At 47.7% G+C, this 72,089-nt stretch overlaps 1 protein-coding gene across 8 annotated transcripts; it reads left to right on the top strand.

The window, feature by feature from the left end:
* The first annotated feature begins 35,773 nt into the window (after positions 1-35,773).
* On the top strand, positions 35,774-67,153 carry LOC137415594 (uncharacterized). Of its 8 annotated transcripts, XM_068101198.2 has the most exons (8): positions 35,801-35,876; positions 37,391-37,478; positions 46,413-46,500; positions 46,642-46,872; positions 47,357-47,491; positions 54,189-54,326; positions 64,230-64,367; positions 64,488-67,153. In XM_068101198.2, exons 3-8 carry the CDS (start codon positions 46,416-46,418, stop codon positions 65,807-65,809), a joined length of 2,049 nt encoding a protein of 682 aa, XP_067957299.2. In that variant the 5' UTR covers positions 35,801-35,876; positions 37,391-37,478; positions 46,413-46,415; the 3' UTR covers positions 65,810-67,153. The 8 variants fall into 8 exon arrangements, with proteins under 8 accessions (XP_078636646.1, XP_067957297.2, XP_067957298.2 ...); XM_068101197.2 differs by having other exon boundaries at positions 35,785-35,876; positions 46,413-46,872; positions 47,369-47,491; XM_068101194.2 differs by having other exon boundaries at positions 35,785-35,876; positions 46,413-46,872.
* Positions 67,154-72,089: the final 4,936 nt, after the last annotated feature.

The raw sequence follows: 72,089 nt of genomic DNA, 5'->3' as shown, positions 1-72,089 counted from the left end.
GATATCCATTTTTTTTTTAAAAATCGTTTAATTAACGATATCTGCCAAACCACGTGACCTATCGCAAATTCTAAAATGCCATTTTAGTAGACTGACATGCTGAACAGACCTGTGAAGTTTCTCCTCGATTGGATAAAAAATGAGGGAGGAGCTACGTTTTAAAGGTTCATGCTTTAAACCGTCATAACTCTGCAACCATGTGTCGGATGACGTCGCCCTCGCTGACTTTTTTGTTCGTCATGGGCATGCGATTCTGCGTGCAAAGATTGGCCTCGATCTGTTCAGCCGTTGCAGAGAAAAAGGGGTTTTCGTGTTTTCACGAAAAACAAGATGGCGGCCGAAGCACGTAACCTGCGACGTCATAATTACCATTAAAATATTCTACAGACCGAGTCCCTCCTATGGTGAAAATTTTATCTCAATCGGCCCTATTATTGCAGAGAAAATGTTTTTTAAAGGAAATTAAAACTGAAAATGGCAATCACACTGATGTCGGATGATGTTGTGGCCTGGGAGGACAAAATGGTGTGTTTCTTCTTCTTTCAACAATAAAGACTTTAGCTTCGCGACCGTACATCCAATCATCTTGAAATTTGGTACACTTGTTCCACCTGATGAGAGCTACATTGCATTAAAATTTCAAGTCGATCCATGCAGTGGTTCAAGAGTTACAAGCTTTTTAAAATTTAACTTCCATTATTTATTGCGGCCAAACCATGTGACTTAAAAAAACGTCTCAAGTAACGATTAAACATCCCCCCATGAGGAACATTTGTGTAAAGTTTCCACTCGATACCTCCACAAATTATGGAGGTGATTCCATTTCTAGTTTGAGATTTTAAAACGTCATAACTCTGAAACCACGTATCGGATGACGTCGTGCTCGCTGACTTTTTTGTTTGTCATGGGTATCCGAATACGCATGCCAAGTTGGGGCTCGTTCCGTTCAGCCGTTGCGGAGAAAAAGGGTTTTTTGTGTTTTTTCACGGAAAACAAGATGGCGGCCGAACCATGTGACGTATGACTTCGAAAATTTTCGCATTCTGAGTTTTTTTTAACTAAGCATCTGGGGGAAAAATCTCTTTTTCGGGGGAGAAAAACTGTGTTTGACGAATTCTAACCTCTTAACGTTAGCATTTTTGATATACTCAATACACATGTTTTTTGTTCCCATTGCAGAGTTCTTTAGAATGAGCCATTCCTCAAATTTTTCCATTGAGCCGTTTCGGAGATACAGAGGGGCAAAGTTGAAGGTGTTTTACAAGATGGCGCCCATACCACGTGACCTATGACGTCATAATTAGCATTAAAAAATTCTACGAGCCTAGCCGATCATTTGATGAAAATTTCCTGTCAATCCGACCAGCGGTTGCTGAGAAACTTAATTATGAAGTTTTCGGAGGTGCAAAATAGGGTGGAAGAATAATAATAAGAAAAACTCTAGCAGTAATAATAGGTTACTCTCCATTTCATGGAGAGTAAACCTAATAAATGTTTTCTCTGGTCTATTCTAGCACACTTACATCCTCCACATTTTCATGATGAAAGAGTATCTCATTATAAAAAATATGAGAATACATTAAATACGAAAGATCTAAAGTTTCCGATGACTTTAAATGATATTCCTAAATTTGAAAAGATGAATAATTTATCAGTTAATGTTTATGGTCTAACAGAAACAAACAGCATTCAGGTTTTAAAGCTTTCTGACAATTGTAAATAAACTCATATTAATCTTCTATATTTTAATTCAGAGGAAAATTCACATTATACATACATCAAAGATATTGCTAAATTAATAAAACCACAAGTATGTAAAAGAACAAATAAAATATATATTTGTTTGCGTTGTCTTAACTTCTTCCATACACAAGAAAGATTAGATAAACATTCAAATTATTGTGGTGAACATAAATCAACGGTAATCAACATGCCTAAAAAAGGCTCAAAGATCACATTCAAAGATGAAAAGAAAACAATAGAACATCCATTTGTTATATATGCTGATTTTGAAAGTATCCTAGAAAAAATTGACACTGCTTCTCCAGATCCAAAAGAATCATACACAAATAAATATCAAAAACATACTCCTTGCGGTTTTTGTTATTATATCAAATCATCCGTTGGTGCTGAATATAACAAGTTAGAGACGTATAGAGGCTCAAATACCTCAGAGGAGTTTGTCCGACGACTAGAAAAAGACTGTGTTCGATTAACCAAGATAATGAGAGAAAACACTAAACCAATGTCCTTGACGAGTGAAGAAAAAAGGGAATTTAGACAGCCAAAGGCTGCCTGTCATATTTGTGATGAGGAAATTAGCGAAGGTCCATAGGTTAGAGATCATTGTCATCTCACTGGTAAATATAGAGGTCCGGCTCATCAAAGTTGTAATATTAATTATAAACTCCCCTCTTTCATCCCTGTCTTTCTTCATAACAATGCTAATTATGATACTCATCTATTTATTAATGAACTTTCAAAGACCCCTGGGTCTATAAGTGCCATTCCATCCACGGATCAGAAATACATTTCATTCACAAAAACAATCTTTATAAAAACAGGATTTAACATAAATAAAAAAAAACTTATGATATGACTAATATTAGATTTCTTGACATTTAAATTCATGGGTGATTCACTGAAGGAATTGGTTAAAAATATCAAAGAGTTTCCATGTCTTTCCGAATATTTTCCTGACAATGATTTACTTACAAAAAAGGGAATTTATCCCTATGACTATATGGATTCGTTTGAGAAGTTTAATGAGACAAAGCTTCCAGCAAAATAAAATTTCTACAACAAATTAAATGACAAACATTTAAAAGATAAAAATTATGCACATGCGCAAAACGTTTGGAAAAAATATAACATCAAGAATCTTGGTGAGTATCACGATTTGTATCTAAAAACCGATGTGCTTTTGTTAGCTGATGTGTTTGAGGCTTTCAGAACAATCTGTCATTCTGGATATGGATTGGATCCTGCTCACTATTACACTGCTCCTGGATTGGCTTGGAGTGCGATGTTGAAAATGACAAAACAAAAATTGGATTTGATGATCGATGTTGATATGCTCTTGATGATTGAGAAGGCAAAGAGAGGAGGAATTTCACAAGTCTGTTCAAAGAGATATGATAAAGCAAATAACAAGTACATTCCAAATTATGATCCATCGGTGGAGAGCTCCTACTTGATGTATTATGATGCGAATAGCTTGTATGGGTGGGCAATGTCTCAAGCACTTCCTTATGGTGGTTTAAAATGGGTTAAAGAAAATAATTTTAACAAAGTCTTTGAGAATCTATGTATATCTACACAAGCTGAATTAGACGAAGAAAAAGTTGGTTATTATTTTGAAGTTGATTTGAAATACCCAGAGGAACTCCATAACCTACACAAAGATCTCCCATTTGCTTGTGAAAAGGAAAGTCCAAAGAAGGAGTGGTTAAGTGATTATCAACAATCATTGAATGTAAAGGGTGTTGGTGTTGGGCTAGCGGCTCGGGTGCTGTTGCGGCTAGCGGCTCGGGTAGTTGGGCTAGCAACCCTGGTGTTGGGCTAGCGGCTCGGGTGCCGGCTTAGGATCCTAGGATCCTGGGTTCGAATCCCGGTCGATTGCTGAATTAACGCCAGGGGGGTTGACTCAGCCTGTCATCCTTCCGAGGTCGGCTAATTGAGTACCAGTTCACTGGTAATTCCCTGTTTGTCGTTAAAGGCGGCAAAAAGGGTTGGCGTCAGGAAGGGCATCTGGCCATAAAACATTGCTTCAAAAAGGGGACCAAAAAACAACAACAACCACGGTGCCCCAAAAAGGCCAACCCCCGTTTGCGGGGAAAAAATGGCCTCTAAAGGTGGTTTATTGAATGTAAAGGGTAAATCAACAGAGAAACTTCTTACTACACTTTATGATAAGAAAAATTATGTTATCCATCAAAGAAATTTGAGACAATGTCTTTCAAAGGGTCTTCGTGTTGAAAAGATACATAGGATTCTCAAGTTCAATCAGAGTCATTGGTTGAAAACGTACATTGACTACAACACCAAAATGAGAACAAATGCTATAAATAACTTTGAGAAAAACTTTTATAAGCTGATGATTAACTCTGTATTTGGAAAAACGATGGAGAATGTCAGAAAGAGACAAAACATTCGTATATCAACATCATGGGAACAAGCATCAAAATTGATCAACAGACCAAGCTTCTCGAGAGTAGAAGTTTTTACAGAAAACTTTTGTGCGGTACATTTGATGAAAGAAAGCGTTGAGATGGACAAACCTATTTACATTGGTACCTCAATACATGATTTATAAAAGTCCTTGATGTATGATTACTTTTATAATAATCTAAAACCAAAGTATAAGGATAATGTGTCATTGTTGTATATGGATAGTTTTATTAGTTTTAAATAAATAGTTTTAGTTTGTAAATAGTTTTATAGTTTTATATAATTATAAAATATATAATATAATTATAAAATAAATAATAGTTTTATTTTGAAAATTAATACTGATGATGTTTATTCAGACATGAAAAAGGACATTAATACTTATGACACTAGTAATTATAGTGAAGAGAGTGAGTTGTTCTCAAAAGATAATAAAAAGGTGATTGGAAAGTTCAAGGATGAATTAGGAGGATGTGTTATGAGTGAATTTGTGGGATTGAGGTCCAAGGCTTATGCTTATAAATACATTGGAGAGATTGATAAGAAGTTAAAGGATAAGAAATTGAAGGGTATCAAAAAGAGTGTAATAAAACAAACTATAATTTTTAATAATTATTATACATGTTTAACAACAGAGAAAGAAGAGTTTCGAAAGATTAATGGAATAAGAAGTTATAAACATCAATTATATTCAGAAGAGATAAATAAGAAAGCATTGGGGGCTTTTGATGATAAGAGATTTATTTTTAAAAATGGAATTGATAGTCTCCCTTATGGTCATAAGTATATAAGTGATAAGATATAAGTGACAAGATATATAAGTGATAAGATATATAAGTGATAAGATATAAGCGATAAGTTATATATATAATGGGTTAGGGATTTTAAGGGGCTACCGCCACCTTTTTCCCTATCAACCAGACTAAAGAGTGGAGGTTAAAAAGGTGTAGACACTCAGTTAAAATATATTAGATGTAGGATCGTTGATACTTGGTTCATAAGGCCAGAAGGATCATAGGTTTATAAGACCAGAAGAATCATAGGTTCATAAGGCCAGAAGGATCATAGGGGGTAGGGGTAAATATTCGTAGGGTCATTGTTTGAGTGGTCTAATGAAGGAGGATTGAGGATAGGGTGGGAGGGAAAAAAAGGTGTTCAGGGGAAATGATAATATCTAAAACATTAATGAAAATTAACATGTAAGTCAATTGGGAAATGAGGGTGAAGAAATAGAGGTGTTTGATTTGAGGGAAATTAACATGTAAGTCAATGGGGTCCAGCATCAACATTTACACACTACTTGCGTTGTTAAAAAAATAGTTAAAGGGTTTAAAGTCAGGGTAGTCATCCATAAAGCCTCCTGTCACGTCACCGGGTGGGGACCAGGAGGCCTGAGAAAGGGAAGGGAGGAGTTTTGTCATCCAGAAGGGTGGGGCTTGGATTGCCTCTGGAGAGCGAGGGGAGGAGCCTGGGTCTCTCGGGTTCTGTGGGCTCTGAGGAGAGGAGGAAATAATGCGAGAGGAGAGCGGGAAAAGGTTGCCTCATCTGAGAGAAACATGTTCGTGGCTCGTCTGCCTGCTTGTGCTCCTGCTCCATTGTCTGTTTCCTGCTTCGTTTGCCTGCTGCTTGTTCATCTGTTCGTCATCCTTCCTCACCGACCGCATTGCCTGCTTCATCGTCTCCCTGCTTTGTGACTGCTCGCCATCTTCATGTCTACAGTCGAGCTAAGGCCATCCTCGTTACTCGTTTCCCAACCCCCATCTGTGATTGAGTCCGGCGTGATGCGCCTTAGGATTCTTTAGAGTATTATCTCATTGTATATTGTTGCGGATCTCAGAAACGTCGGCTCTCCCCTTATCAAGAGGGGGTTAATCCCCTTGCCTTTTATCTGGCCGACGCAACCCTGGGGGTTATAATGTTCCTTCCGGTCGGTGGTAAATAGGGTTGTTGGTCAAGTTTTAGTCCTATTACCTAAGTACTACCACCTACCGTAAAGCAAGGGAATAACTCCCACTCGAATCACGGATACCAGGTGGAAACGCCGAGAGGATAGTGATCCGCGATCCGAGCTGTTAACAATGGCTAACCCAATTATAGCTGTTCCGAACCGTGTCGCGTTTACCCAATGAAGAAAAGACTAGGACGATCGGAATAAGAGGAAACCAGAAAGAACAAGGAATTTATTAACAACTGTACAAAAAGAGGAAAAGAAAGGAATGTACAAGAACGAAAGAGGAAGGAAAAGTACACAGGGCAGCCTTAGACAGTCTTATTCTATTCCCTTGGGCTCGGGCCCACTCGCTCTCAGATTCGGTCTCAGACTTCAGACTCACACGGGGATGCAGATGGTAGAGTGGAAGGTCTGGCGATGGTGTCCAGGCTCCGGTCCTCGACCTGCACCAGGCGATGAAACCCGGCAGGCAGCTCACCGCATAGCGTAGCGCGAGCGGACAATTGTCGTGACGGGGGAAGGTAAGCTGGGCTATTGGCGTATGTAATTGTTGTACCGGCGCTTTTGTACTCGCGCTACCGGTCTTACTCGCTCCAAGCACCCCCTCCCCAATGTCCTGAACGCTGCAGTTCTTGGCAATGCGTGCCGCGCGCTTGCCCGGTCAGCCCTCTCGTAAAGCGCAATTCCTTCCAATACCAATCTTTGGCTTCAGTTCTCTCGTAAAGCGCACGTCCCAGGTCAAGCCCCTCTCTCTCCCCGACGTCCTTTCGCAATGAGCGCTGCTCCATAAGTTCTTATCACACTGCACCTTCCGCATGCGTCCTTTGCAATCGCATCGATCCTTCCAAGTCCTTTCGAAGGGCTTTGCGTGCGCGCTTTTATAACCAAGCCAGCGAATGCTCTGGAAGCCCAAAACCACGCCTGTCAGGCGATCTCACTCCAGCCCTGGTTGGCTGGTTATGGCTTACCGGCCCCGCCCTGATGGCTGGTTGACGTGGCCGCACCTCCATCCTGGCGCTCCGCCCCCATTTTCGGGCCTTACCTCGTGGGTTTCTGGGCTGGTTTGGGCAGAAGCCCAGCGAGGTTGCGAACGCTGCTGGCAAAGGCACGTAACAAATTGGGAGGGGCCATTGGGCACAGACTGGAGAGTGCTTAATGGCGTCAATGAAGGGAGGCTGCCAAATGAACAAAGGGGCCTACTCTTATTTGTTTGACGCAACGCAGATGCAACTATTGGGAATGGCCTTATCGAAACACAGACTATGAAATAACTGACGTCCTATGGTGACCTACGTGTTGCTTGTGACCTGTCTATGGGGTGCTACCTTTAACCTTTAATGATGTTATATTTACAAGTGTGGGTTCTCAAAACCGCAACACTGCACCCCTCCTTTTGCCATGCTCGTCCCGAGCCGAAACCTGGGTCAGGACTACTTTTACATATACATGTGACACTTAGGTGTAGTTTCCCTCTACATTTAACCTCACCCTGAGTGCGACAGTTTTAACACTAGATATGTCCCACCTGCTGCGTTGTGTCCTACCTAACTGACTCACGCCCACAATTAACCGAATTACGGAATGGTTTTCAAAGTATACATAAAGCCGGTGGGGAGCAAGTTATTTACAAGACACTACTAATTATTTACAACTACAACCCAGGACCTGTCTTTTGTGGGGAAAAGAAGAGAGATTTTGAGAAGAGGAAATGCCAATTGCAATGCACTGCACCGATACACCATACACCCATATGTACCACAATAAATGCACCATAATAAAAAAATGCATGAAAAGCACCATCACCCAACATGCACAAAAACAAACATTGTGAAATAATCCGTGATGTCTTGTGCTTGCTTTCTGGGCTGATGGATCTTGGTTGTATCTTCTTCATCCTCTTCTTTGATGGATTAATTAATAAAAAAGGGCACAACCCGCGTCTGCTTTTTTATTTGGCCAGCAGGGCCAGCGTAGGTGGTCCGCCTGCATGGCATTGATGCCACTTAAAACACAGTGGTCCACAAGCAAGATGCTGCTGGCAGCAATGGTCTGTCCCAGCAAAGGTGCCAAGCCACAGAACGTGTGGTCAATATGGTGTATCAGTGCAGGCAGGCAGGCAGGCAGCAGGGTGCAGGCAGCAAGAGTGCGGCCGCACCGCTCAGGGCACCTGCACACTCCCCTCGCACAAAAGACCATAGGTCCATGAGTGGGGAAGGAAGACAAAGCAGAGGTTAGCAGGGTGCAAGGGCACAAGGGTACACATCATACAAGGTAATGTGACATGAGGGGCGCTGGAGAGCGAGCTGAGAAAGCTCGTCCCTACTCATACGTCACCCCCCATGTCAGCCTACACTACCCTTGCCCTTCCCCGTATTTACACAATTTACAAATTCGTCGCTACGTTTTGTCTTTCCCAACCCCTCTAATTCCAAATTCGTTCCCAATCCCTCCCAAGAAGGAAGGGATGGAATAAACACATACAATGTCAAACTCCGTCATGACGCGTCTTACATTCTCCAAACAATTCGCAAAACCTGGTGTGGAGCCCTATCACCTCTGGTGAGTGGATGCAGATGGTGCAAAGAGATTTCATCCTAACTATCCTTCTAAATGACATTAACTCTTTTCTCTACCCATGGTCTTTCCCTGCCAATCCACTGGCCACTTTACACTATGTGGTTCTAAAAAACAATTCCCATTGCACATACTGTGGTGCTCTCCCAATTTTGGGGTCTCACTCCCCCAATTTTTCTCTCTGTGCCCTCACACAATTTCGGGGCTGGGTTGTGTGGCTCTACCAGCAGGTCTACCTACCTGCGCACCTCCGCCACTGAAGTCGCCTCCCGAGCTTGCCTGCTCCTCGCGACTACCTAACTGGGGAAGGCCCTCCCTGGCACTTACCCCCTCTATGCCCACCTTGGCATCGGGCAACCCGGGTCCTTCCCTTGGATCCTCGGGCCCCACTGAACTATACACAACTCTACCTGGCTCCCAGAGCCTACCTGTGGCCTGGCCTGGCCGACAGACTACCACTGGCGGAGTGCTCAATAACCACACGCACTAACAGGCTCACACGCCCAGCCATTCCACTTCACTTATGCACCCCTCTAAGCACTTCATTGCTACTACACGCACCACAGATGTCAATATCCAAAGAAATTTACCTACTCCCTCTACCTAACTTTAAACTACCCTCCCCGGGTATTCGTGAAGGGGTCCATCCTCCCCCATTCACTCTTTCGCACCATACACTCCACCCCACTCATTCCACACTCCATTTACTCCACACTACTCACTCCACACTACTCAGTATTCTCACCATTCATCCACTTGCACCCCATGCAAGTCAATGCACTCATCGCCATTACACACATCCTCAATACTCTACTCATACACTTTCACACACACACACATCATTCACGAGCATTGCCTCATTTCATCACCAGCACAACCAAGACTCCCATTCACAATGCCTCATTTCAAGCCCATGCACACGGTGGTTCCCACAATTACACACACACAGCATCATCTCGCGAGATCACGGCGAGGTCACGTCTTTTCGAAGCTGTTCCATGCGCTCACGCTTTCGAAGCTAAGTGATTTTTCTCAATTGTGTTTTTGTCGAGACTGTATCTATCTTTCGGTGTGTGTACCTTTAGCGTATCTTTTGGAAAATTTTCGGTGCTAATTTTTCGTACATGTATACACAATCGTCTGTTAATGCGTATCGAGTATTCTGAGGCCTAGTACTCGTAGGCTTGGCTACCGTACCGTCTCCGACCTTGTGGTTTTGTTTTTCTCTCAGCGATTCGTCGAATGCGCTGCAATTATTTTCGTTCTCTGTTTCATCCCAGTGGTTCACCCCATACCTCCTTGTTTAATATCTCTACTCAAAAAAAAAAAAAACCCCAAAAAATATTTCCTTCCCAGGTATTATTCGTTTATTTGTTGTTGTTTTTTTGTTCGTTCGTTCTTCGTTCGCGATCACGCGATCACGTGGTTAGAAATGTATAATATCTCCCCTGAACAACTATTTTCTCTCATATATTATAACACCCTTTTCTTCTTTTCCTACAAAAGGATGCTTTCGTCTTGCTCACCAAATCTATTCATTCCAAAAAATATATATAATACCATCTCTTACAGTTCCTCCTTTCTACATTCCCTAAACTATCCAGAACTCCACCCCTCCTTCAGTGTCCTCAAACGTATTTTTGACTCGAAGGTCTCAAACTCATTTTGCAAAAAATGTTCGTTTCCCATGAATCGTACACTTTTCAAAATCCAATCTCACCCCTCCCCTCCAAATCCTCCCCATCACCCATCCCTTTCAAATCTCCCCCCTTGCCCCTTCCCTCCCCTCCCTCCTAAACTCCCCCCACACCCCTCCCCTCCGAGACTCTCCCTCGATCCTCCCCTCCTAGACTCCCCTCTCACCCCTCCTCCTCAAAGCATCCTCCCTGCTTCTTCCCCCTTCCAACTTTCACCTTCATCTCCCCCAACCTTCTGCCTCGCTCTTCCCCCTCCTCAAATAACACCCCACTGTGCCTCACCCAATCTCCATCAAACCTTTTGGCTGCCCCATTCTTCCCTTTCTCCAAGCTATTCTGAAATCTCTGAAATCTCTGACACACCTTCAACAGCTCTCCCTACCTCTTCCTCCTCTTCCACATCTTACCCTACCCCTCCCCCCCCCCCCCCGTTCTGGACCCGATGCTCCCCCTTCCTCTTCATTAACGGTATGGACCTCAAACATCGGGGGCCTTCGCTCAAACTTGACTGATCTCTCCATACAGGTTGCTTCTGACAAACCAGATGTGATCTGCTTAACAGAAACTTTCCTCCTTCATGATGTCTCTGATGCCTTGGTATCTCTCCCAGGTTACTCCCTCCTCCGGTATGATAGACCTGAGCCTCGTCCTGGAGGTGGGGTTGCTATCTTTATAAAAAAACTCTCTTCCTCACTCGCCCTCCACTGCCCTCTCTCCACCACACCCTCAGGAATACCTTTGGCTACGGCTTCCCCTTCGCTCCCACCTTTTGTTCATATGTGTGTTGTACCGTCCACCAAACAGCGATGACTCCATCTACACCTCGCTGTCTGATAATATGGACCAACTTCTATCTACCCATCCCAACTCTCTCTTCCTCATATGTGGTGATTTCAATTGTCACCATGCCAGTTGGCTGGGTGTGGGTACCTCTCTCACCAGCCATGGCTCTTCAGCAAAGGACTTCTGCGACTCACTGGGACTGACACAATCTGTCAATTTCCCGACCCGGATCTCAGTCAACGGAGCATCTTCTCTTCTGGATTTGGTTATGACAATCTTCCCTGAAAATGTCTGCTGCTCTTCTTCTGCTCCAATCGGCTCATCTGATCATGTGCTTGTCAAAGTGGACATCTCTCTGACCATTCTCAGAGAGCCTCCTCAGCGTCGACGAGTCTGGCATTTCACTCAGGCCAACTGGCACGGTCTTCAAGCAGCCATCAATCATCTGGACTGGTCTCCCATCTCTACCGCCTCTGACATCAACTCATCCTGGGAATTCTTTCAAAGTAAATTGCTCTCTGTTACATATTTATGTGAATGTATGTGAATTACTATTCAGGTCTTTGCTTATCAATGTGGACTCGATTATAGGTTGTTGTGATTAAAGGGTCAGGAGCCCTTCTGGGAAAAAGGAGACCGGAAACGGAAGAAGAAAAGACACGAGGTCCTGGAGAAGCGACGATTCTTCTTCTCTCTCGCCGAGCTCGGACGCGAGCGGTATCGATTGAGCAACATAACAGAATCGGCGTTTAAAAGCCCGTCTGGCGAGAGGAGTTACCGGGACGTGTAACTACCCTTTGACACGTCAAGTCGCCGTGGGTTCGTGCACGGAACCAAGCAGCTGGCACAGTTCGCCTCACCGTCTACAAGGCCGCGTGCGGGTCGCACCTTGGGCCGCGCGCGCTGGGCAAGCCGCGTGTTGCTTTGCCTGCTTTGCTGTACCCGCTTTGCTTGGCCAGGAGGTGCGCGCTGCAGCCGTTGTTCCCGGTACAGGACGTGCCCGGTGAAAGCACGTCAGGAAGGGTCCGTTCAACCGCCCACGTGCGGAGATCGAACTACCGGAGTACGGAGACATTGAGAGAGACATTGACCATGGAGGGAGTCGGGAGTGGGGCTCACGTGAGGAATGTATAAGATGGCCATCTTAGAGTTATTATAGATGAGTTTACATCTTTGTACTATTGATTGCTGATTGTGGATGGGTGTTGATTGCTCGGGGAATATATCATTGATTATTCCGGATCCTTGGTGTGGGGTTTCTTATTGATTGGAATTCAGATTTATGCATTACGAAAGAGCATAAATAATAGATCTTTCTGGCGGAGTTCCTCTCACGGTCCGGGGGTCACCGAGACCAGGTAGTCACCGGGAGGACCACGTAACAGAATTGGGGGCTCGTCCAAATTACGATTTGCGGATTCGCAATTGGGTCTACGTCCGGGATCTAAAATTGTATAAAATAATAAAATAATATTTTTATTAATTAAAATTTATTAATTAAGTATTAATTGGTAAATTTTTGGGGAAATTGGGGGTAAAGTCTGGGGTGAAGGTTAACAGGTGTTAACGATAGGCACCATGGCGTTTGTGGCACAGAACTTTGCGGTAACACCGAGTGAGGCACAGTTCCGAGCATTACTAAAGTCGGACCTCTTGAAATTGGCCAAACATTTTAACTTGGAGGTCCGAACTAATTTGAGGAAGGCAGAGTTGCAGACCATGGTGATACAGTCTATGGTGGGATTAGGAACATGGGACGAGTTAGCCTGGCAGTGGCTACCTGAAGAACCAGAAGACGTTGAGTTCCGGAAACTGGAGTTGAAATTACGGAGCCAGGAACGGATCAAAGAAGAAGAAAGGAAAGCAGAAAAGGAAAGAGCAGAAGAAGAAAGGAAAGCAGAAAAGGAAAGAGCAGAAGAAGAAAGGAAAGCAGAAGAGAGGAGAGAAGAGAAACAAGCAGAGGAAAGGAGAGTGGAACGAGAACTCCAGGAAAGGTTAAAAGAAGAGGAAAGGAAAGCAGAAGAGAGGAGAGAAGAGAAACAAGCAGAGGAAAGGAGAGTGGAACGAGAACTCCAGGAAAGGTTAGCAGAAGAAGAAAGGAAAGCAGAAAAGGAAAGAGCAGAAGAAGAAAGGAAAGCAGAAGAGAGGAGAGAAGAGAAACAAGCAGAGGAAAGGAGAGTGGAACGAGAACTCCAGGAAAGGTTAGAAGGGAGAAAAGCAGAGGAGAGGAGAGCTGCCAGGGAACTCGAAGCAGAGGAGAGAAAAGCCGAAAGGGAGTTGAAGGAACGTGATCTGGCGCTTCAGCAAGAGATTAAATTCAAGGAGCTGGATTTAATGAGAGAACGGGGAGAGGTACCACCCTTGCTGACGGGGTCGACACCTAGCCAGAACACCTGGGATGTGGGCAGACATGTGAGGCTGGTTCCACCCTTCAGTGAAAAGGAAGTCGCTTAATCTTTTCCACACTTTGAGAAAGTGGCTCGACAGTTAAACTGGCCGGAGGAGGCCTGGACCATACTAGTGCAAAGTGTGCTGGTGGGAAAAGCTCAAGAGATTTATTCGGCGCCACCAATGGACCAATGTGCAGATTATGAGGTATTGAAGAAGCACATCCTCAAAGCCTATGAGTTGGTTCCGGAAGCTTACCGGCAAAAATTCAGGAATGCCAGGAAGAGGGAGAGTGAGACCCATGTGGAGTTTGCCAGAGTGAAAGAAAACATGTTTGATCGGTGGTGTGAGTCCAAAGGAGTCGGGAACGACTTCGAAGCATTGCGTGACCTGATGCTGGTGGAGGAATTTCAACAGTGTGTCCACGAGGACATCAAAGTGTACCTGCAGGAAAAGAAAGTACCGAAGTTGTGGGACGCAGCCACCCTGGCAGATGATTATGCCTTAACACACCGGATAGGGTCCACGAACCTAACTCCTCGCCTAGATCTCCGCAGGGGAGGTGGGGAACAGCAGGTGCGGAGAACGACAATACATGGCGGCGGCCTCGAGAGGATTATGGGGACAACGCGGTTACCCCACCTGTTCGAAATCAGAGGGCTGCGGGCCCAAGACAAACGTATTTTTCGGGGGGCCCGAGGCAGACCACGAGTTTTTCCTCCGGGCCTACTTGCGCTTTTTGCAAGAAACCTGGACACTTGATGTCCAGTTGTTACCTCATGAAAAGGGAAGACCCAGAGCGGAGTCCGACTAGTACAACTCCGAATGCGATGGCAAACGTAAGAAATCGCCCACAGAAGAGTTACCAACCATTTATTTATGAGGGGTTGGTCTCACTCAAGGGAGACTTGACTAACCCAAGACCGGTTAGGGTTTTGAGGGACACAGGAGCCCATCAATCCTTAATGCTTGAAGGCATTTTGCCATTGTCAAAGAGTACCGCAACTGGTGATAGTGTTCGGTTACAAGGGATCGGTGGCTGTGTTAGTGCCCCACTTCATGTCATCCATTTGGAATCCGATTTGGTGTCAGGACCGGTCACCGTCGGTTTACAAGTCACGCTTCCTGTAGAGGGAGTATCTGTGATTATCGGAAATGATTTGGCCGGGGGGCAAATTTATGGTAACCCGAGGGTTGGTAAAGAGCACAGCAGGGGAAATAACACCCCACCAGCTCGGGATGGCGACAAAAGTTCCAAGTTATTTGTAGGGGGACTGAACTTCAACACAGAGGAAGAAGTTCTGACCTCTGTCTTCAACAGATATGGGCCGCTGGTGGAAATGCGGGTGGTAAAAGACAGGGAAACGCAACGGTCAAGAGGGTTCGGCTTTGTCACGTTTGCAAGCACAAGAGACGCCAGAGAGGCAGAGAAGAATTGGAATGGTAAGGATTTGGAGGGTCGGACCATAACAGTAGGGAAGGCATTTCGTAGGCGTCGAGAGGTCTACAGAAGAGGACCACTTGGCAGGAGTTTTGGGGTTGGCAGCAGCCGATATTACGATGGAGGCTCCCAGAGTTACAGCACCTCCCGAAAGAATGAATGTCAGAGCACTGGCCGAGAAGGAGACTGCCAGTCAGGTAACGGCTGGGACAAGGGGTCCCACCGTAACTGTTAGGAGTCTGGAGAAGTTGAAGCACTAGATACGGGGGAGCTGCCGAGCCGGGGCTCCTACACGGACTAACCGTGAACGCCACGTTCTTAAAGGCGTCCAGGTAGTGAACTTTCCTGCACGGACTAACCGTGAACTCCACGTTCTTAAAGGCGTCCATGTAATGAACTTTCCTCCCCGGACTAACCGTGAACTCCACATTCCTTAAGGCGTCCATGTAGGAATACTCCGCTGGGCCTTCCGAAAAAGTGCTATAGAGAGGTTTAAATTTGGGGGCTTTGGGTCACCACCTCTTAACCGTCATTCAAGAGAAACTAGAAGTGGTTGACGCTTGGTCCAGAGGGAATTAATCTAGGGGATTGTGTGAAATTTTGTTGCTTTATTTTTAAGTGATGACTGTGCCCGGGGGAACTGATGAGTTGGGGGGGGGGGGGGGGGTGAGTTATCTGGTTTGTTTATCCAAGTTGGCCGGCAAAGAAAGTTTTCGCTGGGTTCAAGCTTTCTTTCTTGAAGGGGGGGAGTGTTACATATTTATGTGAATGTATGTGAATTACTATTCAGGTCTTTGCTTATCAATGTGGACTCGATTAAAGGTTGTTGTGATTAAAGGGTCAGGAGCCCTTCTGGGAAAAAGGAGACCGGAAACGGAAGAAGAAAAGACACGAGGTCCTGGAGAAGCGACGATTCTTCTTCTCTCTCGCCGAGCTCGGACGCGAGCGGTATCGATTGAGCAACGTAACAGAATCGGCGTTTAAAAGCCCGTCTGGCGAGAGGAGTTACCGGGACGTGTAACTACCCTTTGACACGTCAAGTCGCCGTGGGTTCGTGCATGGAACCAAGCAGCTGGCACAGTTCGCCTCACCGTCTACAAGGCCGCGTATGGGTCGCACCTTGGGCCGCGCGCGCTGGGCAAGCCGCGTGTTGCTTTGCCTGCTTTGCTGTACCCGCTTTGCTTGGCCAGGAGGTGCGCGCTGCAGCCGTTGTTCCCGGTACGGGACGTGCCTGGTGAAAGCACGTCAGGAAGGGTCCGTTCAACCGCCCACGTGCGGAGATCGAACTACCGGAGTACGGAGACATTGAGAGAGACATTGACCATGGAGGGAGTCGGGAGTGGGGCTCACCTGAGGAATGTATAAGATGGCCATCTTAGAGTTATTATAGATGAGTTTACATCTTTGTACTATTGATTGCTGATTGTGGATGGGTGTTGATTGCTCGGGGAATATATCATTGATTATTCCGGATCCTTGGTGTGGGGTTTCTTATTGATTGGAATTCAGATTTATGCGTTACGAAAGAGCATAAATAATAGATCTTTCTGGCGGAGTTCCTCTCACGGTCCGAGGGTCACCGACACCAGGTAGTCACCGGGAGGACCACGTAACACTCTCTCTCATGCACAGATATATCCCATCTCGTCTTCAGTTGTCATACCCTTCTTCCCGTCCATGGTACACGGAATCTTGTGGTGAGGCTGTTGCCCTGAAACAACTTGCTTTCGTCTCCTGGAAAGCAAATCCAATGGCAGGAAATCTCATTTCCTTTCACAAAGCCCGAAACAAGTGTGTGTCCACCCTCAGGAGAGGCAGGAAACAAATTCTCACCGTTCTCAAGACCGAACTCTCTTATCTGTCTCCCTCTTCCAAATCCTGGTGGCGTCTGGTCAAATCTGTTTCTGGTGTTTGTTCCCCCTCCATCCCCTCCCTCACCTCAAACGGCTTAACGGCTGACTCCGCACGTGAAAAAGCTGAATGCCTCAACTCTGTGTTTGCCTCTAAATCTTGTGTCCCAAACCCATCCCTCTCTGTACCCACCGTACCCAGTCGTACCCAGCTGCTCCTGGACTCTGTGTCCTTTCCTCCTGACAAGGTGGAAAAGTTTCTGTCAACCCTCGACTCTGATTCTGCAACTGGTCCTGACGGCATCAGCCCACGGGTCCTAAAATCATGTGCTTCGCTCTTTCACTCCCTCTTTCTGTTCTCTTCACCCTCTCTTTTGCTCAAGGTCATCTGCCATCTGCTTGGAAATCAGCCAACATCACCGCTTTGCACAAAAAAGGTGCAAAAACAGATCCCAGCAACTACAGACCAATCAGCCTTCTCCCAATTATCAGCAAAGTCATGGAATCCATAATTGCTTCAGATATGAAATCTTTCCTCTTCTCCAATGGCTTGATCTCTGATCATCAATTTGGTTTCAGACCTGGTCACTCTACTCTGGACATGCTGCTTCTGCTTTCTCAACAATGGATGGAGGTCCTCAACGCCAAACAGGAAATTAGAGCCATCTCCCTTGACATTTCACGTGCCTTCGATACGGTCTGGCACCCTGCTCTGCTCACCAAACTCTCCTCCTTTGGTATCCATGGAAATCTCCACGCATGGCTGGCGGACTTCCTCTCTGGTCTTAGTCAACGTGTGGCCCTGAATGGGTTTCTCTCATCTCCTCTTCCTGTTCAGGCTGGAGTTCCCTAAGGTAGTGTTCTGGGCCCTGTGCTTTTTCTGGTCTTCATCAATTATCTCTCTGACTCTCTTGAAAATCCTCTCTATCTCTTTGCTGACGACTCTACTCTCTGTCGCTCCATTCCTCATCCCTCAGATCGGCAGTCTGCAGCCTCCTCACTCTCTGCCGACCTGGACAAAATCACAGACTGGGCAAACAAATGGAACATGTCTTTCAATCCTGATAAATCTCTCACACTTACGATGTCTCTCCAAAAAGACCGACTGGAAAACCCTCCCATCCACTTTCTGAATAATCCTCTCCAAGAAGTTCTGTCACTCAAGCTTTTGGGTCTCACTATTTGCCATGATCTTTCCCGGGAAAACCACATTTCAAATCTAGCCTCCAAAGCCAGTCGCCGACTGGGCATCCTCCGTCGTGCGAAGTCCTTCCTTGGCACACCTGAGCTCCTCACCACATACAAGGCTTTCATCCGCAGCTCTATGGAATACTGCTCTCCCCTCTGGTCTGGTGCTCCTGCCTCACACCTAGCCCGTCTTCACGCTGTTGAAACCAAAGCGTTCAGAATCATTGGAATCTCCCTCGATGAAGCTAACTCCAAGGGCCTTTCACTCACTCACCGCAGGCAGGTTGGTGGTCTTTCTGTCTTCTACCGACTCCTCTCTGGCCTTGCCCCCCCAGCCCTCTCTGGGCTCTGTCCCCCAAATATTCCTGCAGGTCGCACAAGATCTGCCTGCAACCCTCTTATGGTTAAACTGCCAAAATCAAGACTTTCTGCTCACCTTCACTCCTTCATTCCTCTTTTCTCCCGCCTTTGGAACAAACTCCCTCACTCTCTTCAATCCCACGCCACCCTCTAGGTCTTTAAAACAGTTGTTCACCACCATCTCTTATCCTCCCCCATCCAAAACCTTGATCTTTTCTACCCCCGTTAATTTCGGTCCCCTTGTGTTTTATACCTCTTCCCCCCCCCCCCCCCCTCCCCTTCCCACGCCTCCTGCCCCCAAGCCCTCTCCCTCCCACACTTCTCCCTGCTCTCAAATGTTGTGGTTGTGTGCTTCCCCTTCTCTCCCCATCTTGTCTTCCGCTCCCTCTTTTTGTATATTTTGTTTGTCTGGTTGATTTGTTTTATTTGTGAAATAAATGTTAGCTCTTTCACGAGCCTCAATTCAGTATACAAAAAAAAATTAAAAAATCTGACTATCTCCTTCCCTCTAAGACTAGTGCTTTCCCTGTCATCTCTTATACTAAGCACATCCCCCATCATTATCAACCACCTAATCTCTACGTCCCCACTACATGTACAATGTGACTACTTACATCTCAAGTCTCCTAAAGTCATTTCTAGGTCCCTAACCATTATCCTAGCCTTCCCTCGGCTAGTTCATACTGCCAAACCCCATAAATCCTATAGCTCCTCTGCCCTAAAGAAAGTAATGTGAATGGTAAAACTACCATCCATCACTACTGCTAGCTGTCCATTATACTCGAGCCTCTCGTGCGGTAATACATTTTTACTACTCGGCTTCGAAAAGCCGGCAATGCATACTGGTGGTCTGTCTCCTGTTGGTTGGGTCCGTCCGGCATTTTCGTTTCTGGGGAGGAGGCATACTCGGACCGAGGTTCCAGGGTTCGTCTCGGCGCGGGACCTTTCGGTCTCCGGCCCGATGACCCAACCTCCCCCGGTCGGAGCACCTCGCCCGCCAGGGGGCAAAGGTCCGACCTGGCCTTTCTCCCCCGGAATCGTGCCGGTCGCCGCTATGACACGGCACCGACCATACAGGGCAGAGCCCGGCCCGAATCGTGCACGACGCTCCTTGCAAGAGCGCCGCGGCAACGATCCCCGCTGGCCCCCGCAGCACACAAAACGCACCATGCCCCGAGAGCTCGCATCGGCTATCCGTCAGCCTAACCGCTGCCCCGGTCAGCGTCGATGCTCGAGTCGCATTCTCACATCCACACGTGACCCGTTCTACACTCGCACAACGCGGCGCTCCAACGCCTCCCATACATCCCACGCATTCTACTACCGTACGCTCTCGTGCACACTCCTTTCTTACACACTCTCGCACACATTCTTGCGCACCCCTTCTACTCGCACACTCCGTTACATCCTCTGTAACAACCATGGGTGTGCACTCTATTGTACACCCACTCAGCGCACACCTACCCACGGGTGTGCAATCTCCTGTCGCACACCCAATCACGCACTCTGGTGTGCATCCCCGCACACGCTCCTCATCCATCCCAGGTGTGCATTCTCGCACACTCTCTCCATCCATCTCACACTCTGTGTCACACTCACTCCCACTTTCACACTCTGTAACACACTCGCGCTTCGGCGCACACTTTTTCCTCACACTCGTGCCAGTCTCTTTCGTACAGCGCACCACGGACCTTCCACAAGCGCCCGGGTGACGCCGGGATCCCAAGTGCGCGAAAATTCCTTTCGCGCCAAACCTTTTCACGCCATATACAATCCGGCTTACCTTCGGCATCCTCCTCTCCACACGCAGCTGCAAACTTTCATTTGGGTTAGGAAGTACGGCATCATGATGTGAACACAGACTTTGCACATTGCTCTTCTAAGTCCGCCGTCTCTCCAATCCCAATTTCCATTATAATTATTCCATTTTCTTTTTCCTCGACAACCACTGGCGCTAATAAAATTTTCTTTTCTACTTCGGCGGTCGTCGGCTTCTCCATACCCCATGTCGCGATTTCTATACCAGTCCACGTAACTTCGCTTTGCTCCAACTCGCTTTCCCCGCGCTTCTCAAGTCGCGCTACCCTGTCGCATACCCATGTGCCTTTCCCGCTCGACCTGCGGTCTATGTCTTTCCCCATCTTCTTTATTTGGCCACCTATTCTGGTTCCAAACCCCGTTAACCCCTCGTGTATTTCTCTGGCTTGGCCACCCACGTCCTTTAACTGGCCCCCCAATTTGCTTCCTAATCCCCCCAATTTGCTTTCTAACCCCCCAATTTGACTTCCCAATTGCTCCCCCATTCTATTTTCCAAATTATGTGACCCATCTTTCATTTGGTTACTTTGCGCATCCATCTCAATTTTCAATCCCCCAATTTGGTTTCCCATATCATTTTGCAATCCCCCAATTTGGTTTCCCATATCATTTCGCAATCCCCCAATTTGGTTTTCCATATTACTTAACCCGTCTTTCAATCCCCCCAATTTGGTTTTCCAATTGCTCCCCCATTCTATTTTCCATTTGCTTTCTACTCTTTGCCATCTCCATGTGTATGGCTGCCTGTAGCTGTGCAATGAGGTTCTGCATATCCATTCTCCATCCCTCCCACTTGCGCAGCGGGCGCGGCCCTCATTGCCATGTGCGAGGCGCCGCCATTTTGTGCACCTGCAACCCCGACTGCCGCACCCTCTTCAACCTCCTCTTCCATTCCTCCCAATTGTCCCACTTCTTCCCGGGGTCCTGGATTGACTCTAACCCTTCCTCTTCTCCTACCCCCAACGGCATCCGATTGCCTTGGCTATCCATGGCACGATTTAATTTAGATGTTAAATAAAATTTCGGCCGCTCGTAATTTTGACCAAATTTGTTCACAGATAAAAAATTTGGTTCGGGTCCCAAATCCCACTCCTGACACCAATTGTTGCGGATCTCAGAAACGTCGGCTCTCCCCTTATCAAGAGGGGGTTAATCCCCTTTTCTTTTATCTGGCCGACGCGACCCTGGGGGTTATAACGTTCCTTCTGGTCGGTGGTAAATAGGGTTGTTGGTCGAGTTTTAGTCCTATTACCTAAGTACTACCACCGACCGTAAAGCAAGGGAATACATCCCGCTCGAATCACGGATACCAGGTGGAAACGCCGAGCGGATAGCGATCCGCGATCCGAGCTGTTAACAATGGCTAACCCGATTATAGCGGTTCCGAATCGTGCCGCGTTTACCCAATGGAGAAAAGACTAGGACGATCAGAATAAGAGGAAACCAGAAAGAACAAGGAATTTATTAACAACTGTACAAAAAGAGGAAAAGAAAGGAATGTACGAGAAAGAAAGAGGAAGGAAAAGTACACAGGGCAGCCTTAGACAGTTTTATTCTATTCCCTTGGACTCGGGCCCGCTCGCTCTCAGATTCGGTCTCAGACTTCAGACTCACACAGGGATGCAGATGGTAGAGTGGAAGGTCCGGCGATGGTGTCCAAGCTCCGGTCCTCGACCCGTACCAGGCGATGAAACCCGGCAGGCAGCTCTCCGCGTAGCATAGCGCGAGCGGACAATTATCGTGACGGGGGAAGGTAAGCTGGGCTATTGGCGTACGTAATTGTTGTACCGGCGCTTTTGTACTTGCGCTACCGGTCTTACTCGCTCCAAGCGCCCCCTCCACAATGTCCTGCACGCTGCAGTTCTTGGCAATGCGTGCCGCGCGCTCGCCCGGTCAGCCCTCTCGTAAAGCGCAATTCCTTCCAATACCAATCTTTGGCTTCAGTTCTCTCATAAAGCGCACGTCCCAGGTCAAGCGCCTCTCTCTCCCCGACGTCCTTTAGCAATGAGCGCTGCTCCGTGAGTTCTTATCACACTGCACCTTCCGCACGTGGCCACGCGTCCTTTGCAATCGCATCGGTCCTTCCAAGTCCTCTCGAAGGGCTTTGCGTGCGCGCTTTTATAACCAAGCCAGCGAACGCTCTGGAAGCCCAAAACCACGCCTGTCAGGCGATCTCACTTCAGCCCTGGTTGGCTGGTTATGGCTTACCGGCCCCGCCCTGATGGCTGGTTGACATGGCCGCACCTCCATCCTGGCGCTCCGCCCCCCTTTTCGGGCCTTACCTCGTGGGTTTCTGGGCTGGTTTGGGCGGAAGCCCAGCAAGGCTGTGAACGCTGCTGGCAAAGGCGTGTAACAAATTGGGAGGGGCCATGGGGCACAGACTGGAGAGCGCTTAATCACGTCGATGAAGGGAGGCTGCCAAATGAACAAAGGGGCCGACTCTTATTTGTTTGACGCAACGCAGATTCAACTATTGGGAATGGCCTTATCTAAACACAGACTATGAAATAACTGACGTCCTATTGTGACCTACGTGTTGCTTGTGGCCTATCTATGGGGTGCTACTTTTAAACTTTAATGATGTTATATTTACAAGTGTGGGTTCTCAAAACTGCAACAATATTAATTATTTATTGGTTGTTGTTTTTCTCTCCTTCCCTCCCATCCCGCCGTCAAATTCCTCCATTGGGTCAGCCTTCCCCTGTTGTTTTTCTTTGGGAAATAAACCCCATTTAAAAGGAGCTAAGGTCCTCGTGTGCTTTTGCGAATCTTGTGTGCTCAATTCGCTGGAATGATTTTCAAGTGTGTTTGACTGTCAGGCAGGCCGACAGATTAAATATATTATTGTTATGTCTGGTGGGGTAGTGATATGTAGAGCAGATAGATCTGAATAGGTAACATGCTTTGTCTGTCGCGGTAAGGAATCTGACCTTGTAATAAGTTTCATGTGTAGGCGTTTTGTTGGGTAAGGAGTATACTTGTGAACCTAACAGGAGGTTCGTGTGTTAAATACAGTAGGGATTAAAGAGTAGCGCCCCTGTGTGTCCTCACCTGGTTAGCCAAACCTTTGTCCCTTTTGGCACTGCAGACCAACATAGACATTCTGACAGGTCCTTAGCGCAACACTAAGTAATTCCCTTCCCTGACGAGACTGTGGAAGAGAACCGGCAAAAGGAAACCAGGCCGGGACACCGCCGATAATGGCCGCTGCCACCTACACCTCCGGCAGGCCTATCCACCTCGAATAGCACGCGAGGAGTAGGGAGCGAGGTTGGGAGGCGTGGTTGGCGTGGGCCTGAGCGAAGCTGGGAGGTTCGGTGGAAGGGACTGATTGGTTAGCAGCGCGCCAAGGCTGACGTCACCGGCCAGCAGATATTAGCGAGCGCCGAACGTCATTTTGGTTAGTTGGTTCGAGGGGAAGAGCATGAGAGTTGGTCGAGTTGGTCTGGGAAGAGAAGCGAGTTTGAAGGACGGAGTTGGGAGACTTGGCAGTGAGTGAGAGATTTGCCCGAGTTGAGGAGTGGAGAAGAGTATTCCCAGCCAGAGCAGTTGGCAAGCGGTTCAGACAGAGATCCCGGCCCTGTCAGTTGTGAGCAGTTGACCAGTTCGGTTCGCAGTTCACGGTTTGAGTTGGCAGTCCCGGTGCGATCTGAGTTGGCTTGTCGACCGTGCGCGAGGGTCGACCTTGTTGTGCTTGGTGCCTGGTGCTCGGTGCTTTGGAGCTTGGAGCGAGGCGTGCCGTTGGACGAAAGGAGCCGCGTTTGGGCAACGGAGATTGAAGACGACGGACAGATAAGACCGAGTTGCGTGTTCACAATTGCATGACGAGACATTTCTTTTGGTATTCACATATCCCTCGTTGTATTTGAAATCTGTCGTGTGGGGACGTCCCGATTAGGATATTTATTACCGGCGCGTGCTTTTCCTGTCCCACCATTCTTTGCAATAAACCCTTGTATTATTTTTTTGTTTATAGTCCTGAACGCAGTTTTCCGTGTGATTTATTTAATTTGCAGCAGCATTGGAGACGCCCCGAGAACAGGTAAGACTGCAGGGGTCTTGCCGCCCCCCTCCATCCCGCGCACTTTGGTGTAGCTATTGGTTTTTGGAATCCGCCATTGAGTTTTCACCTCAGGGGCTAACGCCTTCGCGATCGGCATCCGTGACCACCTGATATTAATCAAAGGCGGCCGCGCGACATTATGTCACTCCTGTCTGCGCATGCTCTATCGGGGTGAATTCAGAGACAAAGTACGGTAAAACGGCACACTTGTCTTCCTGTTCATGTTCTGATTTGTGTTCAAAATATGACATTGCATTGAAATAAGTTGTTCCTCGATCATAAATTGGACTGACGGATGGACATCAACCAATTGTTTAACTGCGCTTTTCGCTTTGTGTGCGTGGGGTAACTACCATATATGTATCCACAGTGATGCGGGATTTCCTGCATGTTCCCAGGTTGTTGGCGGTCCAGGTGGTTGGGAACGCTACCAACTGGAGATACTCATGGTCACTGGGTTGCTTGCTTGCATCCTTAACTACCTGATAGGCCATAACCACAATTCTCAGCTTGCCCAGACATGGTTTGAAGATCATCGAGAATTGCTTGAGGCCAATTTCTCTCTCAAAGGTATATTTTGCCATTTCAGTTATCTTTTTTTATTTTTTCATTGTACTGTAGCGGTTCCCGCTGAATGTACACAATCGCCTTGCACCTGCCAGGACGCGGCCATGGCGCGATCGCCATACCGGGCTCGTCCGGACGGGCCCAGACGCGCCTCTCCTGGGCCTGCCCGGACTCGCTGTTCCCGGGCACGCCCGAACCTCCCGGGCACGCCCGGTCTCGTCTTTCCCGGGCATGCCCGCTCTCGCCTTTCCAGGGCTCGCCCAGAGCGCCCGGGCACGCCCAGCCTCGACTTGCCAGGCCGCGTCCAGGACGCCCGGGCATGTCCAGACTCGCCTTTCCAGGGCTCGCCCAGAGCATCCGGGCATGCCCGCTCTCGCCTTTCCAGGGCTCGCCCAGAGCGCCCGGGCACGCCCAGCCTCAACTTGCCAGGCCGCGTCCAGGACGCCCGGGCATGTCCAGACTCGCCTTTCCAGGACTCGCCCTTGACACCTGGGCATGCCCGGTCTCGGTTTTCCCGGGCAAACGCCCCGGCATAAATGTGTATATATATTGCTGCCCGACAAATGGGCTTGTCAGAATACCTGAGCTGTTTTGTTTCAATATAGCAACTCGGACGAATTCCGTCTTTGGTCGCGTCAATTCTTTCGACTCGCGTTGGAGCGCAGCTCCTTCACTTGTGACCTACCGACATGGACACGGCAGTGACTCTTAAACTGCCTACCTTCTGGGAGGCTCACGCGGCTGTTTGGTTCGCCCAGGCGGACTCCCAGTTCGCCCTGCGAGGCATCACCGCGGACGACACCCGCTTCCACCACGTCGTGGCAGCGCTCGGTTCTGCCACCGTGGCCCGCGCCCTGAGCCTCCTCGAGCACCCGCCGGCTGCCGACAAGTATGACGCGCTGAAGATGCTCCTCCTCGACGCTTTCGCCCTCTCACCGGCGGCACGCGCACGGCGCCTGCTCGACCTGCCCGAGCTCGGCGACACGCGCCCGTCCGAGCGCATGGACTATATGCTCTCGTTGCTCGGTGAGCACTCTCCGGATTTTCTGTTCCGCGAGCTGTTCCTTCGCCAGCTGCCTCACCCGGTACGCCTCGCCCTGGCTGGCACGTCGATCACCGATCCCCGCGCCCTCGCCAGGGAAGCCGATAAGATCTCCTCGGCGGGCCAACACATCGGCGCGGCTACCTGGAGCCTGCCGCCGTCCGAGGCGACGCCCGAGCACCCTGTGCGGTGGGAGGCCGAACTGCCGGTGCAACTGGCGGCCGCCACGCCGCGCCGACCGCTTCCGACACGACGGCCGGGGCCTCCACCTGACCAGGCGTGGTGTTATTACCACGCCAGGTTCGGACACAAGGCTCGGACGTGCCGACCCCCGTGCACTTTCGGCAAGTCGGCAAACGGCCGGGCCGGCGTTCATTCCCAGCAATGAGCGCCGGCCACTCGGGCAACTTGCTTTTTATTCGGGACAAAGCGTCCGGGCGGCGTTTCCTTTGTGACACCGGCACCCAACTGAGCGTCATACCCGCCTCCGAGCAGTACAGGCGGGACGCCGTTTGCGGCCCCTCTTTGGTCGCTGCTAATGGCTCGGCCATACGCACTTTCGGCCCGTGCGACGTCACCCTCTGCTTCGGCAGCCAGCGCTTTCAGTGGACCTTTGTGACCGCCTGCGTCCCCATGGCTTTGCTGGGCGCCGACTTCCTCTGCGCGCACGGGCTGCTGGTCGACGTCAAACGACGTCGCCTTGTCAACGCCGAGACCTTCAGCTCCCTGGCGTGCACGATGAGCAGCTCTGCGCCGACCGAACTGGCGTGCGCCCTCCCGACGGCGAACGAGTTCGCTCGCCTGCTCACGGAATTCCCGGCCCTCACGCGGCCGACGTTTTCGGCCATCGCGGTGCGGCATGGGATCGAGCACCACATACCCACTACGGGCCCGCCGGTCTACGCCCGGGCCCGCCGCCTCGACCCGGCCAAGCTCGCCGTGGCAAAGGCCGAGTTCGACGCGTTGGAGCACCTCGGCATCGTGCGGCGCTCCAATAGGGCGTGGGCCTCACCACTGCACATCGTGCCAAAACCGGGGGGTGGATGGCGCCCGTGTGGCGACTACCGCTGCCTCAACGACGCTACCACCCCCGACAGGTACCCGATCCCGCACATCCAGGACTTTTCCGCCCGTTTGGCGGGACGGGTCATATTTTCCAAAATTGACCTGATACGGGGATACCACCAGGTACCTGTCCGGGCGGCCGATGTCCCGAAGACGGCCGTCATCACGCCGTTCAGCCTGTTCGAATTTTTGAGGATGCCGTTTGGCCTCAAGAACGCGGCCCAGGCGTTCTAGCGCTTAATGGACGGCGTGCTGCGCGACCTGCCATTTTTTTTCGTCTATCTGGACGACATCCTCGTCACCAGCACGTCCCGCGCCGAGCACCTCCTCCACCTCCGAACACTGTTCGGTCGCCTCAGTGAGCACGGCATAATTGTCAACCTGGCCAAATGCCACTTCGGCACGACGACCGTTGACTTTTTGGGCCACCACATCGCCAAGACCGGGGCTGTGCCGCTGCCGACCAAGGTCGAGGCCATCACCACGTTCCCGAGTCCCCGTTCCATCAAGGCCCTACAAGAGTTCCTCGGCATGGTGAATTTTTATCACCGATTCGTGCCCCGCGCTGCTCAGCTCATGCGGCCCCTTTACGAGGCCCTCCGGGGCAAGCCGGCCAAGCATGACATCGTTTGGTCCGCGGCCATGGACGCGGCCTTCGCGAGCGCAAAACGGGCCCTCGCCGACGCAACGCTGCTGGCTCACCCGGTGCTCTACGCGCCCATCGCCCTCACTACGGACGCCTTCAACTACGCGGTGGGCGCCGTCCATGAACAATGGGTGGACGGGGTTTGGCAGCCACTTGCTTTTTTCAGCCGGCAACTCTGGCCGAACGAGTTAAAATACAGCACGTTCGACCGCGAGCTGCTCGGTCTATTCCTGGCCGTTCGCCATTTCCGACACCTCCTGGAGGGCCGCCCGTTCACGGCTTTCGTCGACCACAAGCCGTTGGTCTACACAATGGCCAAAGTCACGGAGCCGTGGTCGGCCCACCAGCAGCGCCACCTCTCCGCCGTGTCGGAATTCACCACGGACATCCGGAACGTCGCCGGCAAAGACAACGCCGTGGCTGATTGTCTTTCTCGGGCCAGCGCGAACGCGGTCCACCTCGGCGTGGACTTCGCGCTCATGGCGGCCGACCAGACCACCGACACCTCGGTGCAGGCCCTCCGGGCGGTGGACACGGGCCTCCACCTGGCCGACATCCCCTTCGCGGGCACCGTCCTGCTCTGCGACGTCTCCCAGGGCCAGCCTCGCCCCATCGTGCCCTTTTCCTGGCAGCGCCGCATCTTCGCCTCCATTCACGGCCTTTCTCACCCGGGCCGGAAAGCTTCTCAGAAGCTGGTGTCGGCGCGTTTCGTCTCGCACGGCCTTCGACGGAATGTCCACGACTGGGCCAACGCCTGCACGGCCTGCCAGCGGGCCAAGGTCCACCGCCACACCCAGGCCCCGCTAGCACCTTTCACCGTGCCTGCACGGCGTTTCGACCACGTCCACGTGGACCTGGTGGGTCCCCTGCCCCCATCGCGGGGGTTCACCCACCTGCTCACCATGGTGGACAGGACCACCAGGTGGCCGGAGGCCGTGCCCCTCACCTCCACCACCACCGCCGACGTGGCGCAGGCGTTCATCGCCACCTGGGTCGCGCGCTTCGGCGCACCAGCGGACATCTCGTCCGACCGCGGCCCACAGTTCACGTCCGAACTTTGGGGCGCGGTCGCCCACTCATTGGGGGTCACGCTGCACCCCACCACGGCCTACCACCCCCAAGCCAACGGGTTGTGCGAGCAGTTTCACCGCTCCATGAAGGCCGCACTCATGGCCGGCCTTCAGGACGACGGTTGGACTGACCGGCTGCCGTGGGTCCTTTTGGGCCTCCGCACGGCCCCCAAGGAGGACCTCCGGGCGTCCGCCGCCAAGCTCGTCTACGGCCAGCCGCTCCGCGTCCCGGGCGAGTTCGTGCCCGATGCTACCAGTCCCTGGTCCGCCGCACACCAGCGCTCGGACCTCCAGGAGGCCGCCCGACGATTTGCCCCTGTGCCAACGTCCCGCCACGGTGGGCCCCAGTCCTACGTCCCCGCGGCGCTTCGCACAGCGGAGTATGTCTTTGTGCGTCATGACGCGCACCGGGGGCCACTCCGGCCGCCGTACGACGGGCCCTTCCGGGTCCTGCGATGGGGCGACAAGTCCTTCGTCGTCGGCGGCGGTCGGACCGGATCTCTGTGGACCGCCTCAAACCGGCGCACGTGGACGTCGACCGACCACCACGGTTGGCCCTTTCTCCGTGGCGAGGCCGCCCCCCGTCCACAGTTCCCCCCGCTCGACCACCCACCACCGGATCGGACCCCCCCCCCCCCACGACCCTCCAGGGGTCGCTTCGGCCGGGTCATCCGGACCCCCCTTAAATTGACCCTGCCGGTGCAGGTCGATTCTGGAGGGGCGTGTGTAGCGGTTCCCGCTGAATGTACACAATCGCCTTGCACCTGCCAGGACGCGGCCAGGGCGCGATCGCCATGCCGGGCTCGTCCGGACGGTCCCAGACACGCCACTCCTGGGCATGCTCGGACTCGCTGTTCCCGGGCACGCCCGTACCTCCCGGGCACGCCCGGTCTCGTCTTTCCCGGGCATGCCCGCTCTCGCCTTTCCAGGGCTCGCCCAGAGCGCCCGGGCATGCCCAGCCTCGACTTGCCAGGCCGCGTCCAGGACGCCCGGGCATGTCCAGACTCGCCTTTCCAGGACTCGCCCTTGACACCCGGGCATGCCCGGTCTCGGTTTTCCCGGGCAAACGCCCCGGCATAAATGTGTATATATATTGCTGCCCGATAAACGGGCTTGTCAGAATACCTGAGCTGTTTTGTTTCAATAAAGCAACTCGGACGAATTCCGTCTTTGGTCGTGTCAATTCTTTCGACTCGCGTTGGAGCGCAGCTCCTTCAGTACCATCTTTCTTGTTGGGTTTTGCTGATTTGCCATCTGTTTTTGGTGACACTGTAGCGACCCATGGGTCCCCCAAAGCTCGAGACCAGCAACAGAATCTCCTGGCCCAAGCCGGTGACGGAACCGGCGGCCAAACCGCGGCGCCGAGGTTATAATCCTTTGCACCTGTCTGTCACATGACCACCAAAGCGTGCCTCGCCTGAGAGGCATGGCTTTGGTTATGATGTATGCTTTTTGGTTTGGATATATACTGTATATGCGAACCCGATAAACGGGTTTTCAGAGTTCCCGAGATGATTACACAATAAACATCTTCTCGGACGAGTTTGTGTCTTGTCCGTCACTTCATCCGTCTCAAGCAGGAGCGCTGCTCCTTCACTGGTGACCCCGAGTTTACGACACGTGATGGACACAGCAGTGTCCCTCAAACTGCCCACTTTCTGGGAAGCACATGCCGCCATCTGGTTCGCTCAGGCGGACTCCCAGTTCGCCCTGCGTGGCATTACGGAGGACACCACGAAATACCATTACGTGGTCGCCGCGCTCGGCTCCGTGACCGCCGCCCGCTGCCTGAGCCTCCTCCAGAGCCCGCCCGCTGACGGCAAGTATGACGCCATCAAGGCACTTCTTCTGGGCGCTTTCGCCCTCTCCCCGGCTGACCGCGCACGACGCCTGCTCGACCTTCCTGAGCTCGACGATAGGCGCCCGTCCGAACGTATGGACTACATGCTCGCGTTGCTCGGCGAGCACCCCTCGGATTTCCTTTTCCAAGAGCTTTTTCTCCGCCAGCTCCCGGCCCAGGTCCGGGTCGCCCTGGCAAGCACGACCATCACGAACCCCCGCGACCTCGCCAGGGAGGCCGACTAGATCGATTCGGCAAGCCGGCTCGTCGGAGCGGCGAGCCAGCTCGTCGGGGTGGCTGCCGGGAGCCCGCCCGCCGTCCAGTCGGCGCCCGCGGCGCAGTTTCCCGCCCACCCGCCCGACGCCCGCGACGCAGCTTCCTTCTCGGAGGCCGCCGGGCCGGCGCGACTGGCAGCGGCGACGCCGCGTCGCCCGGTCCCGACGCGTCGACCGGAGCCCCCGCCAGACCCGGCCTGGTGTTATTTCCACGCCAGGTTCGGGCGGCAGGCCCGATCATGTCGACCCCCGTGCACGTTCGGCAAGTCGGGAAACGGTCGGGCCGGCGCTCACTACCAGCCATGAGCGCCGGCCGTTCCGGAAACCTGCTATTCATCGCGGACCAAGCGTCGGGGCGGCGTTTTCTCTGCGACACCGGTGCTCAGCTGAGCGTCATTCCCGCTTCGGCGGAGGACAGGCGGGCCGCCATTTGCAGCCCCTCCTTAATCGCGGCCAACGGCTCCGCCATCCGCACCTTCGGCCCACGCACTGTCGCCCTCCGCTTCGGCAGCCAGCTCTTTCGCTGGGAGTTCGTGACGGCGGACGTCCCCATGGCTTTGCTCGGGGCCGATTTCCTTTGCGCCCATGGGCTGCTGGTCGACGTTAAATGTCGGCGTCTCGTCAATGCCGAAACTTTCAGCTCGCTGGCGTGCGCCTTGAGCCGTTCCGTGCCCACCGAGCTTTCCTGCGTCCTCCCGTTGGCAGACGACTTCGCGCGTCTTCTCGCGGAGTTCCCGGCCCTCACGCGACCGACGTTTTCGGCCGTCGCGGTGCGTCACGGCATCGAGCATCACATTCCCACTACGGGCCCGCCGGTGTACGCCCGAGCTCGCCGTCTCGACCCAGCTAAACTCGCCGTCGCCAAGGCCGAGTTCGCCGTGCTGGAGCGCCTCGGCATCGTGCGGCGCTCCGACAGCGCCTGGGCCTCGCCGCTGCACATCGTCCCGAAGCCGGGGGGCAGATGGCGGCCATGCAGCGACTACCGCCTCCTCAACGATGCCACTATCCCCGACATGAACCCCGTCCCGCACATCCAGGATTTTTCCGCCCGGTTGGCGGGGCGGACCATTTTTTCAAAAGTGGACCTGATTCGGGGGTACCACCAGGTGCCCGTCCGCCCAGCCGACATCCCGAAGACAGCCGTTATTACACCTTTCGGCCTCTTTGAATTCCTCCGGATGCCCTTCGGCCTCAAAAACGTGGCACAGGCGTTCCAGTGCCTGATGGACGGCGTGCTGCGCAACTTGCCGTTCCTCTTTACATACCTGGGCGACATCCTCGTCGCCAGCATGTCCAGAGCCGAGCACCTCCTCCACCTCCGGACGCTGTTCGGCCGCCTCCGCGAGCATGGCTTGATCGTCAACCCGGCCAAATGTCACTTTGGTGCGGCGACGATCGACTTTTTGGGCCACCACATCACCCGGAACGGCGCCGTACTGCTACCGGCCAAAGTCGAGGCCACCGCCGCTTTCCCGTGCCCCCGCTCCGTCAAGGCGCTGCAGGAGTTCCTCGGGATGGTGAACTTTTACCACCGCTTCGTGCCCCGAGCTGCGCCACTCATGCGGCCCTTGTACGCCGCCCTCCGCAGCCAGCCGGCGAAGCGCGACGTCGTCTGGTCCATGGACATGGACGCTGCTTTCACCGGCGCGAAACGGGCCCTCGCCAACGCCACGCTGCTGGCCCACCCGGTACCCCATGCTCCCATCGCCCTCACCACGGACGCCTCCGACTACGCCGTGGACGCGGTTCATGAGCAATGGGTAAACGGGGCCTGGCAGCCGCTCGCGTTTTTCAGCCGGCAACTCCTGCCCAACGAGTTGAAGTACAGCACTTTCGACCGCGAGCTCCTCGGGCTGTACCTGGCCGTCTGCCATTTTCGCCACCTCCTGGAGGGCCGCCCGTTCACGGCCTTTGTCGACCACAAGCCATTGATTTTCGACATGGCCAAGGTCACGGAGCCGTGGTCGGCCCGCCAGCAGCGCCACCTCTCCGCCGTGTCGGAATACACCACGGACATCCGGCACGTCGCCGGAAAGGACAACGCCGTGGCAGACTGCCTTTCTCGAGCCGGCGCCAACGCCGTCCACCTCGGCGTCGATTTCGCCCTGATGGCGACGGACCAGGCCACCAACGGCATGGTGCAGGCGCTCCGGGTGGCGGACACGGGCCTCCGCTTGGCTGACGTCCCCTTCGCGGACACGGTCCTGCTTTGTGACGTCTCCCAAGGCCGACCTCGCCCCGTTGTGCCGGTCACCTGGCGGCGGGGCATTTTTGCTTTGCTCCACGGCCTCTCACACCCGGGCCGGAATGCGTCCCAGAGGCTGGTGTCGGCACGTTTCGTCTGGCACGGGTTGCGACGGGACGTCCACGACTGGGCCAACGCCTGCACACCCTGCCAGCGGGCCAAGGTCCACCGTCACACCCAGGCTCCACTGGCTTCTTTCACCGTGCCCCAGCGACGTTTCGACCACGTCCATGTGGACCTGGTGGGTCCTCTGCCCCCATCGCAGGGGTTCACCCACCTGCTTACCATGGTGGGCAGGACCACCAGGTGGCCGGAGGCCGTGCCCCTCGCCTCCACCACCACCGCCGACGTGGCCCAGGCGTTCATCGCCACCTGGGTCGTGCATTTCGGCACACCGGCGGACATCTCGTCAGACCGCGGGCCACAGTTCACGTCCGAACTGTGGGGCGCGGTCGCCCGCACGTTGGGCGTTACCCTGCACCGCACCACGGCCTCCCACCCCCAGGCCAACGGGTTGTGCGAGCGGTTCCACCGCTCCATGAAGGCCGCACTCATGGCCGGCCTCCAGGACGACGGCTGGGCCGACCGGCTCCCGTGGGTCCTTTTGGGCCTCCGCACGGCTCCAAAGGAGGACCTCCAGGCGTCCACCGCCGAGCTGGTGTACGGCCAGGCCCTCCGCGTCCCAGGCGAGTTCGTGCCCGACGCCACCAGCCCCTGGTCCGCCACGCGCCAGCGCAGGGACTTCCAGGAGGCCACCCAACGTTTCGCCCCGGTGCCCACGTCCCGCCACGGCGACCCCCAATCCTACGTCCCCCCAGCACTCCGCACGGCGGAGTACGTCTTTGTGCACCACGACGCGCACCGGGGGCCGCTCCGGCCACCATACGACGGACCCTTCCGGGTCCTACGACGGGACAACAAGTCCTTCGTCGTCAGCATCGGCGGCCGGGCGGACCGGATTTCGGTGGACCGCCTCAAGCCGGCCCACATGGACGTCGGCCAGCCGCCACGGCTGGCTCTCCCACCGCGGCGCGGCCGCCCCCCGTCCACTGCACCCCCCGTCCGGCCACCCGCCACCACACCGGACCCCCCCCCCCCCTCCCCGCGACCAGCCAGGGGTCGTTTCGGTCGGGTCATCCGGACCCCCCTCAGGTTGACCTTCCTGGACCAAGTCGATTCTGGGGGGGGGGGGGGGGGGCGTGTGTAGCGACCCATGGGTCCCCCAAAGCTCGAGACCAGCAACAGAATCTCCTGGCCCAAGCCGGTGACGTAACCGGCGGCCAAACCGCGGCGCTGAGGTTATAATCCTTTGCACCTGTCGGTCACATGACCACCAAAGCGTGCCTCGCCTGAGAGGCGTGTGGCTTTGGTTATGATGTATGCTTTTTGGTTTGGATATATATATGCGAACCCGATAAACGGGTTTTCAGAGTTCCCGAGATGATTACCCAATAAACATCTTCTCGGATGAGTTTGTGTCTTGTCTGTCACTTCGTCCGTCTCAAGCAGGAGCGCTGCTCCTTCAACACCAAAACAGAGGAGGCCGTTAGCACTCGTCAGCTGAACCAGGGAAATGACCATGTATTTAGCCTCTGGTGTTCAGGGCGTGTGTGCTGTGAGGGTATGCTTGTGCATCTAAAGGTGAGTTCAGACCTTGCATTCTAAAAAAGGCATGTTGTTGATATGTCCTTGAGCTGGGCATGTGCTGTGAGTTGTGTCTGCATTGTTGTTAAGCACAGTCCATGGCCAGCCAATTCAGCCAGGTTCTGGGTAGTCCAGCGAAGCACGCATGTTTCAAATTTTTCTTTTAGCTGATTGGGCATCTTTTTTTATTTTTTATTTTTTGTGACAATGCTTAAGTTTCTTGATCCCTTGAGATATCAAGTGTATTGCCTGGCCCTTGATTACTATATCTAATCCCAAGGCTTTAACTCCTTTTTAAATCTTGGCAGCCCAATGCAAGGGCAAATAAATGCCAAATTGAAGATTGTTAAAAAACTGAAGCTGTGAAATTGATCGTCTTTGAATGTAATGAGTTATGCTCAAGAAATAGGCAAGTGCATTCATTGTTTATTTGCTAACCTTTTTCCTTTCCAAACAGTTGCTCAAGCGGCAGGACCTGCTAAGTTTACTGGTTCGAATGGTGCGTCCAGCCATCGACCAAATTGTGAGCATGATTGATTTAATAAAAGTATATAACTATATACGAGTATATATATATATATATATATATATATATAATAAACAGGAATCAAATTCCTGCGAGGGGCTAAGTGTGAAAAAATCTGACTCAATGCGGGGCTCGAACCAGAAACCTCCATTGATTACGCGTCAACAGCCCACTGCGCTATTGGCATAACACACGTGCGATGAATTCAGAGACTACGTCGTGTCCCAGATTTACACATTAGCTGATAATGATATCGCAGGTGAAAAATAGTGTTTGCTGAACTTTCCCACGGAACCAAAAAATATAGATTTGCTCATCAGCGGGATCACTGTTGTGTCAACCAATTAGGGGCGGTGTATTGGTTTTCCGACAGGATTTATTCCACAGCTCAACTCGAAATACGAGAATGAACAATTACTGATCCATGAAAATGTAATATTAATGTTTTTATTTTGGATGGACAATGTTGTGCTTTCGATTGACCGAATGCGAAGCCTTTTCAATGCCCGTTTTTCCGAAGAAGTTTTGAGATGATTAACATCCGGATAGAGTTCTTTTTCTTCAATCTCCACCTCTTCTTCTTCTTCGAAACATCGCGTGAGATCGGCGGATTTCAGGCTTCAGCAGCTTCGTGTTCGCGCGGGAACGTCTGAAGACAATCGAATGTTCGACGGTTCGTTCATTTTTTGTTTTCGTTTACTTATTTAATACTGAGGGAGCAATGGAAACGTTGATTTGAAGCTGAGAAAAACTTTGATGTCCATGGGCGCTGAAGATACGTTAAATATTTTGAATGGGGTTTTTTTTAATGGGGTCGTCTTTGCACTTTTTGGAACAATCCAATGCAATGATTACCCCAACTATGGGATATTTAACGTCCAACACCAAATCAAATGGGACAACCGACTTCCTCGTATCAAAACAAACTGCGTTCTCCGAAATTCAAAGACCCCAGAACAAGACCCCAGCTTTGGTCCAATTGAACTCCACAAGGAAATGTTTCTCGAATCCGAGACCTTAGAGGGGAGAGTGCTTTCCTATTATCCCCTAGAAATACCCAGCATGCAATGGATATGTCTCTCATCCAGGCTCTAACCTAGCTTCAGGTCTGACAGGATTGGAATGGGCGATTTAAGCCAAACTTTCCTTGCGAGTGGAGATGCATTGATGCCTCTGCATGCTGCAAGTGTAAGAAGAGAAAATTTGGAAGAAAACTGAGAAAAGGGGTGAGAATTGGTGTAAGGTAAGGGAGAGTAGGGGAAGAAGTGGAAAATAAGTTGAGAAGCAGAAAGGAAATAGAGAGAGAGAGAGAGAGAGACAGAGAGAGACAGAGAGAGACAGAGAGAGACAGAGAGAGACAGAGAGAGAGAGAGAGAGAGAGACAGACAGACAGAGAGAGAGAGAGACAGAGAGAGAGACAGAGAGAGAGAGAGAGAGAGAGACAGACAGAGAGAGACAGAGAGAGACAGACAGACAGAGACAGACAGACAGAGAGAGACAGAGAGAGAGACAGACAGAGAGAGAGACAGACAGAGAGAGAGACAGACAGAGAGAGAGACAGAGAGAGAGACACAGAGAGAGACAGACAGAGACAGACAGACAGAGAGAGACAGACACAGACAGACAGAGACAGGCGACACGTGACACACAGATAGAGAAGTGACACACAGATAAGTGGTCCATTAGGACCAATCGTCACTCTCACCATGGTCGCTCTGTCATGACAAATCCAGGAAGCAGGGGAGAATGGGCAAAGCTTGGCCTACAACTTGTATTTGAGGGGAGGGGAGGGCTGGCGCAGGGACCGCAAAGAGGCATCCTTGATAGTTTCCCTTAGACATGTTAAAATATGTGCTCGAAATAATGCTGTTAAGTTTAAACTTCTGCGCCAAACTCGAAACGTTTTTCATAACCATAGTTTATGCACAGGCGAACAAGCAGTGACTCCAATTTGCCCTTTGTCAAAAATTTGGTTGCCCTCTCCATAGTTTGTGATATTGATCCCACCTGGAAATATTTCTACGCAAACCTACTCTCTGAACCGGTTTATGACATCCCATTTGCAGCTATCCTTCCCCTGGCAGGATTGCCGAGAAGAGCCTGGGATGGAATCCGAACCCAGCTAAAAGCTGTCATCCTTTTGTTTCATCAGAAGGGTGATTCATACATGTGTGTGCTGTTCTTCAGATGGACTTTAAACTGGACGTCTCATCTACTGCCATTAATGTTGTTGGTGAACGTTAAAACATCCCACGGTGTCCTTCGTGAAAAGTAGGTGAGCTATCGCCGGCACCATGAACAAGTTCCAAATTCTGCCCCAACCTGTCATCAGCTGCATGGCGGCACCCTCAGCCAATGATGCTGCACAAACTTTAATTCATCCGCTGTGCAATTAGAAAAGAGGTCATCTGAATTATGAGAGAATTCATTCTTCATGTCAAACACAAAAGCACAATGCGAGATACTTGCAGTCGACTCAGATGTAGTCAGGTTCACTATGTCAATAAATTATATTTCGTTCAAAATCATGGTAGATTAGCAAACCTATACATTTTTGGAAAGGTTATAGCATAAGGAAACTAAAAATCAATGTTTACATTTGGAGAGATACCTGTATGGCGGCCATTTTGGATTTTCAAAATGGCCACTGTAAAATACATATTTTGTTCTATTTCTGCCTCTAATTACCCGAAAAACTTTTTAAAATATACTAAACCTATATTTTCAGGGACAAGGAATCCAATGAAAGTATCAAATTAGTGCTATGGGGAATGGTAAGACACGAATCAAAGGTTTTGAATTGCAAAATACTGTCTTTATATTCGCGATAAGTTGCATAATCAAATACATGTTATCATTTTGTACAGGCAGTTAATAACATCAAAATGTGTCACAATAATTCATATCACCAAACATACACAGGCAGTCAGCAAAATCATATATACACATGCAGTCAGTATACCTTCACATCTACACAGGCAGTCAATGGCATCAAGCATACACGATTACAGAATATGCCATTTAGAGTTCGTCATCACTGTCCTGTGTGTCGTATCCGACAATATAGTCCGCATCGTTTTCACAGTCCGTTCCACACAAGCAAAGGTCGGTCAAATTGATTGGCAAATCGAATTGGTCGAATGGTCGATCGAATCGAATTCGATGAATCGAATCGAATCGAATCGATCGAAATGGTCGATCGAAGCGATTGGTCGAATGGAATTGGTCGATTGGTCGAATTGGTCGAATCGAATTGGTCGGAATTGACAAATGTAAACATTGATTTTCAGATTTTCCATGTAATAACGTTTCCAAAAATGTATAGGTTTGCTAATCTACCATGATTTTGAACGAAAAAACATCGTGAACCTGACTAATGTGCCAAAATATTTTTTATACCCCTCGCCGGAGGCATTATGTTTTCGGCTTGTCTTGATCAATTTTCGTTACCGCGATAACTTGAGAATGGCTGAAGGGATCTTTTGCAAGCTTGGTGTGCGTATGTATAATAAGGTAGAGATGAACTGATTCGATTTTGGGGTCATGAGGCTGAAGGTCAGAGGTCATATTCGGTAAAAATCCTGTTACCCCGATAACTTGTGAACCAGTGATGGCATTCTGACCAAAGTTGGTACAGGTATGTATTATGATGGAAAGATGAACTCATTTGATATTGAGGTCAAAGGTCTAAGTCTATAATGGGTTTATAACTTAAGAACGCCTGAAGGGATCTAATTAAAACTTGGTACAGGTATGTATAATGACGTAAAGATCAACTGATTTGATTTTAGACTTAAAATGTAAAATATCAGATGTCCCGTCACGTAAAAAAATTCTGTCACCGAACTAACTTGTCAACCAGTTCTCTAACATTGCCATAATTATGTATTATGATGCAAAGATAAACTGATTTAATTTTGGGGTAAAAAGGTCAAAGATCAGAGATCATGGCAGGCAAAAATGTGATAACTTAAAAACAGCTAAAGGGATTTAAATCAAACTTGGTACATGTAATGTTGAGTTGATGTTAAATCAAACTTGGGACTTCTGCTTGTGGTTCCTGCGGCGAGGAAGCGTCCTTCAGAGCTCTGCTCGTCATCAAAGTTAAGTATTTTCCCAATCGTGTCCTTGTCAAATTTCTACTGGTTATTTTACTGTGTATGTGTAACTGTGTGCTCGTTCGATCTTGGTTTTGTAATTCATGCAAACTTGTGTGTAATTCGTCGTTTTGTTTTCACCGCGTGCGGGGCCTGTCCCTTGAGGCTTCCCTCCCCACGTCGGTATTTGGTCAACTTTCACTGTATTGCTTTTTTTCTTTGATTTTCTTTCCACCCCCTACCTCCCCCGAACATCTTACCCTTTGTTTAAAGTCTTAAATAAATAATAATAATAAAATAAAATAAAATAAAAATATAATCATTTCCTCCTCTCCTCGCAATCCCTTCCTTCGCCCGTGACCACGTGTCGTCTCGCCCTTCAACTCCTTTTTTCTTCTACCTCTCCAGCCAATACTCACCTTTCCAATTCCAGTTTCCACCATACTCATTCAACCCTTTCTCATTGTTTCTCAGATCCACGCCCTCACTTTTGGGAATTTTCCCAGATAGTTTTCATGGTTTTGTTTAAAAATGTATAAACTTTTCCCTACGGTGTTGTATTCAGTGGTATATTACAACATTCTGTTCTTCTTCCTACTTAAAAGGCTTTCTTCAATTTCCTCATCAAATCATTCCATTTCAAAGAAAAATTCAATCTTTTACTGTTCTTCCTTTATGCATTCTCTAAACACACCTAAATTCCAACCCTCCTCTAACAGTTTCACATGGATCTCTGACTTGAAAATCACAATAAACCCAGTTTGTAATAAATGTTCATTTTTTTATGAATCGTCCAACACTTTTTAAACTCCCCCCTCACCCCTCCCCTCCTAAACGCCTCCCTCGCCCCTCCCCTCCTAATCTCCTCCCTTGTTCTCCCTTTCTAATCTCTCCTCTCCTCCCTCAATGCTCCCCTTCAAAACTCCTCCCTCAACCCTCCCCTTCAAAACTCCCTTCTCACCCCTCCCCTTCAAAACTCTTCCTCACCCCTCCCCTTCAAATCTTCCCCCTGCCATTTTTCTCCAATTCTAACCTCTCCTCCCTCCTCCTCAAAGCTGCCTCCCCGCTTCCTGTCCCTTCCAACTCATACCCCCACCTCCAACCTTCTTCCTCGATCTGCCCCCCCCCCCCCTCAAACAACACCTTACTGTGCCTCATCCCATCACCATCAAAGCTTTTGTCCTGCTCATCCTTCCCTTTCTCCTAGCTCTTCTGCAATCTCTGACACACTATCAACAGCTCTCCATACCTCACCCTCTTCTCCCCCCCCCCCCCCCCCCCGCATCTTACCTTACCCCTCCGCTGTCCTGTACCTGATGCTCCCCCTCCCTCTTCCTTAACGGTATGGACCTCAAACATCCGGGGCCTTCGCTCAAACCTGATTGATCTCTCCATACAGGATGCTTCTGACAAACCAGATGTAATCTGCTTAACAGAAACCTTCTTCCTTCAAGAGGTCTGTGATTCCTTAATATCTCTCCCTGGTTACTCCCTCCTCCGGTATGATAGACCCGAGCCTTTCCCGGGTCATGGGGTTGCTATCTTTATCAAAAAATCTTTACCTCACTCTCCTTGCACTATCCTCTCTGCACCCCACCCCCAGGAGTACCTCTGGCTATGGCTTCCTCTCCGCTCCCACCTTTTATTCATATGTGTGTTGTACCGTCCTCCAAACAGTGATAACTCAATTTACATCTTCCTGTCTGACAACATAGACCAACTTCTATCCACTCATCTCAACTCTCTCTTCCTCATATGTGGTGACGTCAACTGTCATTATGCCAGCTGGCTGGGTGTGGGTACCTCTTGCACCAGCCATGGCACCCCAGCAAAAGACTTTTGCGACTCACTGGGACTCACTTTTGTGAGTCGGTCTAGACTTGGCTTTGACTAACTTCCCTACAAATGTCTGCTGTTCATCTGCTCCAATTGGTTCATCTGATCATGTGCTTGTCAAAGTGGACATCTCTCTGGCCATTCTCAGAGAACCTCCTCAGCGTCGGCGAGTCTGGCATTTCACTCAGGCCGGCTGGCATGGTCTTCAAGCAGCCATCAATCATCTGGACTGGTCTCCCATCTCTACTGCCTCTGACATCAACTCATCCTGGGAATTCTTCCAAAGTAAATTGCTCTCTCTCATGCACAGATTCATCCCATCTCGTCTTTAGTTGTCATATCCTTTCTCCAAACTCTCCAAACTGTCATATCCACACTCTCCTACAGTTGCCCTGAAAGAACTTGCCTTCACCTCCTGGAAGGCAAATCCAACTGAAGGCAATCTCAGTTCGTTTCACAAAGCTTGGAACAAGTGTGTGTCTACCCTCAGGAGAGCCAGGAAACAATATATCTCTACTCTCAAGACTGAACTCTCAAACCTGTCTCCCTCCTCCAAATCCTGGTGGTGTCTGGTCAAATCTATTTCTGGTGTTTGTTCCCCCTCCATTCCCACCCTTATATCAAACGGCTACACAGCTGACACTGCACGTGAAAATGCCGAATGCCTCAACTCTGTGTTTGCCTCATATCAAAATATTGTGTCCCAAACCCATCTCTCTCTGTTCCCACCTTACCCAATCAAACCCAGCTGCTCCTAGGCTGTGTGTCCGTCTCTCCTGACAAGGTGGAGAAGTTTCTGTCAAATCTCGACTCTGATTCTGCAACTGGACCAGCCGGCATCAGCCCACGGGTCCTAAAATCCTGCTCTGCCGCTCTATTTCACCAACCTCCCGAAGGACGATTAGTTGAGGAACGATGGGGCGATGCGACAGCACTGCATGATTGGTTAGAGTGTGATGTCATCGTAGAACATTCTAGCCCTGGAAGAAAAAGGAAAAGTGACCGCTATTTTGCTCTCTCCTGTGCTGGGCTTGGTCGCAGGTGGTCACATTTGCGTTATCTCTCATTCTGGACTTGGTCGCATTCGCGTTCTCTCTCTGTTGCTGGCTGTGGTGAAGGTTGATGCAACCCTCTCTCTCTCTTGGTGCTGGCTCGTGAGGGTTGTGCTTCCTGCTGTGTGTGCTTGAGAAACATCGTAGCTTTGTGGAGCGTGGGACTTTCGGAGGAGGAAGGAGTTTGGCCGCCGCTCCGCGGGTTGGTGGCTAGTACGGGCACGATTGCGTGCCATCCTGAGCGTTCCCGCGTAAGGCCTCGGGGACCCATTTGACGACCGCCAGGGTTCGAGGGTCGTATGAGGATACCAGAGCAGAGTACCGGCCAATGCACCACACCATATTTTATTTCGTTTATTTCTCCCTGTATCGTGTAATTGTGTCTGATGGGGGCGCCCCAAATTAGGAATTATAGATTTTACCTCAACATTCTTTTTATTGAATTGCATTTATTTTCAGAAAACCATTATTTGTTGCATTTCATTTGTTGTATTGTTGATTTGCCTGTCTTGTACGTTTATTTGTTCGTGGGTTTTGGAAAATCCTCGTCACGTCCGTCCGTGCAAATTAGACCATGGAACTCCATTTCCCTCTCGTGCTAAGGTGATAACACCGCCATATTTTGGGGTGTACACCTCGGAGTTAAAGCTTGGTTGGCCATCTGTCACCCAGTGGTCTTAACCCCAGGGACATGACAATAAATAGGAAATAGTGTTGATTGCTTTTAAACCATGAGTATAAATCTTTACATGCATTTAAGCTCTATATTAAATCATATGAATGAAGATAATCAGTACTTATAACTATTAGAATTAAGGACTTATATTCTTTATAAACTAAGGTTACATAATTATGTAGGCTAAGAGGAACATTATAAAATGAGATAATACGGAGGGGACACAGAGTCTGGAAGGAGAGACAAAATAATGTTGTTTGACCTTAGGACAAGGACACCACACAATGCTCACAGCCATCTGTGCTGACAAGAGTTGAACAGACCTTTGGCCTCATGGATGATTTGTGCAAGGAATTCAGGAGTAAGACACAATAAATCAGGGGTAGTTCTGATTTCTGACAAGACCCCCCCTCTCTGCTGACGTCTTGCCCCATCCTTGCATTCTCACACGAGTTCCGACAATTCTTTCTGATACCAGGCTGATGAAGATCCTCACCTTGAAATAGATAGGGTAGCTTGTGCCCGACATCCACCCGCCCTCACACTTGCATGTCCACATCCATCCCATTGTGTTGAAGTCCTATAAAAGGCTGAACTCAAGAGCATTACTTCTGAGATTTCTGAGATTTATCTATTGTGCTGGTTGTTGTATTATTGTGCTGTTTCTTTTATAATTGTGTTTCTTTTGTAATCGCTGCTGGTTTCCTTGTAATTGCTTTAATTTCTGAGTCTCTCCAATTAAACACTTCAACCCAACCCAGAGTGGACATTGAATTAGTTTGACCTCATGCAGATTTTTTGAATGCCGTGAACAAACGTTGGTACATCACGGGTGGTGAAGGTTGTGGTGAAGTTTCAGAGAAGAAAGCAAATATCTATTTTGGGGGGTCAAACCTGGACCCACTGTCACCCCTATTCAGAGGACGTTTTGGTACATGTAATGTTTGGTACAAAAGGTCATCCTTTTGTTTCATCGGAAGAGTGATTCATACATGTATGTGCTGTTCTTCAGATGGACTTTAAACTGGACGTCCCATCTACTGCCATTAATGTTGTTGGTGAACGTCAAAACATCCCACGGTGTCTTTCATGAAAAGTAGGTGTGCTATCGCCGGCACCATGAACAAGTTCCAAATTCTGCCCCAACCTAAGTCTCATCAGCTGCATGGTGGCACCCTCAGCCAATGATGCTGCACAAATTTTAATTCATCCGCTGTGCAATTAGAAAAGAGGTCATCCGAATTATGAGAGAATTCATTCTTCATGTCAAACACAACCGGATCCGGATTCAACCCATCCATGTCAACCCGGATTCAAAAACCCCCACCCCCCTCCCCCATAGGTTCCTAAAGGGGCAGTTTTTTTTTTAATGCCATGAACAATCTTTGGTGTATCACTGGGTGATGAAGGTTGTGGTCAAGTTTCATTGAAATCGTGTGTGTAGTTTCAGAGGAAAAAGCAAATTGCTATTTTGGGGGGGTCAAACCTGGACCCACGTTGACCCCCATGTAGACACCCTCAGACCCTGATTTTTTTTTTTTAATGCTGTGAACAAACTTTAGTCACAACACAACAAATATTATTTGTGCCAAAGTTGGTCGCAATCCCATCAGCGGTTTCGGAGAAGAAGTTTCAAGTGTTTATGGACGGACGGACGAACGGACTGATGAACAGACGACGCACTATCGAATAAGCTCGCCTGAATTTCGTTCCAGGTGAGATAAAAACAAAAACAAAGTAGTAGGAAGTTCATAATCAAACTTGGTACAAGTGATGTAATAATGTGGTCGGAGGCATATCGGTCGACGTTGACGTCAGAGTGTCGTTCTAGTTTAAATATAGAAGAGTTAACAATGAATTGCAAGCATATACAGAAATTTTTTATTTATACAAGTCAGGAGACGACGATGGTTCACGAGCGAGCGGTATTCAATGACGAAGGACGGACTATGACCGAAACAGGCCCGGACATGTCAAAACGAAGGTTACTGACCTTGAAATGAGATAGAAAATAATGTATAATCAGTTATGAGGTTAGTTAGCTACACAATACCGAAAATTCGGTTCGATTCTGACAACTTTGAAAATTTGACCTTTGTGACCTTCAAAGGTCAAAGGTCGAAGATTCTTGAAATTTGTTGGAAAACTTGTCTAAAATGATGTATGTGATAATATAAAAACATGAACGACATTTCACCCTATCAGGAAGCGAATGTAATAAAACCATTAAAAATCGACTTTTCTAAATTTTGTGACCTTGTGACCTTGACCTTGGGGCGAAAATAAAAAATCGAGCTCCGTGGGACTAGACATGACATTGGCATAACCAAATACCGAAACCCCTGTCAGATTCCACCAAACCCCTCGGAGAAGATGTAGCTTGAACTCAATTACCCACCCAAAAAGACATATTTTTGGGGCGGTGCTCTGCCCACAATGGGCGCAATACGCCCACTCAAGGCAGGACACAACTAGATCATGATATCAACCTCCCACCCAAGTTTAATGAAGATCGGATGATATCGGGTAGTTACAGACAGACAGACACAGACAGACACACACCCATGACGAATATAGTGGTCACTGTTTCATAACTCGTGAACCAATATATTTATGTCTCGTGCGCCTTTTAATTTTTATTATCTTTTCTTGTCTTGGACGATTGTGAGCATAATATTTTGTTCATATTTATTTAATGCCCTATGTACATTTTGATTGAAGTGGTAATCTCTCCCACGATGAAACTAACTCCTGCGATGAATTGGAATCTCCCGCGATGAATTGGAATCTCCCGCGATTAAGCTAACTCCGAGGGCCTTTCACTCACTCACCGCAGGCAGGTTGGTGATCTTTCTGTCTTCTACCGACTCCTCTCCGGCCTAGCTCCCTCAGCTCTATCTGTGCTCTGTCCCCCAAATATTCCTACAGGTCGCACAAGATCTGCCAGTAACCCTCATCTGGTGAAATTGCCAAAATGTAGGCTCTCTGCTCACCTTCACTCCTGCATTCCTCTTTACTCCCGCCTCTGAAACAAACTCCCTCACTCTCTTCAATCCCACTCCTCCCTCCAGGTCTTTAAAACAGCTGGTTACCACCATCTCTTATCTTCCCCCATCCAAAACCTTGATCTCTTCTACCCCCGTTAATTCACTCCAGATCCACTTTTTTTGAAATACCCACTTCTTTTGTTCCTGGAAGTTCTATCAGTGTCCATGTGTTTTATACCCCTCCCCCCCCCCCCCCCCCCCCGCTTTCCAATGCCTCCTCTCCCTAAGCCCTCTCCCTCCCATAGATCTTCCGTTGTCCCTGTTCTCTGCTGTTGTACTCTTGTGTGCTTCCCTCTCCCCATCTTGTCTCCCGCTCCCTTTATTGTATGTTTTGTGTGTCCATTTGTTGTTGTTTTTGTGATTGTTAGCTCTTACACGAGCCTCGATTTTGTGTACAATTTTTTATTTTATTATTATTGGTGTTTGGGGTTTTGAAAAACACAGGGCAGGATAACATGTGGAACTTTATTTTTTATTAATGGGGTTCTGTGTTTCCAACAGGTCATGACAGAAATGGAGACCTTCCCACGGTGGCTCCGGACACAGGGCCTAACACTAGAAACTGCTCAAGCCGTAGTCATGGAGCTGGGTATTGAGAATCATAAGATGTTACGAGCCTGCACCGAGTCCGATGCATTGAGAGCTGAGCTCCTCTCACGTGCGCAGCAAAAATTTCCTTTTGCAATGTATGTCGAGTTCAACCAATTTATGGAGTCTTGTGTGAATCCAGGAGTTGTCCAGTCTACAAGCTCCTCTTCGGCACACTTTTTCTACTCGATGCTTGAGCATGAAGGTGACAAGCTTTCTGGCTGTGCCGAGAAACTGCACTTGTTGAAATCTTCATCAGCATATTCTGGAGTTACAAATGCCCAACTTCAAGGCACTCGTAGTGTGTATGGGACCAATACACATGACATCCACAGCCTCCAGCTGAACGATTCCAGGTTAAACCCCAATTCTGGTACGTGATGCAGCTTTTTCCCCCCAATGTTTGCCTTCCACTATTTTTATCAAAAAGATTCAGTTATTTTAGTCTTGTGCAGTTGGACATCCATTGTTCGAAGTTCAAAGATGAAATATTTTGTGAAACTTTCCTCATTGCCCATTTATTACTGTTATTAGGTTTTTCTTTATTGCTGTTACTGAGTCTTGTTCAGGAGATTATTTATTTACTTTCAGTCGAGCATATCGATGGATATTTTTTTTCCTGTCAAATGAATAATGTTTTGTCATAAGTTTTACTCTTTGGTCCTGTTGGTCGAAGAAATGCATAATCCGTGGAAATTGTTTGACAAACTTTGAGTTTACTTTTTTATAATGGCAAGGTTCTTTTTTATTGCTTTAAAATGTATTTTTTTTCAAAATTGAGTTGTGTTGGAGTTTTCATGTGTACAACTTCTTGATTCTGTGCAGATGTGTAGATTTCCACATTTGTCTTCATGTAGAATTGTTTGCAGGTGAAGATGATCTGGAAAAGGCAACTGATGTAACTCAAAACACCTGGAAATCTTCTGTTGTCATTAAAGAGCTGGAAGTTGCATCAGTGCAGGAGTCGAGCATTATTTCATGTGTTGATCCAGGTTAGTTGAACTTTCAAACAAAGCACTGATTCACACCAAAGTATGCAAATTTGTTCTCCTTTGTTCTCCTTTGGCCTCCTTTGGCAAAATGTATCATTTGGGTTGCAATTCTAGTTGTGTGTTGTATGTAAGAAAACCTGATATTCCCATTCTTTACGTTTGTTTGATAATCCCGATGGCATTACAGTACATTCCTGATTAGTAAAGCTGCTCTGCTGGCATTAGTTGGCGGAGATCAAAGACAACAACAACAACAACAACAGGCATTTTAAGGCCATTTTCCCTGCGAGAGTGGGAGTTAGCCTTGCGGGCCCCATGACAATCTTCTCCATTTTGCCCTATTTTCTGCATCTCCCCTTGTTAACCCCCTTGCCGGCATTTCTTGTTCCCCCATCTTTAGCCAAGTCTTTCTCGGTCTTCCCCGTCCTCTACTTCCTTCTACATTCATTTCCATCACTCTTCTCAACCAGTCACTTTCATCCTTCCTCAACACATGACCAAACCATCTCAACCTGTTTCTCTTCACAGCATCCATCACAGGCTATATTCCCATAATCTTTCGCAATTCATCATTTGTCTTCCTCTCTCTCAACGATACTCCACACATCCACCAAACCATTTACATTTCCACCCTTTCCAGCCTTGTTGCTGCTCCACGTTCATTACCCTCAGTGCCGTGTATATTGAGAGTCTGGCCAACTGAAATACTGGCGCCATGTTGCATACCTAACTTCGCGCGCTGGCACTGCGAGATGTATGTCAGCTGTGGCAATCCTGTAGTTCTGTGACGAGAGAATCGATGTTATTACTGTTTGGTCGCAGATTTAATGAGGAACAACTAATTCAAGTTAAAGTGACGTGTTGTTTGTTATTGGAGTAATAAAATCTGCAAGCGGCGTCATTTATTCACACGAATTGTTTGCCTGTCGCGGCACACAATTTATTGTCGGCTGCATACAGCATACTGATAAATTTTATTTCTCTTGGCATGAAATTGTAATTTGATAAAATGGAACTTGTATACTAGTTTTCATCTATTATCTGGAAACGTAACATACAATATTACCTTCAGCAGTAGGCCTACTGCAGGATGGCTGTCTCTTTGTGTACCTGTGATCCACGCGTGGACGTTTTGTAGCCGGACCACCTCTCTTCCGGGGTGACTTACGAGGAGCCTTTCCCTTCTTTGCAGCAGAAGTGAATGCAAAGATGGAAGGCACAGCGTTCATTTTCAACTTTTTCTTGCCATCAGGTCTATTCTTCTCGTATTGAGATTCATCAAAATGGTCCTGGAAGAAACAATTCATATGGTCATGAGGTTATTCTTTATCAATCAAGAAAAACAGTTTATGTTTATAGCATATACTCACTTCTTCCATTAATAAATAATACAAATACTGCCGTACATATAGCAGGCTGTTCAGATTGAATTGGGGCTCCATATCAACCTACACCCACAACGTTGTGCAGAGTCCTATCTATTGAAACAATCCAAATTAACTGCTTTTTTTGGCAATATAATATTTGGAAACAGTATTATTTTCCCCAAAAAAATGTTATGTTTTCAAAGAACTCTTTACTCAGGAAACTGACACAAACAGTGACAAATATTGCGTCATAAACAAGTATTTCCTGATATATAAGCATATATAAACAGTGCATGTTACAGGGTATATGTATAATAAGGGATTATGTATAATACCTGATTTTCAGTTATTATACATAATCCCTTTTATATATATATACCCCCTATACACTGCATATGTACACGAAAAATGTTACAGGGAATATGTATAATATATATATATATGGTTGACTAAATAAATGTTAAGCTCACCAGAGACCTAATACACACGTGTCATGTCACGTTTGATTTGAAACCAATATATATTAAGCGATTTCACTTACCGAACATAAATATGAGTAAGGTGATGGATTCCATCCAACTCGGCATATTTTAACCGCCCAAATAGCACTTCGTTCCTTGTCTCGAGGAAATCTGTGCATTATACGACCTTGTCCTGGTCTAACAGAACATCCCCAAGCGGCACAACACACCATATTGGTTGATTTTATTGAAATATTACTTGAATGAAATATGCAACGATACGAAGCAATGGCACGGAATGGGTGCAGCAGGAAAGCTGCTCGGCTGAGGTGGTATGCAAAATAGCGCCTGTAAACGACGTGACGCGGGCTTGACCAATCACGGCGGTAGTTGAGCAGATCAAAGGCTGGCCAGACTCTGTTAATATACGGCACTGATTACCCTTGTCTTGCTCCCATAAATCATAGCACTTCTCACACATGCAGCACACACCTTTCCCTTCAGCTTCAACGACACTCCCCTCCTCGCCAGTACGCCACTCAGTTCCCGAAACTTCTTCCATGCACATCTCACTCGAGCAACCATTGCCGAGTCTGATCCACCTCCATTCAGCATGTCTCCTAGGTAGCAAAATGTTTTCACACCTTCCAGCTTCACGCCGTCTCTAAGATCCAACTCAACATTTCCTCCATCTGCAGCTCCCTCTGTGCACACCTTGCACTTGAATGTAGCTGCCACATTGGTTAATGACCCTCTCAAGCCACTACATTTTTGATGAACCCACTCAGCGCACATTGTACATTGAATGGAGTTCACTCCGACACCCTTCCTGCACACAGCACACGGCCACTTCCCAGTTTTTTCCACCTCACCACATGCTTTACCACTTGCCATCACCTTCGTCTTTCCGATATTCACCTTCAGATCTTTTGTCTCCATACATTCCTTCCACTTGTTCATCTTCTCCTTCAGTCCATCCATACTTTCTGCAATCAACACCAGATCATCTGCATTCAACAACTCCCACGGCAAACCCTCCTTTACGTTCTGAGCCAGCACCTCCATCACAGCTACAAATAGTAGTGGACTTAGTACCCACCCCTGATGCACTCCCACCTTCACCTCCAACTCACCACTGTTCCCGTCCTTCATCCTTACAGCTGTGCATGCTCTTTCGTACATTGCCATCACTACTCTGATCAACCATTCCCCCACTCCTAACTTCCTCAATGCCCATGTCACTACTTTGCATGGAACCCTATAAAATGCTTTCTCCAGATCAACAAACCCAAGAAACAACTTCTTCCTCTTCTCCATGTACTTCTCCTACAACTGCCTTACAATAAAAAGCGCGGCTGTCGTTCCTCTTCCTGGCATAAATCCAAGCTGCATTTCGTCGATCTTCACCTTCTTCCTTAACCTCCTCTCCAACACCCTTTCCAATACCTTCATTCCATGCTCCAATAACTTTATCGCTCGATACGAGCCACACTCCAGAGGGTCACCTTTCCCCTTGTATAGAGGGACGAGGGTACTCAGTTCCCAATCCACTGGAATGCTGCCTTCTTTCACCACCAGATTACAGATCTGTCATTCTCTTCACACCCCAACTTCCTGCTGCCTTCAACATATCTCCCACAACTCCCGTCGGCCCGTGGCGGAGATCAAAGGAAAACGGATGAACCTGCTGTCACTTGTGAAGAGTAGATTAATTCTTTCCGAAACATTAAACATCCTTGAACACACGTGCACACACACACACACACACACACACACACACACACACACACACACACACATACACATACACATACACACACACTATAATTCAAGGACGTGTTTGAGTGTGTGCGTTTGTGCGTTTTTTTTGTGTGTGTGTGTGTGTGTCGTCATTTTCAAATGGGGTTTCAGAAGGTGGAATGGATATCCATGGCCATTAAAATCATTGGTATCTCCTGTGATGAAGCCAAGTCTCTGGCCCTATTATTTCACATTGCAGACTGGTCAGTTATCTCTCTTTGTCTTCCGCCTCCTTTCTGGTATTGCCTTCCAATGCTGTCTCCTCTAGGTTCTGCAGAGTGCACACTATCTGCCAGTAACCCTCTTTTGGTGAAATTCACAAATCCAGACTCACCAGTCACCTCCACTCATCAATTCCTCTTTTCTCTTACTTAGTCTGTTCAACCTCATTCTTACCTCCAAGGCTGCAAGACGTATGTTTGCCACTATCTTCAGTCATCCCCATCTATACCTAGATTATCTTTTGTACCCTCATTAACCCTCAGATCTCACCTCTTCCCTGTATTCCATGTGACTGCCCTCCTCGCCCTCTTATTCCTGTTATTTATTTAAATTTTGTTCCATTTCTGCTCACAAGTTTTCGCTTCCACTCTGACTGAGCTTGCTCCTGCCTACGGCTTGTTCAATCCTCCTCCCCACGACTATCGGGGACGCCTTTTTGTGATGGTTGAACCCCCCCCCCCCCCCCCCCGATACAAGTGGGGCGCCAAATCTTCCCCATTCTTCCCTGCTGCCCGGATTCATCAGGGCAGTGCGGTCATGGTCAGAGTGGTGATCGGACCGGCCCTTTCCCTCTTGTCTCTCTCTCTCTCTATCTATCTCTCTCTATCTCGTTATCTCGTTATCTATATCTCTCTCTTTTTATCCCTCCATCTCTTTCTCTCTCTCCCTTTCTTCAAGAGAACTGTTCGGGGCTATACAACAACAACAACAACAACAACCCTCCTCCCCTTGCTCTGACTCCTCTCCAGGTCCTTTATTCTTCCAAGTCACGCTATTTTCTTCCTCTACCCTGCAGTTTATGCATCCACAACCCCACCCCCGCCCCTCCTCTTTTCGCTGTTTTTACCTCCGCCACCTAAGGTGGACAGCAAGGATGGTTGTAGATGCGTGATGTGCTGTGCTCTTTTTCCATCAGATTTAGCGCTTTGCATTCAGGCCAGAGAGTTCAATTTTCGTCTCATCCGACCACATAATCTTTTGCATCACGCTTTGATTCTTTCACCAACATTTTTGCAAACTCCAGGCATGCTGTCATTTCCCTTTTCCTCAGGAATGGCTTCCATGTGTCCACTCTCTCATAAAGCCTGGATTTGTGAATAGTCAGGGCCCTTCGGGATATTTTGGGTCAAATTCTTCCAAAAGCATCAAATTTGGCGTAGATGTTGCCCATGCCATACTCTCGATTTTTGACGGGCGCCAAGGGCGGTATGATCCCGGGACCATACCGGTCCATCCCGCCATGTCACCTGACCTATGACGTCATAATTAGGATATGCATCCAATCACATGGCGTACTATAAGTGGTCAAAGTTCAAAATGAATCGATCGAAAAATGAAGGCAGGGATCCTTTTTAAGGTTTTCATAAAATCCAATATGGCCGCCAGGTCACATGACCTATGACGTCATATTTATGACATGTATACAATCATGTATACATGAACCCGGATCATGATCGCACAAAAATTAAACACAAGGATATGGCATACAGTTAATAAAACATCAAAATCCGTACCTTTGTAATTAGACTGATGAACTGCATATGCCTGAAAATTAGGAAATAGACATGTAAATATTTCCTCTAATTGTCAAAAATAAGGTCAGAGTTCGATTACCCAACCCAGAAACATAAAATGGTGAACCTCGCGTAAATCTTGACAAAAAACTCAAAAACCGACATGTTTGACTCAAAAATGATCTTTAAGATGACCTTGAGGGTTGACCTTGACCTCGAATCATCAAAATAACATCATAATTGGATTCCTCGACCTCAAACTCCTGAAAAGTGGTATCATACATGATTCCAACCCTTTTGGTTATTTAACTGATTTTCCTCTAATCCGGGTGGCGCCCATTTAGTATTTCGCCAATATGGGGCCCCCGGGGAGGGGGCGCCCATCAAAAATCGAAAGAGTATGGCATGGGCAACATCTGGGCCAAATTTGGTGCTTTTGGAAGAATTTGAACCAAACGGCCCCAAAATATCCCTAAGGGCCCTGACTAGAAGGGCTGCATAGATTGTTTTCCTTCCGGTAAGTTCTCCCATCTCAGCATAGGAATCTGGTAGTTCTGTCAGTGGTCATTGGGTTATTGGTCACCTCCCTGACCAAGGACCTTCTTGCCTGGTTGTTCAGTTTGGTCAGACAGCCAGCCCTAGGCAGAGTCTGGGTAGTTCCATATTCTTTCCATTTCCTAATGATGGGCTCACTGGGCTCTTGGTAACTTTCAATACTCTCATTTTATTATACTTGGCAGATCAGCAGGCCTTAGGCCTGGGGGTTAGTCCATGGCCCAGTACAATTGCATTGATCCCAGGTATATCACCACGATGTATTAAATATAAACAAAAGTCGTACACATGTTTTTGCTTCAAGTATGTATATCAGGTTTTTTTAGGCACTGTACCTGGCATTATACACCGCCCAAATAAAGGGATGTGTTTACTGATATTGAACGAAAACTTGGTAGGCGACATGAATTGCAAAGCAACAAGCAAAGCAATTATCGCTCTTGTTTACTCTGGTTAGCCATCTTGAATCCTGAACGCAACCCTTTTACTGGCTGATTCACCTCCCCGTTTGTTATTCTCTTGCTGGTTGTGCCAAATTGTTGCCCCACTTCTCCATTTGTCAGTTTAACCTTGTTGTACTTGCGCCTCACTCTTGCCGAGGGGGAAAAAATTCTTATTGGAGCTTGCTGTTGCATTCACACTTTCTGCATTCAGTAACTAAGGAGGAATCTGTGCTCGTGGAAGGTTGTAATACAGATCTATCTGATGGGCGAAATTATATTTAGCAGCATTGTAAATGTCATGTCCACACAAAAGATTGACACTGAGTTGTGTGCAGGTGATATCTATTCTGTAAAAGTGGAATGCTTCCAAGACGACAATGATTCATCTGCTCGAGAAGTTTTGAGATGTGCTTCTGTAAAGGAAGAAATCGACGATCATCAGATAAATGACAGTATTGCCCGTTTTGAAACTGGTAAGCAGAAACGTGTTGTGGACATCAAAGATCTTTTGGTATTTTAGGCTCGGTTTGTATGCAGGGTGACCCCCCAAAAAAGCCGGTACCAACCTAACCTCTCATAACTTCCTCCATACTAATGATATCCTTTTACTTTTTGTGGGTGCACAAAAATGGAGTGTGTATAGTCAGCAGATTCAGATTTGGTCAGCCAGCAACATGCCATGGACAACGGAAGAAAAATCATTGTCAGTCAAAATCTGCCTGAGAACGAAATCCATTAAGGATACTCAAACCGAGTCCAGAGTTGTATGATTAAGGACATTGTCTACTAAGGAAGACCACAATCCATAGAGCCTCTCAAAACAACAACTACAACAGCACTCGGTAGAGCGCGTACCTCCGCCAGGCTGAACAGTTTACGTTTTGTGTCCCATTAATAGGCCTGAAATGGATCTGGACATGACCCAAAATCTAATCGGCTTGTTCTTGTCACCGAACCAACTCATCCACCTCCTTTGGTCAGAACTCGTCCACAACTTTTTGAAATATCGTTCCATCATTTTTGGCCCCATTTTTCATTGCTGAAGAATCACTTGAAAAATGAAAAAAAAATCTCTGATTTGGATCGAAGCAATTCCTCCTTGTCACACACCTAAACCTGTCCACCAAGTTTCGTCCAAATCCGTCCACAGCTTTTTGAGATATCGTGCTATACTGCATATTGTTTTTGGCCCTATCTCTCCATGGTGAAGAAGCACTGAAAAATTCTAGTATCCGGATCCAGATCTTCACCAAAATCAAATAATTTTGTCTTTGTCACACACCAAACCTCTCCACCAAATTTCGTCTGATTCCGTCCACTACTTTTTCAGATATCCTGTTCACAAACAGACAGACAGACAAACAGACAGAGGTGAAAACATAAACTGCTACCATCTATTGTGGCGGAGGTTAATAACGGACAATTTGTTCAATCATTGCAGCTGACTGCTTCAGAGTAATGAACCATTTTACTTGTTAAATATAAGTGTGTCTGCAGCATTGAGGCCGGCACCTGGATCATGTGCTCTCACCTCAATCAAATCAAGGGCATTAAAGATATCCATCTGAATATTTGTGGTTATCCTACATCATGTGAAGCAAATGCACACCAAAGAACATGTTATTTAATCTCAAAATCAAGGTTTATTAAATGGTATTTGGTCTTTTTACACTACATAATGTACTGTTATGTCCTACATGACATAATGTGGTCATGACTCGTGGAAGAGCAAGAACAGAACGGAATGGAACAAAATGGAAAGGGGGAGATACACCAACAGAGTCGAATTGAGTGAGGTCAAATGGAGGAGTTCAAGGACACGCGGGGGTGAACAAGTTGCACACAAGCTATAACACAGCAAGAAGAGGGAAGGAAAAGCGGGAATGAAACAAAAAATGAACAAACCAATTGACAACGAACAAACGAAAAGAGGTGAGGGAGAAAAATCACAATAACCTGAGGTGGAGGGAGGTGAGCAGCAGTCTAGAAGCCCTGGAGGGGAGAATAGGACTGAACAGACTAGGGAAGTTGGTTCCACAAGCGAGAGAAAAGAGGGGGACAAACGGGTGGAGGTGAGCAGTAAGAAGAAGGTTCTTGGCAGACTGCACCTTGCAGAAACCTGGGAAGAACAGCCAAGGGATGGCAGAGCATGCATCAGCAATAGGAGGCAGCAGAACACAGAGGACACCAATCTGTCTGGAATGCTAAAGAGAAGAAAAAAAAGTAACAGGCCATGAGCACTGCGGCACTTCAGGCTTGGCAGGGAGTGGAGATTAATAGATCCCGTTGAGAGCCATGCATTGGCTGTGAGAGTAGCTGAAGTTGGTAATCCATGTGTGGAGTTGGCCTTGAATTCCATAGGCAGAGAGTTTTGAAAGCAGGGTGGGGTGCCAGACTGTATCACATGGTTAGGATATGTTGAGAAATGGCCCTGATCTCATGTTTGAGATTATGTGCTTCCATTCATTGTTGGGAGAGCCCTGGTGTTGGGCTAGCGGCTAGGGTGCCGGCTTTAGGATCCGAGGATCCTGGGTTCGAATCCCGGTCGATTGCTGAATTAACGCCAGGGGGGTTGACTCAGCCTGTCTTCCTTCTGAGGTCGGCTAATTGAGTACCAGTTCACTGGTAATTCCCTGTTTGTCGTAAAAGGTGACAAAAAGGGTTGGCGTCAGGAAGGGCATCCGGCCGTAAAACATTGCTTCAAAAAGGGGACCAAAAAAACAACAACAACCATGGTTCCCGAAAAAGGCCAACCCCTGCTTTGTGGGGAAAAATGGCCTCTAAAGGTGGTTTTTTATTCATTGTTGGGAGAGCAACAATTAGCATTCATTGTTGGGAGAGCAGGAATCAGCCCTTCCAAGGCAGAGTGACCTGGTCTGAATCCAAATTGATAATCTCAGATCAGGCCGTTAGAGAAAAGGAAGGACTTGATGTCAATTGTGATGATTGATTGCATGACTTTACTGATGACTGTAAGTAAGCTGATGGGCCTGCAGTTGAGGCGATTGGTTTTTCACCTGGTTTATGTAATTGGGTGATGTTTGCTTACTTCCAAGCAGGTGGAAGATGACAGAAAGACGATGCGCAATAATCTGATTTTAGGATGCTTGCGCTGATACCGTCCGGTCCAGTTGCAGAATCAAATTTGAGGGATGCAATAAATTTCTCAATCTTCTCAGGTGCAAAAAATAGAGTCCACGAGTAGTTATGTGTGACTCGATAGAGTGGGTACCAAGAACAAGCTGTTGGGAACACAAGCTTTGGAAGCGAACGGAATTGAGACATGAGGCATTCTCATAAGTTGCCTCGGCTGTGGTGCTATTTGAAGTGAGGAGGGGGGGGGGGGGCGTACTCCAGAGACAGACGTAAGGTGCCATCAGGTTTTAGAGGAGGGAGCCAAGTTTGAAAGTTCAATCTTGAGGTTAGTATTGTTTTCTGACTGAGTGTGTACACTTGTTGAGGGCTTTACAAAATGATACGAGGTTTCCTTCAGTCGCATTTGCCTTCCAGGAAAATGAGGCTAGTTGTTTCAAGGCAACTGTCTCGCCACAGGATTCAGTGTACAAGGGTGGGAGGAAAGGTATGAAAACTGAAGATGGAATGGATCTTTGCATGTGAAAGAGAGAGGATGCTTCTGTGGTACGATTCCCAGGCTGAGTTAATATTAGGTGTCGGATATGAGACCAGTGCTAAAGTGAGATAGCCAATCTGCCTGAGTGGACTGCTTGACTCGCCAATGATGAGCCAGCATGGTTTCAGTTGAAATCGCTGCATATGAGTAAAAGAGTTGAGATGGGTGGTTAAAAGCTGGTCCATGTTGTCTGAGAGGGGAGCGGTGGGACACTGGGGAGGGCAGTGGGACTCTGGGGTAGTATAGAGGAGGGTGAGATGCTGGGTTGGTTGGGGAACGGGACGTTTGGGTTGTTGGAGGGGGCGAAGCTGGGATGGCTGGTGGGTGGGAACACTGGGATTGGCTGTGAGGTGGGCAGAATGCTGGCAGCCAGGCAGGGAGAGAGCGGTAAGCTGGGCAAACAGGGATCAGGCGAGGGAATCGGATATTGCTGGGATCGAAGGAAGGAGTCGGGCATGGGGTAAAGGGACACTGAATTTGGGGATACTGAGCAGGGGTTGTTGGGGGATGCAGGAGTGAGTATAGGGGATATTGTGCTTGGAGCTCACTGTGTAGCGAGCACTATTTGTATCATGGATAATAACACTATTTGAAACCATTTGTTCAGATGTTGAACCATTTTGTTCAGATGTTGAAACCATTTGTTCCCACGTGCGCTGTCCCGCCCCACCCCCATTATCCCCATGCCTTCCACATTTTGCCCTGTTCAAGTGACTCGTGGTTGTCCATCAAGGCCCTCTCCCTGTTGATATTTTTGTGAATATAAGATTGTTCTTCACGGTCCATGTTAAATATGTTGAAACTTTCCCCTGCAGTGTTTTATTCAGTGGTTTATTACAACACGCTGTTTTTCTTCCTATTTAAAAGGCTCCTTTCAATTTGCTCTTCAACTCATTCCATTTCAAAAAAATATTCAATCTCTTATAATTCTTTCTCACTACATGCTCTAAATTCTCATTCATTCCACCCCTCCTCCATCGTTCTTAAACGGATCGCTAACTTGAAAATCACAATAATCCCAATTTGTTATAAATGTTCATCTTTCATGAATCATCCACTTTCTAAACGTCCCCCTTGCCCCTCCCCTCCAAATCTCCCCCCTTGCCCCTCCCCTCCAAATCTCCCCCCTTGCCCCTCCCCTCCTAAACTCCCCCATAGCCCCTCCCCTCCTAAACTCCCCCCTTGCCCCTCCCCTCCAAATCTCTCCCCTTTCCCCTCCCCTGCAAATCTCCCCCCTTGCCCCTCCCCTCCTAAACTCCCCCCTTGCCATCCTCCTCCTAAACTCCCCCCTTGCCCTTCCCCTCCTAAACTCCCCCCTTGCCCCTCCCATTCAAAATCCCCCCCCCCCCCAACTCCTCCCCTTCATATCTACCCCCCAACCATCCCTCCCAAATTCTCCCTCCTCCCACCTCCTTCTCAAAGCTGCCTCCTCCCCACTTCGTCTCCCTTCTATCTCATACCTCCACCTCCCCCAACCTTCGGCCTTCCTCTGCCCCCCCTCAAACAACCCCTCACTGTGCCTCATCCCATCACCATCAAACCTTTCGTCCTCCTCATCCTTCCCTTTCTTGTAACTCTTCTGTAATCTCTGCCACACTATCAACTGCTCTTCCTACCTCCCCCTCTCATCCTTCATCTATCCTACCCCTCCCCTCCCCTGTCCTGCACCCGATGCTCCCCCTCTCTCCTCATTAACGGGATGGACCTCAAACATCCGGGGCCTTCGCTCAAACCTGAGTGATCTCTCCATTCAGGTTGCTTCTGACAATCCAGACTTGATCTGCTTAACAGAAACTTTCCTCCTTCAAGATGTCTCTGATTCCTTAATATCTCTTCCTGGTTACTCCCTCCTCCGGTATGATAGACCTGAGCCTCGCCCTGGTGGTGGGGTGGCTATCTTTATCAAAAACTCTATTCCTCACTCTCCTTGCACTGCCCTCTCTCCACCCCACCCCCAGGAGTACCTCTGGCTACAGCCTCCTCTCCGCTCCCACCTTTTGTTCATACGTGTTCTGTGCCGTCCTCCAAACAGTGATGACTCCATTTACATTTCGCTGTCGGACAACATGGACCAACTTCTATCAACTCATCCAAACTCTCTCTTCCTCATATGTGGCGACTTCAACTGTCATCATGCCAGCTGGCTGGGTGTGGGTTCATCTCTCACCAGCCATGGCACCTCAGCAAAGGACTTCTGCGACTCATTGGGACTGACACAATCTGTCAATTTCCCGACCCGAAACTCAGTCAATGGAGTATCTTCTCTTCTGGACTTGGTTATGACTAACTTCCCTGCAAATGTCTGCTGCTCTTCTGCTCCAATCGGTTCTTCTGATCATGTGCTTGTTAAAGTGGACATCTCTCTGGCCATTCTCAGAGAGCCTCCTCAGCGCCGACGAGTCTGACATTTCACTCAGGCTGACTGGCACGGTCTGCAAGCAGCCATCAATCATCTGGACTGGTCTCCCATCTCTACTGCCTCTGACATAAATTCTTCCTCGGAATTCTTCCAAAGCAAACTGCTCTCTCTCATGCACAGATTTATCCCATCTCGTCTTCAGTTGTCTTACCCTTCCTCCCGTCCATGGTACACTGAATCTTGTGGTGAGGCAGTTGCCCTGAAACAACTTGCCTTTGCCTCTTGGAAGGCAAATCCAACTGAAGGCAATCTCAGTTCCTTCCACCAAGCTCGGAACAAATGTATGTCTACCCTCACGAGTGCCAGGAAGCACTATCTCTCCACACTCAAGATTGAACTCTCAAACCTGTCTCCTTCCTCCAAATCCTGGTGGCGTCTGGTCAAATCCGTTTCTGGTGTTTGTTCCCCCTCCAACCCCTCCCTTACCTCAAATAGCTCTACAGTTGACACCGCACGTGACAAAGCCGAATGCCTCAACTCTGTGTTTGCCTCAAAATCTTGTGTCCCAAACCCATCTCTCTCTGTTCCCACCTTTCCCAGTCGAACCCAACTGCTCCTGGACTCTGTGTCCTTCTCTCCTGACAAGGTGGATAAGTTTCTGTCAAACCTCGACTCTGATTCTGCAACTGGACCAGATGGCATCATCCCACGGCTCCTAAAATCCTGCTCTGCCGCTCTATCTCACCCTCTCTCTGTTCTTTTCACCCTCTCTTTTGCTCAAGGTCATCTGCCAGCATCTTGGAAATCAGCAAACATTACCGCTTTACACAAAAAAGGTGCAAAAACAGATCCTTGCAACTACAGACCAATCAGCCTGCTTCCAATTATCAGCAAAGTCATGGAATCCATCATTGCTTCAGATATCAAATCCTTCCTCTTCTCCAATGGCTTGATCTCTGATCATCAATTTGGATTCAGACCAGGTCATTCTACTCTGGACATGTTGCTTCTGCTGTCTCAACAATGGATGGAGGTCCTCAATGCCAAACAGGAAATCAGACCTGTCTCACTTGACATATCAGGTGCCTTCGATATGGTCTGGCACCCAGCTCTGCTCACCAAACTCTCCTCCTATGGTATCCATGGAAATCTCCACTCATGGCTTGCGGACTTCCTCTCTGGTCCGTGTGGCCCTGAATGGATTTCTCTCATCTCCCCTTCCTGTTCTGGCTGGAGTTCCCCAAGGTAATGTTCTGGGCCCTGTTCTATTTCTGGTCTTCATCAATGATCTCTCCGACTTTCTGGAAAATCGTCTCTATCTCTTTGCTGATGACTCCACTATCTGCCGCTCCATTCCTCATCCCTCAGATCGGCAGTCTGCAGCCTCCTCACTCTCTGCAGACCTGGAAAAAAATCACAGACTGGTCAAACAAGTGGAACATGTCTTTCAATCCTGACAAATCGCGCACTCTTACAATGTCTCTCCGAAAGGACCGACTGGAAAACCCTCTCATCTACTTTCTCAACAATGCTCTCCAAGAAGTTTTGTCACTCAAGCTTTTGGGTCTCACTATCTGCCATGATCTTTCTTGGGAAAACCACATTTCCAAGCTGGCCTCCAAAGCCAGTCGCCGACTGGGCATCCTCCGTCGTGCGAAGTCCTTCCTTGGCACACCTGAGCTCCTCACCACATACAAGGCTTTCATCCGCAGCTCAATGGAATACTGTTCCCCCCTCTGGGCTGATGCTCCTGCCTCACACCTAGCTCGGCTTCACGCTGTTGAAACCAAAGCTTTCAGAATCATTGGAATCACCTGCGATGAAGTTAACTCCGAGGGCCTTTCACTCACTCACCGCAGGCAGGTTGGTGGTCTTTCTGTCTTCTACTGACTCCCCTCCGGCCTAGCTCCCCCAGCTCTCTCTGTGCTTCGTCCCCCAAATATTCCTCCAGGTCGCACAAGATCTGCCAGCAACCCTCTTATGGTTAAACTGCCAAAATCTAGGCTCTCTGCTCACCTTCACTCTTTCATTCCCCTTTTCTCCCGCCTCTGGAACAAACTCCCCCACTCTCTTCAATCCCACTCCTCCCTCCAGGTCTTTAAAACAGCTGTTCACCACCATCTCTTATGGATTCACCACCATCCCCCATCCAAAACCTTGATCTTTTCTTCCCCCGCTAATTTCACCCCAGATCCACTTTTTGGAAATTCCAACTTCTTTCCTGGAAGTCCTTGCAGTGTTCATATGTTTTATACCTCTCCCACCTCCCCCAAAGCCCTCGCCCTCCCACATTTCTCCCGTTGTCCCTGCTCTCAAATGTTGTGTTTGTGTCCTTCCCCCTCTCTCCCCATCTTGTCTGCCGCTCCCCTTATTTTTTGTGTTTTATGTGTCGGTTTGACTTTTTGTGTGATTAATGTTAGCTCTTTCAGGAGCCTCGAGCTTGTATACAAAAAAAAAAAAAAAAAAAAAAATCAGGTCATGATAAGCTTTAGATGAATTACTTGCAATGTGGCATTCAACAATGACAGTTCACAGTCTTTTTTTTCTTTTCTTTTTAACTCAACTGGACTGTGTCCAGCTGAATTTTTGTCGACACCCAGTGTCCGTTGTCCGTCGTCCATCTGCCGTCTGTCTGTCTGTCGTCTGTAAACAATTCGATGTCTGCGCTCTAAAATTCACAAATATTGATGAAATTTGATGAAACTTGTTATGCAGCATCTTTAAGACATAAACTAGTCTGGGATTGCATTTGGGCGTTGCACGCCCAAAAATGGGCATGGCAGGGCGACCATATTGAAAAAGAATGAATACTTAAACCCTGTTGAACACATCTATTGAAATATTCAACATATCTTGATTCAATACCATACATGTATATTGTTTGACCAAGTCTTTCTGAATAAATTCAAGTCTGAAATCTAAGAAAAGTAATTGTAGTTTTACTTTTCATGCGTCACTTAAAACTCAATTTTTTCTAGTTTCCTGTTCAAACATGAGATACCTTCAACGTTACTGTACCTCTTTAGCACATATAAACTATATAGTTTGTGATTCTATTATGCATATTCTAACCATATTGATATAGACCAGTTGAGTTCAGGTTCTCTGGAACCTCTAGTTTTGTATACATAGTCAAGGCTCGTAGAAGGGCTAGAAACAGAATGGATGAGGATGCAACATAACAAATAGAACAGCAGAAGGGGGAAATGCTAACAGCAAGGCCGAGGGAGAAAATAGATGGAGACTGACCAACAAGGGATGCAGGTAACTATGAGGGTTGGGGAGAACGCAAGGGGTTGTCAAAATGGAAACGGAAGCAAAACTTTGTTGAGGTGGATGGGTGGTTTAGTATGTGTAGAAAAGATCATGGTTATGGATAGTTTACGATTTGAGATGGTGGTGAACAGCTGTTTTAAATACCTGGAGAGAAAAATGAGATTGAAGAGAGTGTGAATTTGGTTCCACAGGTGGGAATAATGATGAACAAATGAGTGGAGTTTGGCAGTGGTTCTGGAATTTGGCAGTTTCACTGGAAAGAGGGTTGGTAATTTGGTATCCTCTCACACTGTCTCTCCAGTAGAATCGACAATTGACCTCTCCGATCCATTTCTCCAGACAGCTGCTGGAACAGGAGCACATCATAGAACTTCTTGTCCTCAATATCTGCCATAACATTTCATGGGAGGATGATTTAGCCACATCATCAGCAAAAGATATTTACCACCTGGGAATTTTTCTTTGAGCTAAGGCATTTCTGAGTCGGACCCTCATCACAGTGTACAACTGTACAAGGCTTTCCGACACAGCTCCATGGTGTAGGACTCTCCGCTGTGGGCTGCTGGAGTATGAGTCCTCACTGTGGATGGCCTTACTTGATTTCCTCTTTGCCCCTCTTGAGATGCAAAAAAAGGCCTTCCGCAACTTTGGTATCTCAAGGTATTACCAGGGACTCAAGGTATTACCAGTGGGTCACTGTCCCACTTGTGGCAAAAAAATTTTTTAATACACATTTACTTTGTGGATTTTTCCTCCTGTCCACACCTATATCTGCACTCCTTAAGCCCCCCTTGGTCACACATTACTCAAGAGACCCTCACTTGCTCACGCTCCCCACATCCAGGATTGAATTGCCCATCTCCATTCATTTCTACACTTATTCTTCCAATTGTGGAATCGCCTACTTGGGGTTTCAAGTAAATAAGAATGTGTGCAAGTGCTGGGATGAGGTAATTGCGAATACTCGATGAGCCAAATACCTTTACCTGTTTATGAAGTGTGGTTTAATCAACTCTCAGAACTGAATACATATACACTTGACTCAATTTCGATTTCGCAGGATTGTAAACTTCATGTCCCAGCAAGTTATTGACAATAAGTTGTGTGCAGGTGATATCTCTCTTGTTAAAGTGGAATATGTACAAGACATTGATTCACCAGCCACACAAGCTTTGGGTTGTGTTTCTGTAAAGGAAGATCCAGTTGCTGTTCATATGACAAATTGCAAGGCTGACTGTTCTGCAAAAGGTGAGCACATCTGTGCACAATATATAATCCTCGTTCAGGATAAATTTATATTTTTTAATCGTCTTGATATTCCGATGCTGACTAAATTGGATGTTGACTTCATGTGATTTGTTTTTCCAGTACATTCAGGAAGTAATATTGGACAAATAATGCCGAGGCACTGTTTGTTGGAGAACACGATTGGTGTTTTGAAGACAGAATCACAAGATCAAAACTCGTTACCTTTACAGCACCATTCCAGCTTTCATCAACACAATGCAAAGGTTAAGATAAAACTTTCAAAACACAAGAATGTTCTCAAAAGGCAAAAGTGTCGTGTTTGCAGTAAGGATTTTGCTTCAATGAGCAGCATGAAAACACACATGAAGATCCATACAGGAGAGCGTCTGTTCAAGTGCTTTGAATGTGGGAAAGGATTTCTTTATAAATGGACCTTAAACGCACATAAATTAACCCATACTGGAATACGCAGTTACAAGTGTTCTGCTTGTGGTAGAGGTTTCTCTCGAAAACTGCATTTGCAAATGCATACAATGGTCCATACAGGAGAACGTCCATACAAGTGCTCTATCTGTAATAAATGCTTCTCTCACAAAGGTAATTTGAAATTGCATATGATGACCCATACAGGAGAGCGTCCCTACAAATGCTCTGTGTGTGCTAAAGATTTTGCATTGAAAGGACATTTGAAATTGCATTTGAGGGCCCATACAGGAGAGCGTCCATACAAATGCTCTGTCTGTGATAAATGTTTCTCTATAAAAGGTACTTTGAAAGTGCATATGAGGATCCACACAGGAGAGCGTCCGTGCAAATGCTCTGTTTGTGATAATAATTTTCGGGATAAATACGTATTGAAAATACATATGATGACCCATACAGGGGAGCGTCCACACAAGTGCTCTGTCTGTAACAAATGTTTCTCTAAGAAAGGTACTTTGAAAGTGCATATGAGCATCCACACAGGAGAGCGTCCGTGCAAATGCTCTATTTGTGATAATACCTTTCGGGATAAATACGTATTGAAAACGCACATGCTGACCCATACAGGAGAGCGTCCACACAAGTGCTCTGTTTGCGGTAAAAGTTTCTCCATAAAAGCTAGTTTGAAATCACATGTGAGGATTCATACAGGAGAGTGTCCATACACATGCCCTGTTTGTGGTAAAGGTTTCTCAGTGCAAACTAATTTGAAATCACATGTGAGGATCCATACAGGTGAGCGTCCTTACAAGTGCTCTGTTTGTGGTAAAGCTTTCTCAGTGCAAACGAATTTGAAATCACATACGAGGGTCCATACAGGGGAACGTCGGTACAAGTGTTCTGTTTGTGGCAAAGCTTTCTCGGTGAAAAATAATTTGAAATCGCATATGAGGGTCCATACAGGAGAGCGTCGGTACAAATCCTCTATGGAAAAGATTTTGCATCAAAAGAGCTTTTGAAAGCATATGAGGATGCACACATGAGCGTGTCCAAACAAGTACTTTATTTGTGATAATCTTAGGAGTAAATACATATTGGAAACACGCATGATGACCCAAAAAGGAGAGCGCTCACACAAGTGCTCTGTCTATAATGTTTCTCTCAAAAAGCTAATATGAAAATGCATATGAAGACACACCTTCATATGCATTTGGTGCATATGAAGGTCCTTTCAAATATTCTCTTTGTAATGAGTCTTTTATAAATAAAATGAGCTTGAACTTTGGATCACCCACACTTGGAAGTACCTGCTCTATCTGTGTCAAAGGTTTCCCTCCTAGAGTTTTCATGAAATTGCTAATGTGGACTCGCAGAAAGTGCCCATACAATTGCTCTGTGGGAAAGGTTTCTCTCAAAATTGTAATTTGAAATTGTACATGAGGGTCAGCAATCAGATCTTTAAAACAATTCGCAATACCAGTGTTCCAATACAGTTCCGAATTAGTAAACCAGCCCCATTTGGAGATAAACCAGCCAGATTTCAAAAAAAGGAAACTTGACTTTACAAATAAAAATGTTCTGCAAAAACCAGTTCATCACAATAATATACCTGCCAAGACAAGATGGAGGTGGTGTACTGATGGAACACAACCAAGTGCACAAAAGGATTACTGTTAATTGGCCAAGTACGTGAAAAGTTCAACAAACTACCTAATCCAATTTGTACACAAAGACAAGAAGCTAGAAAAGTATCTCCAGGTTGCCTTGCAAAAAATTTCCAAGAACAGGTGTACACTCGAGGATGCTGCACATGAATTCGAAACAGAAACCAATACAGCCCCAATGATTGCAAAGAAGGCAATTGGTCAGTGGCCAGACCCGATTTCTGGTGGTCTTGGGCATTTTGTCTGCTAGAAAATTTTAATTGCTGCCGGGTGTTCGGCCCACGGGGGAAGACTATTGCATGGGTGGATGTAGATTCAGAAAGTGGTGCATTTTTTATTGCGAAATAGTCTGCTCATACATTTAGTCCCACGTGTAGACCTCGATTAGTTTAGTATGCTTTTTGTGGAGATATTTTGCAGAGATGGACTGGATGAAGATTTCATGGTATAATTTTTTTTAAATATTTCATTCATAGATATCAATCACAAAGCATGCTGTATAAAATATGCAGTAAATTGATAGAAAATGCAATTATTACTCATGAAAACAGCTGAAATTATGTGATGGAAATATACTTGTATATAGTAGTTTAGTTGGCTGGAAAATTTGATTGTCAGTTTCAAATCTTGATCTGAATGGTCCCCCTTTTTATTAGATTGCTAAAAAGAGAAGTAATAAACATATATATATATACGGAACTGATGTCCGAGTGAGTGTATGGAGAAACAAGGAGCTGATACTGTCGGTCCCCCACCATTTAGGTGGGATGAGGAATAGATCCATGCAATATAAAAGCTAAATCTTGATTGTTTTGTTGCATAACACGTACACAAAATTACATTGGCAGATGATCAGGCGGTCAGATGGAACTCATTTTAATTTCCCCCGTCTCCAACCTTGTCAAAGGGGCAGGCAGGGGACAATAAATAACATTAACTTAATTGTGATTAAACCTGTGATTGATTAGAGGTTAAGAAAATAACGAAAGGAAAGAGGAAATAAAAGAACAACAATACATTATTTGAAAGAAAATTTGATCACACACTAAAAAGCATCAAAAAGGAAGATGATTTTGAATGTTGTCGTATTTTGAGAAAAAAGGTGGAGGAGAGAGAGAGAGAGAGAGGAGGTGGGGGAAATGGGCGATCAGAATCTGAGCTAATCATAGTTTGTCAAATGCCAGACCCCATCATCATATTTGTTATCAAACCAGTCTGGCTACTATTTGTAAACAAAACAAACACGTTCACCTCATTTTCAGTAGAGCTCATTTCTTGCCATGGATATTGTGTATCAATGGTATACGTGTACAGTGCCCTCCATAAGTATTGTAACAGTGAAGTCAAATTTGTTATTGCTACACTGTGTACTCAAGAAATTTGCATTTGAGATCAAAAGATGAATATGAAGCAAGAGTATATACAGAAGGTCAGATTTTATTTTTTGGTATTTCTTTGCATATGTTTTACCATTGCAGCACAAGAGCACATTTTATGTTCAGTCCCCCATTTTAGGTTAGCATAAGTATTGGAACAGATTCATTTGAAGTAAATTAAAGTATAGGGTGTCACATAAGTCTGGAACCATCAGGCAAAATAAGTGATTCATGTTTTTTTTTTTGTTTCTTGCAGGTGTCCATGATGTCGCTGAGTAAGGAAGAATGCATCCAGGTAATCCTGCTCATAGGAAATCAGAGTCATAGGGAGGTCGCTGAATAATTCAACAGATTGCATCCGAACCGTGCGTCCAGTACACACAGCTGTGTTGGCAAACTGGTAGCAAATTTCAGGGAAATGGGATCCACAGGAGATAAACCATGCAGTGGACCTCCGAGGACATCCACCGATGACCACACAGCTACTACCATCCTCGCTCATTTCACGAAAATCCCCAAAAGGTCTCTTCGGCGGTTGTCCGCTGAGACGGGAGTGTCCAATTTAGCAGTATCTCACTGCATTCTTCAAGCACACAAATGGCATCCTTACAAACCTCAAATCTTGCAGAAATGAAGCGAAGATGATCTGGACCGACGGATGGAATTTTGTGAATGGGCTATGGAACAATGTGCTCAAAATTCAGATTTTCCCATTACTATTCTGTTCAGTGATGAAGCTGCTTTTTACGCTAATGGTGAGGTGAATCGACAGAAAACCTGCTACTGATCGCAAGACAACCCTCACTGGTTTACTGCTTCAAAAGAACAAGGTGCTGCTGTGTGATGGTGTGGTGTGGCATTTGGAAAGACCACATCATAGGCCAATTCCTTTTTGATGGCACAGTCACAGGAAACGCCTACTTCTGTATGCTCAACGAGGAAACATTCTCCAGTGTATTGAACGCAAATGGGGATTTCCCAACATGGTTCAAGCAGGATGGCACTCGGAGTGAACACTACTTCCTGCCCATCACAGCATCTGCGTAAGAGAGTATGCGGGTCAATTTATGGGAAAAAACACCATAACCCTCAACAAATTCTAACAAAAGGCTTTTCAGTGTTTTTCCTACCTACTGGGTGTTTTAAACGACAGAAAAGTCTACCAAAATCTGACCACCGGAAGTAGGTTAAAACTGGGTCAGTCCAAGATGGCCACCGCTGACACTGAAAATCAAGAAGGTGACTGCTGTAACTTCCTTATGATTGGGTGTAGAACAATCTTTTTTGTATCTAACCTAGGGTTTTAAGGGTCAAGGAATTCATTGGTGCCAATGGATTTATGACTTGGTCCATCAAATCCGTAAATCCAATATGGCGGCCAACACTCCCAAACAATTTGATATAGGACAGTGGTTTTTGCTTCATTGTTTTCTTTATTAAATATTACTTATTTTGACCTTCTTTCAGCATTATTTTCTTGAATATCGAATGTTTTTATTTCTGTTTCAGGTTTGGAACATGAGTGCTTCAAGCTTAGCCCACTAAAGTTGTCCGATCTGCAAAGAAAGGATTGAAGATGGATATGGCGTAAAAGTTCGTCAGAAGGGCGCTGATGGAATCAATGCAGCAAGTGTTAGGAGAGGTGATAGCATTGTTGTGACGGCTGGCTTTAAAGTACACTTGGACTGTTGTAAACGGTACATAAATCAACATGACATTGAGAATCGACAGAAGAAAAGTGGTTCCTCCATACTCTCACTGAAGAGAAGTGCACGTGTGTCTACTGGGCCTTTCAACAGCAAGTCTGATTGCCTTTTCTGTGGGACCCAGATTGCCCTTTGAGGTTTGGACTACAGATACGTTAAGACAGAATCCTTTGCCAGGGCCATCCTGGCGTGCTGTGAAAGTCGTTCTGATGATTGGTCATTTACTCCAAAAGGGCAGATTGAGTCCTCTGGTGGAGATCTTCATGCTGCTGACTGCATATACCACCATACATGCAGTGTCAATTTCCGCAATGAGTATGGCGCAGCGCTGCACTTTCGGGGTGGAACGGATGCAAAACGCAGAAAATCTGGACGGCCTAAAGATGCTGATCAAGAGGAGGCATTCTTCAGGATGTGTGCATATCTAGAGATGAATAATGAGGAACAGTTGACGATTTCATACATTCAGGACAAAATGATGGAGTTTTTGAATCGTGAAGATTCGTTTCCTTATGGCCATCACTATCTAAAGAACAAATTAAAGCAACAATACGTGGACTCCATCTATATCGCAGAGGGAAATGGCTTAAACGGCATAGTGACATTTAAAGAGAAAACATCACACATACTTTGGTCTTACTACACAGATGCGCAATGAGAAGGTGATGAAGATGCGCAAAAGAGAGCCATAATTGCGACGGCAGCAAGGCTGATCAGGAGTGATATCAAATCAAATGTGCCATCTGTTACTGATTACTACCCTAAAAGCTGATGATCTTAAACTCGACTCTGCATGGGCTTCCTTCCAGAGACGCTACAAAACATGTTGAAGTATCTGTCTGTGGGGAAAAGCATGCAACACAAGGTAGCCAGTATTGGACAAGCCATGGTACAATCAGTAAGACTGCGGGCTGTCATCGCACCATTACAGATTGGTTTAGCAGTGCAGGTGCATCATCTGTATCGGTCCAAATTCCTCGTGGACACTTCATGAGATGGGATACGGCTCGTCATATGGTAAAGTGCTCCAATTTGAAAAGAATGCTGCAAACTGTGTCACACCAGGTTTGTTGGTTGAAGACATAGATGTATTGGACTAGTCATTGTTATTTTCTGGTGACAATGTCGATCACAATATTCTTACCATCGACGGTAAAGGTACATTCCATGTGATGGGCATGATAGCTGCGTTGACCCCAGGGAGGAAAACGATGCATCTTGTCAAAAGCCAAAACATTTCTGACCTGAACATTGTAGAGATGTCCAAAGTTGATACCATAGAGTACTGCTTCGCCACCCAGGCTCTTTGAAACATCAAGTTTCAAGAACTTCCCGGTCTCCAAAACTGTGACATGATGGCTGATATCTTATGGGAACTTTCATTCCATTTCAAACAGCCAGCTCCAAAATTGGCAGGGTATGATGCATATCATTAATCAGGGGTATACGCATCCCGGCCAGTCCTCCATTCTGTATTTGCCCATGATCGATATGCATCCCAGTGACAAAAGTTGCATTCTGTCCATGTTGGAGTCCCTTAGCAACCTGGCCAGCAGACACCATGTCCCTCCAGTAATAACATTTGATCAACCCCTGTACTGGAAAGCTGCTGAGATCATCAGTGCTGCACCGCAGAGTAGTCACTTGAAGGAGATAGTTGTAATGCTTGGTAGTTTCCACACATTCATGAATCTGCTTGGAGCAAGAGATACACTGATGGAGGACACAGGACTTAAAAGCGTTTTGGAAGTGGCTTACGGTGAAAATGATGTAGTAAATATGAAGACCGGTAAATCAGTTCAAAGGGCATTCCATGGCCATCTTCTGGTGGACAAGTGTCTTCACCAAATGATTGTGAAATCTGTGGTAGATGAAAATCCTGAATTTGCTTCACTAATAGAGGAGACTGAGGAAATGTATTCGTCCTTGTTGAAGGGTGACACCACTCTTGAACGTTTTGTAATATCCACTACAGTCGCTAGGATTAGTGAGGAACTTGACAAGAAGAAAGCTGAACTTAGTGCTCAATCTAAAACGAGTCACTTGTGGCTAGGATATCAGCGGATGCTTCTTAATGCACGAGTACTGATCAAAGCATATCGCACTGGGTCTTGGCTGAATCACTTGCGTACTGTTTCCGACGCCTTGCCGATATTTGCTGCAGCAGGACACTACAATTACCTGAAGTCTGTCTATCTCTACATCCAACAAGCATTCTGAGTATTGCGCTGCAATACATGTCCCCTACCGGCAGTCTGTCGTCCGGAAAACTGTTGAAGAAATTACCAAAGTTCAAAGTGCCATAACTTTGTAAAAAATGATCGAAACGTCGTGAAGTTCGAACTTGATCTGTAACTTATCATGAGGAAACCATGTACCAAGTTTGAAATCATTGGCATTAAGAGTTTAGAAAAAAAGTCCGGAAAAATATTCTTTGCGTGACGGACTGACAGATGGACAGACTGACAGTTGGAGGGACGGAGTGCAAACCTATAGTCCCCTCCGGTGTACACCGGTAGGGGACTAATAAATGAGTGAACTGGAAAGCAAACA

Source organism: Myxine glutinosa, chromosome 6 (genome assembly GCF_964187855.1).
Source record: "Myxine glutinosa chromosome 6, kmMyxGlut1.1, whole genome shotgun sequence".
Classification (NCBI taxonomy): Eukaryota; Metazoa; Chordata; class Myxini; order Myxiniformes; family Myxinidae; genus Myxine; species Myxine glutinosa.
The sequence above is the reverse complement of the archived record's forward strand: the minus strand, read 5'-3'. Positions and strand labels throughout refer to the sequence as shown.

Excerpts from the sequence above, each read along its gene's own strand:
- LOC137415594 (XM_068101196.2), top strand. The coding sequence starts at position 46,416 with ATGACAGAAATGGAGACCTTCCCACGGTGGCTCCGGACACAGGGCCTA. Across the intron at positions 54,327-64,229 it reads TATTGCCCGTTTTGAAACTG|GTGATATCTCTCTTGTTAAA; the intron begins GTAAGCAGAAAC and ends AGTTGTGTGCAG. Across the intron at positions 64,368-64,487 it reads GGCTGACTGTTCTGCAAAAG|TACATTCAGGAAGTAATATT; the intron begins GTGAGCACATCT and ends TTGTTTTTCCAG.